General features: G+C 40.9%; 1 protein-coding gene across 3 annotated transcripts; it reads left to right on the top strand.

Moving 5' to 3' along the window:
* Positions 1–24,226: 24,226 nt before the first annotated feature.
* Positions 24,227–50,676, top strand: LOC106562560 (uncharacterized). Of its 3 annotated transcripts, XM_045708158.2 has the most exons (8): positions 24,331–24,349; positions 28,533–28,587; positions 32,627–34,668; positions 34,784–34,947; positions 35,456–35,676; positions 35,954–36,083; positions 49,915–50,015; positions 50,115–50,676. In XM_045708158.2, the coding sequence occupies exons 3-8, from the start codon at positions 32,661–32,663 to the stop codon at positions 50,254–50,256; spliced, it is 2,766 nt and encodes a 921-aa protein (XP_045564114.2). In that variant the 5' UTR covers positions 24,331–24,349; positions 28,533–28,587; positions 32,627–32,660; the 3' UTR covers positions 50,257–50,676. The 3 variants fall into 3 exon arrangements, with proteins under 3 accessions (XP_045564113.2, XP_045564115.1, XP_045564114.2); XM_045708157.2 differs by lacking the exon at positions 28,533–28,587 and having other exon boundaries at positions 24,227–24,349; XM_045708159.2 differs by lacking the exons at positions 28,533–28,587; positions 32,627–34,668 and having other exon boundaries at positions 24,247–24,349.
* Positions 50,677–72,089: the final 21,413 nt, after the last annotated feature.

The raw sequence follows: 72,089 nt of genomic DNA on the forward strand, positions 1-72,089 counted from the left end.
AAGCCTAGCCAAGCCACTGAAGCCTAACTTAGCCAAGCCAAATTGACCTTCTCTACAGGTTTAACCATGTTCATATCTGCTCCTCTTTAGCTTAGCTTAGATGGCTAATATGACACAAACCAAATGTTCCCGCCTCCAGTTCTCGCTGCCTCCATTCTATTTTTTTCCGACAAGTGGTGAAGCTAGCCTAGCCACACTGACCCTTACAGCCATTTTCTTATCTGCCTCTGTAGCGTAACCTAGTTTAGCTGGCGTATATAACAAAAACAGAAAATGTAGCCTGCTATACAATAAAGTCTTCCAGGGCTCGCCTCATGCTCCTTTGATGTGAATGCTTGACCATTCAAAATTCCCCTCATTAGAAAATGCCAGAGTACCAACGTCTCTTTAATCATGGAATAAGTCACCTATTTATCTCTTCAAAAAGGGAAAATCATCACAGTTGGCAATAAAAGCCTCACTGATATGCATTGGTTCATAGGCAGACTGCTTTATGGTTGATTTACAGCTTGATTGGGCTTGAGAGAGAGGGAGGGAGTCAAAGAAAGAGAGAGATAGAGGGAGGGGGAAAGGGGGGTGAGAACTGCTAGATAATCCTACATTAAGAGAAAGAAACACGATTTATCTAAGCAAGCTTTGGCCCCACATATTCTTGACAGTGGGAGTGAGAATGTCAATGCTGTTTGATTGCTCTGTTGTGCTGTTGTCAACAGTGCCTTGGGTTTTATTGCTGAACGAGTCAGGGATTCTGAGTAGGAGGATATGGGGGTGAGGGCATGGCGGCTTCCTTGTGAATTACCTTATTTAATTGATACTCATTTGTCTGTAGGAGGTATGAAGAAAGGGGCTTTGTTCTGCAGTAATTTAGATATAATAGTTAACAGTTCTATAAGATAAAACATTAGCTTATGAAGACACACACACACACAAACACACACACACACACACACACACACACACACACACTTTTGTTAGTGTTATCACTACATAACAGCAGTCATCTGATACTTCTCTGATCTGGGATTTTATGTACTGTGGTTATTATGTTGCCTGAATATTGGTCAACGACGTCTCTGTTAAATCCCTCATGTCTTTCCTCCCCATCTGTCTCTTACTAGAGGCCTCAGCTCATCCTCTCAGCATGGGGTGGAATCTTAAGTTAGTTGCCAAGGTCTTAACACTCGCACAGCCAACAGGACAGGGCCCGATGACAACCAGGCTTACATTACTGATATTCATCTTTAACTCACTTCTGGGGAACTACCACTCTGAGAAGCACTCTGCATCTCGTCACCTATAAACTGTCAATAACATTTACGGAATGAGTAGGGTGTGTGTACAGCGGACGTTTGTTTATGGACAGTGTTATCGTGTACTTGCTTGAGGAATGTATGTGTCGATCCATATGTTGCCATTTACTCACCTGAGCTGTGCAAATAAATTGGTCAAGCTATACAATCTGCAATCCTCCATCCATGTCGCAGTTCCATAGCCAACGCTCCTATCCATGTTGTGCTCATATTACTGAATATGTCAATGGGTTGTAATATTGATTACACTATGAAGTTCCTTGCCAATTGCCATATAGTCTATTTTTGAAGCATGTCTCTTTCCTTCCCTGGGAAGTTGAGTTGTCAAGGCCTGTATTCCAAACGTTGTTATTATTATCGGAACCAGGTCACATGGTGTGTTCTTCATGAGGTGGATATCTAATATAAAATACCTTCCCAGTCATGGCTTCTTCTCAGAAATCACTTCACCCAGCTCCCTATACATGTCACCTATTCTATTCTGGGCCCATTTTCAACCAGAACCAACGGACAATTTCAGGTCCCCAGCTGTTATCACATGAGGTTATTAAGAGCTGATCTGTGTTCAGATTGAGAAGGTAACAGTGACTAGAGGAGCGGGCGGGAGACATAATTGACACTGCAAGCAGGAATGAGAGAGAGAGAGAGAGAGAGAGAGAGAGAGAGAGAGAGAGAGAGAGAGAGAGAGAGAGAGAGAGAGAGAGAGAGAGAGAGAGAGAGAGAGAGAGAGAGAGAGAGAGAGAGAGAGAGAGAGAGAGAGAGAGAGAGAGAGAGAGAGAGAGAGAGAGAGAGAGAGAGAGAGAGAGAGAGAGAGAGAGAGAGAGAGAGAGAGAGAGAGAGAGAGAGAGAGAGAGAGAGAGAGAGAGAGAGAGATCACAGTGCTACTCAGAGGCTATCATATGACTAGTGCTTTTCAAAAGACAGCGTGATTGGTTTCCTTCAAGCAACCTTACACTTCTGTTATGACAGCAACGGCATTACATGTCACTATCTTGTCTTATGTATGTCTTCTTAGCTTTGAATCCTATAACTTCAAACCCAACTGCCATAACTTGGGATTTTCGAGTACACTACCATTGATGCCTATGGAATATGCAGATGTAACGTTGGAAGTACAGCAGTCGTGTTAGATAAGTGTTGCTGAGAGAGATGAGGAGAAAACTACAAAGGGGGTAAAGAAGAAGAGGAATGATTAGATACTTGGGTTAGCCATGTTTCAAATATACTCCCCATGTCATTTTTGTGTTATTTTATGCCCCCTAATAATACCATGCTTTGATGTAATACATGAACGTTGTTTGCCAGGCCTGAGGTCTGTCTTTAGGCGCCCAGACAGCTTGGAGAGCTCTTAGTGCATGGGCCTTTCTTCTCCTCTAATGCTGAATCCATTGAGATAGAGAGGGCCTTTGTCTCTGAGCTCTGATTATTCTCAAATGAAAGTAGCAACCTACCTCTGTCATGCCAGCTTTCTAAGAGAGTCGAAGCAGAGGTCTTTGTGTGTGTGTCTGTGTGTGTGTGTGTGTGTGTGTGTGTGTGTGTGTTCATGCCTACGACATTTGCATTTTCGATATCAAAGAAAGGCTCTTTCTGTCTTGGACAACCACATCACAGAGTGATTTTAGGAACTCCTATAGGTAGATTCCCTAGGAAGAGGCTTCCAATGTTCTCAGTGTGTGTGCAATATGTAAACAAAGACATTGAGTAAACATTGATATGGTGGGTTCGATTTAATACCAGGCTACGTCTGGTTATTATGCTTTGGGAATATAATGTAGTGTATAATTATAAACATTTATGATAATGTTCATATTTAAATGTATCAAGTTTCATCTTGCTTAAATTGTGTTCTGTAATTATAATATTGCGTTTCTGATAGATTTCGTTCCTCAAACACACGATCAGTTGTGCTACACCACACTTTGGCAAAATGACAGCATGCCAACATTAGAGTGTGTGTGCAACATATGTGGTATGTGTGTATACACGTGTGTTTATGTTTATTTGTGCATGACATGTAGGGTGGGCAGGGGACAGTCTGACTTTGATCACAAGCTGAGTCAGCTGCCAAGGGAGGTTGTGACACACACTCACTGGTTCCCCAGCAGGCTACATCCTCATCTCGACCCACCTCCTGTGCCCCTGTGAATCCCTCTGGAGCCCCCACTAACCGCCCCACCCCACTGTGTCTCGCCACTCTCAGCCTCAATCGATACCCACATCAAAGGTTATGTGGAGGTAGCTAGTGAGTCAAATTCTTTGAAGCTGTTTGCGCAGAACCCACGTTTGCTAAGCTAACACTGCCGAGGAACCTCCTCCAATCGCCTTGTTTGCCAAGCATTACCTCTGTTTGCTGAAACACCTAGTGGATTCTAATAGAGAACAGACTTTGCTCCCTTCCCTTCTGTGCCCTCCTCTTCCTTTTTTCCACACAGCAGTTGAATCCATAAACCAATCAATGCGGCCAATGACTTTCACTGATCTGATAGGCCGAGGCGTGTCCTGCCAAAGCTAATATTTATCTAACATTTTATTGGCTGGGGCTTGTTGGAAACCGTAAGGAGGAAGGTGGAGGCAACGTCGGGAAAAAAACTAAGTGGAAGAGGACAATAATAAAGGCTGCCTGCTGCACGGTGCCAAGTTCAAGAGAATGGGATAATTAAATGGGATAATTGCGGTAAGAGATGTAGGGAAGCGATAGCAAACAATGTCATTATTGTTGCTGGCTGGCGTTTATATGGCACTGTCATTCACACAGGTCCACTCGGTGGATTTGAATATGGCCCAGGGCCAACGTTTGATGTAGAAGGTCCGTTGATGAGACTTTGTCCCACACAGGTGACATTGGACCGGGGGACATTTAGCCTCACTACATCCAAGGCTATGCGATGCGGTAGAGGGGGGGTTTGGGGGTGGTCATGGAGGAAGTGGTTGACCATGCAAAATGGACAGGAAGTTCCAAAAAAATTTTAATGACGTGGCCACTGAAAGGGCATGTGAACACACAAAGAAGAAAGGTCATAAATCTAATCCCCAAGCACAAACATTCCTACTTCACAGTTTTAGATTACATTTCAAAAAGTAATTCATTCGCTTTCTCTGAATAAGATGTAGAAGCAGCAAAAAGTCTCTGCACACCTCCAGTCAGATGCATAAGGATTTTAATAGTAGCTGAGCTTTCCATCATTCGACCTTCATCAGAGCAATAAAATAAATACGCTGGATATTCAAGCAAACATCAATTACAGGTAGTCTCTTTCCAAGTATCCATGTAGTCCAGAACTCACAGCAAACACTATGGGAGCAACACGGCACCAGAGAGTAGATGGGTTCTTTTGTAATTCAAATTCAGCCAAGGGTCATATACAAACAGCAGTCACATAATGGTGTACTCCCTGTGTCTCGTGTGCACATAATGGTGTACTCCCTGTGTCTCGTGTGCACATAATGGTGTACTCCCTGTGTCTCGTGTGCACATAATGGTGTACTCCCTGTGTCTCGTGTGCACATAATGGTGTACTCCCTGTGTCTCGTGTGCACATAATGGTGTACTCCCTGTGTCTCGTGTGCACATAATGGTGTACTCCCTGTGTCTCGTGTGCACATAATGGTGTACTCCCTGTGTCTCGTGTGCACATAATGGTGTACTCCCTGTGTCTCGTGTGCACATAATGGTGTACTCCCTGTGTCTCGTGTGCACATAATGGTGTACTCCCTGTGTCTCGTGTGCACATAATGGTGTACTCCCTGTGTCTCGTGTGCACATAATGGTGTACTCCCTGTGTCTCGTGTGCACATAATGGTGTACTCCCTGTGTCTCGTGTGCACATAATGGTGTACTCCCTGTGTCTCGTGTACACATAATGGTGTACTCCCTGTGTCTCGTGTGCACATAATGGTGTACTCCCTGTGTCTCGTGTGCACATAATGGTGTACTCCCTGTGTCTCGTGTGCACATAATGGTGTACTCCCTGTGTCTCGTGTGCACATAATGGTGTACTCCCTGTGTCTCGTGTGCACATAATGGTGTACTCCCTGTGTCTCGTGTGCAGACGCACAGATTTATGTCAATATTTTTTGTATTTGTATCTATTATGATGCCCATTCTTCCTGGGGTCCAGCTAAATGAAGGCAGTTCTAAACCATTAAAAACACGACATTTCATTACATTACATTTCACAACAGATTTCACAACACATTAAGTGTGTGTCCTCAGGCCACTACTCTACTACCACATATCTACAACACAAAATCCATATGTTTCTTTGTGTGTGTTTGTGCCTGTACCTGTGTGTGTGTATCTCTTCAATATGACAAGGAGGGGTCATGGTGTGTTCCACAGCAGATGTTAGACCCCTAGTCGACCCTGTAATGTTGTCATTAAGTTGCTGTAAACCCTGGGATTTACATTCAGTCTGACCACTCAAGCTGAAACAACAGTCAACATGCTTTACATACTGTAAACCAATCAGGATAAAGAGGGCAAGCACACATGACCAGGAGATGGCAGTACTGTCTATCACAGATGGTCAATCAGACTCTCTCTGTCTCTCTCTCTCTCTCTCTCTCTCTCTCTGTGTCTCTCTCTCTCTCTCTGTCTCTCTCTCTCTCTCTGTGTCTCTCTCTCTCTCTGTCTCTGTCTCTCTGTCTCTCTCTCTCTCTCTCTGTCTCCTCTCTCTCTCTCTCTCTCTCTCGTAGAAAAATAGGGCCTAATCCCTACCCAGAGCCACCTATCTCTCTTCCTCTCTCACACCCTTTCTCTCTCTGTCTTGTCCTTATCACTGTCTCATTCTCTGATGAACCTGATGGTCCACTGTGATGACAGACCTACGGACAACAGCCCCCACCTTGTGCCTATCGCTGATCGCAAACACGAATTCAGGCTAATGTTTTACAGCGACACAGCTATTCCTCTTACAGTAAGGCTTTTCACGATAAAAACTCCCAGGAGTAAACACAATAGAGCCAAAATGGTGATAAGAGAGAGAAAAGTAAATTACTTATTAGCTTATCGAGTTGCTGTGTATTAGGTAGCAATAACATGAAAGGTGGACGTTAGCCACTTTGCTATTGTATACCACATGAAATGCTACCACAGAGAAACTGGAGACCGCAGTGTCCCAACCTGACACCTGCTCAGTGTGACACAGTGTGAGAGGATGCCATCATCACTTCCTTTAACCCTATAACGCCCCCCCCCCCCCCCCCCCCCCCCCCCCCCCCATTGGGTCATAACCTGAGGGAACCAGTCCTATAGGCCCAGCCGAGGCTGTGTTATTTCACTGTTGTTGTAATGCTGGTTAAACATCATTTAGAATGGCCAAACTCAATAGTGGCAGTGTTAGGCTGCAGTGTCAATATTATCATAGCACACAGAGCGGGGGGGTTGCTATGTGTGTAGCCGTGTGCTAAGTGTACTCTGTCAACTCTGGCCACACGGGGGGGGGGGGGGGGGTTAGAGCAGCAACAACAATAAAGTTGGTGGAAGAAAAAAAGAACAAAGACTGAGGAATTCAGACTCGCTGCGGCTTCAGGCGCTTCCTTGTTTGACAAAGAAATACATTCCTCTCTTCATTACCAGCCCTTTTTATGTTGTGCAGAAAATTCTTACCATTATCTCTCTGTTATGTCTACACTGACTGACTTGTTGAGGCAAACTATCCCAGCTGTGGAGGATTTTGTCCCTACGAATGCCTAATAATAATTTTCTTCTATGTTGTTATGGTAGAGATAAACCCGGAAAGGGTTCTGATTCAGAGCCCATGCTAAAGAATTATAGATGAATGTAATGGCAAAGTGCAAATATCATTCTGACTGTGGCAAAGTTTGACCAGTTCTGCTAAACAATTATTCCTGGAAATTGTCTAACCAAGGCTGCGTCTCCAATTGCACCCTATTCCCTAAATAGTGCACTACCCTATGTGGCTCTGGCTAAAAGTAGTGCTATATTGGAATATGATGTCATTTGGCCCAAGTGTATTTGACCCTGACGTTTGTTGTTCTGCCCACGTACAACCTCACAGAATGAATGTGGACTGTTCTCCACTGAGCTTCCATGCATCTGTCGAGGTTTTGTGGAAAGGTTCAGTGACCATGAAGTGGACGGTCAAGTCAAGGACACCCTTTGTCAATACAGATAGCGCAGATCAATGATTACTGGCTATGCCACCACGAAAGGGGAAGTGCCTCTGTTTACATGTCTTTGTGGGGAGAAGTTGGGTTAGTGGAAAGAGTCAAATAACAGCTATTCAAACAAACGGCTGAGTTGGGGGGGGTTGGTTGGTTGGTTGGAAGTCATTTCCATGTAAAAGGACCCATGAGCACCAACGTGACGTTGATGGGAGCATGTCAAATTGGGTGTCAAATGAAAGCTAAGACTCTATTTGTTTTATTGTTATTAAGGCATATACAGTGAGCTCCGGAAGTATTGGGACAGTGACACATTGTTTGTTGTTTTGGCTCTGTACTCCACCACTTTGTAAGTTAGCCGTGACTGTACGGCTAACTTACAGTCACGTCAAACAGTGTAGACAGAATAACAACACTGGCTGCATTGGTTTAAGCTGTTTTCTAGTGACATTTATTTGGATACATCCATAACAATGAGCTAATGAGGCACAATTTCACCTGGCATAGAAAATGTGTTCTCTCGTCAGGACACTGTTGTTCAGAGGAGCTAGCCAACAACACAGCTAACACAATCACTTCAAACTGAAGCGGGAAAGACTGCAAACTAACTGCACTTTGTTTCCTTTGACCTTTTTTCAATCGACATTTGAATATTGAAACAATGTTGCAAATGTCGGAGAGACAGACAGTCAGGTTTATACAAATCTCCTCTGTTGAAAACAAAATATATGTGAGATAATGTCTAGATGCTTTTTATAGTGGAGATCAAGTTTATAACTTCCCTGCCTGGGCTGATGAGACAGTGGATTGTGCAATCAGATGGAACAGAGTAAATAGGCATTTCAACATCATAGATTGAGCCGATGGTAACTTCTGGAATTGACACTGGCTAGAATGCGCATTCAGGATTAGTCCCACCCGTTGTATAATCTACTGTACTGAACTCTATTCTAATGTACTGAACTCTACTGTGTTGTACTGTACTGTACTTTACTGTTCTGTGCTGTTCTGTACTCTGCTGTTTTGTATTCTACTCTACTGTTCTGTACTGTAGTGTCCGGTTCTGTACTCTAATGTACTGTACTGAGCTCTACTGTTCTGTTCTGTACTGTAGTGTTCTCTAGTGTTCTGTACTCTACCGTACTCTAATGTACTCTACTGAGCTTTGCTGTGCTGTACATTGATGTCCAAACTTGTGATTGGTTCAAATTTGGTCTGATCCGACCAACCAAATTTGGTCTTGTTTGGGGGCAGAGCTCATTAAAATAATAGATCATGTGTAGAAAAATACCCCAAAATTGTTTGCATATTTCTACCTTTGTGTACCTATTCAGGATATATCACCATGAAGAGAATGATATTCATAATTCTGCATTTCTGTATAGTACAGATCAGAGACCCCATGATGAAATTCCCTTAACACAGTTCTGTTACCGGGTGTAAATCCACTTCACTTACTGTAGTTCAATAACCAAAAGAGATTTGTGTCAGCGTGTCATGTCATAGCTGACACTCCATTCTTTCTGAAGACATCGTTGAACATTCATTCGGAGCAGATATTTAAGAGTTTCTGAAAAACCTTACCAAACTTTGCATCTGCAAAGTTCTTTCAGTAAATGTGTTTTTGTAAAAATGTTCAGTGTAAGTTATTAAATGTAGTCCTTGTGCATAGAGTTGTATGGTTTGTTACAATTTGAAATCAATGGTTTTTGTTTGGCATACATTTTAAGTGAAAAATCAGAGTCTCAGTGCAATTCTGTAAAGTGTACAAATGGGAAGAACTCAAGTGAGCAGCTGGAAAAATGTTTACGGAGACTTTTACCTCACCAGTTGGGAGGAAAGAGAAGTAAACACTTAACTGTTCCAGTGACACCCCTCTGTCTCACTGTTTGTTCTGGGCCTGGCCATAGAGAGCCAATGTAACTGATAGGCTAGACAAGCAAACAAACTGGTCCATTAGGGGACCTGTTGTTTTTAGGGTTCCAAGCCTCAAAAATTTGAGGAACCCTTATATACTGTTTTGTTATTACAAACTCCCCTTCCTACTGCTGTATATTCTAATGGCTATAAACTCCCCTTCCTACTGCTGTATAGTCTAATGGCTATAAACTCCCCTTCCTACTGCTGTGTATTCTAATGGCTATAAACTCCCCTTCCTACTGCTGTGTATTCTAATGGCTATAAACTCCCCTTCCTACTGCTGTGTATTCTAATGGCTATAAACTCCCCTTCCTACTGCTGTATATAAACTCCCCTTCCTACTGCTGTATATTATAATGGCTATAAACTCCCCTTCTTACTGCTGTATATAAACTCCCCTTACTACTGCTGTATATAAACTCCCCTTCCTACTGCTGTGTATTCTAATGGCTATAAACTCCCCTTCCAACTGCTGTGTATTCTAATGGCTATAAACTCCCCTTCCAACTGCTGTGTATTCTAATGGCTATAAACTCCCCTTCCTACTGCTGTATATAAACTCCCCTTTCTACTGCTGTATATTCTAATGGCTATAAACTCCCCTTCCTACTGCTGTATATAAACTCCCATTCCTACTGCTGTATATAAACTCCCCTTCCTACTGCTGTATATTCTAACGGCTATAAACTCCCATTCCTACTGCTGTGTATTCTAATGGCTACAAACTCCCCTTCCTACTGCTGTATAGTCTAATGGCTATAAACTCCCCTTCCTACTGCTGTATATTCTAACGGCTATAAACTCCCCTTCCTACTGCTGTGTATTCTAATGGCTATAAACTCCCCATCCTACTGCTGTGTATTCTAATGGCTATAAACTCCCCTTCCTACTGCTGTGTATTCTAATGGCTATAAACTCCCCTTCCTACTGCTGTATATAAACTCCCCTTTCTACTGCTGTATATTCTAATGGCTATAAACCCCCCCTCCTACTGCTGTATATAAACTCCCCTTTCTACTGCTGTATATTCTAATGGCTATAAACTCCCCTTCCTACTGCTGTATATAAACTCCCCTTTCTACTGCTGTATATTCTAATGGCTATAAACTCCCATTCCTACTGCTGTATATAAACTCCCCTTCCTACTGCTGTATATTCTAATGGCTATAAACTCCCCTTCCTACTGCTGTATATTATAATGGCTATAAACTCCCATTCCTACTGCTGTATATAAACTCCCCTTCCTACTGCTGTATATTCTAATGGCTATAAACTCCCCTTCCTACTGCTGTATATTATAATGGCTATAAACTCCCCTTCCTACTGCTGTGTATTCTAATGGCTATAAACTCCCCTTCCTACTGCTGTATATTATAATGGCTATAAACTCCCTTCCTACTGCTGTATATTCTAATGGCTATAAACTCCCATTCCTACTGCTGTATATAAACTCCCCTTCCTACTACTGTATATTCTAATGGCTATAAACTCCCCTTCCTACTGCTGTGTATTCTAATGGCTATAAACTCCCCTTCTTACTGCTGTATATTCTAATGGCTATAAACTCCCCTTCCTACTGCTGTATATAAACTCCCATTCCTACTGCTGTATATAAACTCCCCTTCCGACTGCTGTATATTCTAACGGCTATAAACTCCCAATCCTACTGCTGTGTATTCTAATGGCTATAAACTCCCCTTCCTACTGCTGTATAGTCTAATGGCTGTAAACTCCCCTTCCTACTGCTGTATATTCTAACGGCTATAAACTCCCCTTCCTACTGCTGTATATTCTAATGGCTATAAACTCCCCTTCCTACTGCTGTATAGTCTAATGGCTATAAACTCCCCTTCCTACTGCTGTGTATTCTAATGGCTATAAACTCCCCTTCCTACTGCAGTGTATTCTAATGGCTATAAACTCCCCTTCCTACTGCTGTGTATTCTAATGGCTATAAACTCCCCTTCCTACTGCTGTATATAAACTCACCTTCCTACTGCTGTATATTATAATGGCTATAAACTCCCCTTCCTACTGCTGTATATAAACTCCCCTTCCTACTGCTGTATATAAACTCCCCTTCCTACTGCTGTATATTATAATGGCTATAAACTCCCCTTCCTACTGCTGTATATTATAATGGCTATAAACTCCCTTCCTACTGCTGTATATTATAATGGCTATAAACTCCCCTTCCTACTGCTGTATATTATAATGGCTATAAACTCCCTTCCTACTGCTGTATATTCTAATGGCTATAAACTCCCATTCCTACTGCTGTATATAAACTCCCCTTCCTACTACTGTATATTCTAATGGCTATAAACTCCCCTTCCTACTGCTGTGTATTCTAACGGCTATAAACTCCCAATCCTACTGCTGTGTATTCTAATGGCTATAAACTCCCCTTCCTACTGCTGTATAGTCTAATGGCTGTAAACTCCCCTTCCTACTGCTGTATATTCTAACGGCTATAAACTCCCCTTCCTACTGCTGTATATTCTAATGGCTATAAACTCCCCTTCCTACTGCTGTATAGTCTAATGGCTATAAACTCCCCTTCCTACTGCTGTGTATTCTAATGGCTATAAACTCCCCTTCCTACTGCAGTGTATTCTAATGGCTATAAACTCCCCTTCCTACTGCTGTGTATTCTAATGGCTATAAACTCCCCTTCCTACTGCTGTATATAAACTCACCTTCCTACTGCTGTATATTATAATGGCTATAAACTCCCCTTCCTACTGCTGTATATAAACTCCCCTTCCTACTGCTGTATATTATAATGGCTATAAACTCCCCTTCCTACTGCTGTCTATTATAATGGCTATAAACTCCCCTTCCTATTGCTGTGTATTCTAATGGCTATAAACTCCCCTTCCTACTGCTGTGTATTCTAATGGCTATAAACTCCCCTTTCTACTGCTGTCTATTATAATGGCTATAAACTCCCCTTCCTACTGCTGTGTATTCTAATGGCTATAAACTCCCCTTCCTACTGCTGTGTATTCTAATGGCTATAAACTCCCATTCCTACTGCTGTATATTCTAATGGCTATAAACTCCCCTTCCTACTGCTGTGTATTCTAATGGCTATAAACTCCCCTTCCTACTGCTGTGTATTCTAATGGCTATAAACTCCCCTTCCTACTGCTGTATAGTCTAATGTCTATAAACTCCCCTTCCTACTGCTGTATATTCTAATGGCTATAAACTCCCCTATCTACTGCTGTATATTCTAATGGCTATAAACTCCCCTTCCTACTGCTGTATATAAACTCCCCTTCCTACTGCTGTATATTCTAATGGCTATAAACTCCCCTTCCTACTGCTGTATATTATAATGGCTATAAACTCCCCTTCCTACTGCTGTGTATTCTAATGGCTATAAACTCCCCTTCCTACTGCTGTGTATTCTAATGGCTATAAACTCCCCTTCCTACTGCTGTATATTATAATGGCTATAAACTCCCCTTCCTACTGCTGTGTATTCTAATGGCTATAAACTCCCCTTCCTACTGCTGTATATTCTAATGGCTATAAACTCCCCTTCCTACTGCTGTGTATTCTAATGGCTATAAACTCCCCTTCCTACTGCTGTGTATTCTAATGGCTATAAACTCCCCTTCCAACTGCTGTGTATTCTAATGGCTATAAACTCCCCTTCCTACTGCTCTATATAAACTCCCCTTCCTACTGCTGTATATTCTAATGGCTATAAACTCCCCTTCCTACTGCTGTATATTATAATGGCTATAAACTCCCCTTCCTACTTCTGTGTATTCTAATGGCTATAAACTCCCCTTCCTACTTCTGTATATAAACTCCCCTTCCTACTGCTGTATATTCTAATGGCTATAAACTCCCCTTCCTACTGCTGTTTATTCTAATGGCTATAAACTCCCATTCCTACTGCTGTGTATTCTAATGGCTATAAACTCCCCTTCCTACTGCTGTGTATTCTAATGGCTATAAACTCCCCTTCCTACTGCTGTGTATTCTAATGGCTATAAACTCCCCTTCCAACTGCTGTGTATTCTAATGGCTATAAACTCCCCTTCCTACTGCTGTATATTCTAATGGCTATAAACTCCCCTTCCTACTGCTGTATATAAACTCCCCTTTCTACTGCTGTATATTCTAATGGCTATAAACTCCCCTTCCTACTGCTGTATATAAACTCCCCTTCCTACTGCTGTATATTCTAATGGCTATAAACTCCCCTTCCTACTGCTGTATATTCTAATGGCTATAAACTCCCCTTCCTACTGCTGTATATAAACTCCCCTTCCTACTGCTGTATATTCTAATGGCTATAAACTCCCCTTCCTACTGCTGTATATTATAATGGCTATAAACTCCCCTTCCTACTGCTGTGTATTCTAATGGCTATAAACTCCCCTTCCAACTGCTGTGTATTCTAATGGCTATAAACTCCCATTCCTACTGCTGTATATTCTAATGGCTATAAACTCCCCATTCCTACTGCTGTATATAAACTCCCCTTTCTACTGCTGTATATTCTAATGGCTATAAACTCCCCTTCCTACTGCTGTTTATTCTAATGGCTATAAACTCCCATTCCTACTGCTGTGTATTCTAATGGCTATAAACTCCCCTTCCTACTGCTGTGTATTCTAATGGCTATAAACTCCCCTTTCTACTGCTGTGTATTCTAATGGCTATAAACTCCCCTTCCAACTGCTGTGTATTCTAATGGCTATAAACTCCCCTTCCTACTGCTGTATATTCTAATGGCTATAAACTCCCCTTCCTACTGCTGTATATAAACTCCCCTTTCTACTGCTGTATATTCTAATGGCTATAAACTCCCCTTCCTACTGCTGTATATAAACTCCCCTTTCTACTGCTGTATATTCTAATGGCTATAAACTCCCCTTCCTACTGCTGTATATAAACTCCCCTTTCTACTGCTGTATATTCTAATGGCTATAAACTCCCCTTCCTACTGCTGTATATAAACTCCCCTTCCTACTGCTGTATATTCTAATGGCTATAAACTCCCCTTCCTACTGCTGTATATTCTAATGGCTATAAACTCCCATTCCTACTGCTGTATATAAACTCCCGTTCCTACTGCTGTATATTCTAATGGCTATAAACTCCCCTTCCTACTGCTGTATATTATAATGGCTATAAACTCCCCTTCCTACTGCTGTGTATTCTAATGGCTATAAACTCCCCTTCCAACTGCTGTGTATTCTAATGGCTATAAACTCCCCTTCCTACTGCTGTATATTCTAATGGCTATAAACTCCCCTTCCTACTGCTGTATATAAACTCCCCTTTCTACTGCTGTATATTCTAATGGCTATAAACTCCCCTTCCTACTGCTGTTTATTCTAATGGCTATAAACTCCCATTCCTACTGCTGTGTATTCTAATGGCTATAAACTCCCATTCCTACTGCTGTGTATTCTAATGGCTATAAACTCCCCTTCCTACTGCTGTGTATTCTAATGGCTATAAACTCCCCTTCCTACTGCTGTATATTCTAATGGCTATAAACTCCCATTCCTACTGCTGTATATAAACTCCCGTTCCTACTGCTGTATATTCTAATGGCTATAAACTCCCCTTCCTACTGCTGTATATTATAATGGCTATAAACTCCCCTTCCTACTGCTGTGTATTCTAATGGCTATAAACTCCCCTTCCAACTGCTGTGTATTCTAATGGCTATAAACTCCCCTTCCTACTGCTGTATATTCTAATGGCTATAAACTCCCCTTCCTACTGCTGTATATAAACTCCCCTTTCTACTGCTGTATATTCTAATGGCTATAAACTCCCCTTCCTACTGCTGTTTATTCTAATGGCTATAAACTCCCATTCCTACTGCTGTGTATTCTAATGGCTATAAACTCCCCTTCCTACTGCTGTGTATTCTAATGGCTATAAACTCCCCTTCCTACTGCTGTGTATTCTAATGGCTATAAACTCCCCTTCCAACTGCTGTGTATTCTAATGGCTATAAACTCCCCTTCCTACTGCTGTATATTCTAATGGCTATAAACTCCCCTTCCCACTGCTGTATGTAAACTCCCCTTTCTACTGATGTATATTCTAATGGCTATAAACTCCCCTTCCTACTGCTGTATATAAACTCCCCTTTCTACTGCTGTATATTCTAATGGCTATAAACTCCCCTTCCTACTGCTGTATATAAACTCCCCTTTCTACTGCTGTATAGTCTAATGGCTATAAACTCCCATTCCTACTGCTGTATATAAACTCCCCTTCCTACTGCTGTATATTCTAATGGCTATAAACTCCCCTTCCTACTGCTGTATATTATAATGGCTATAAACTCCCCTTCCTACTGCTGTGTATTCTAATGGCTATAAACTACCCTTCCAACTGCTGTGTATTCTAATGGCTATAAACTCCCCTTCCTACTGCTGTGTATTCTAATGGCTATAAACTCCCCTTCCTACTGCTGTATATAAACTCCCCTTTCTACTGCTGTATATTCTAATGGCTATAAACTCCCCTTCCTACTGCTGTTTATTCTAATGGCTATAAACTCCCATTCCTACTGCTGTGTATTCTAATGGCTATAAACTCCCCTTCCTACTGCTGTGTATTCTAATGGCTATAAACTCCCCTTCCTACTGCTGTGTATTCTAATGGCTATAAACTCCCCTTCCAACTGCTGTGTATTCTAATGGCTATAAACTCCCCTTCCTACTGCTGTATATTCTAATGGCTATAAACTCCCCTTCCTACTGCTGTATATAAACTCCCCTTTCTACGGCTGTATATTCTAATGGCTATAAACTCCCCTTCCTGCTGCTGTTTATTCTAATGGCTATAAACTCCCATTCCTACTGCTGTGTATTCTAATGGCTATAAACTCCCCTTCCTACTGCTGTGTATTCTAATGGCTATAAACTCCCCTTCCTACTGCTGTGTATTCTAATGGCTATAAACTCCCCTTCCAACTGCTGTGTATTCTAATGGCTATAAACTCCCCTTCCTACTGCTGTATATTCTAATGGCTATAAACTCCCCTTCCTACTGCTGTATATAAACTCCCCTTTCTACTGCTGTATATTCTAATGGCTATAAACTCCCCTTCCTACTGCTGTATATTATAATGGCTATAAACTCCCCTTCCTACTGCTGTGTATTCTAATGGCTATAAACTCCCCTTCCAACTGCTGTGTATTCTAATGGCTATAAACTCCCCTTCCTACTGCTGTATATTCTAATGGCTATAAACTCCCCTTCCTACTGCTGTATATAAACTCCCCTTCCTACTGCTGTATATTCTAATGGCTATAAACTCCCCTTCCTACTGCTGTTTATTCTAATGGCTATAAACTCCCATTCCTACTGCTGTGTATTCTAATGGCTATAAACTCCCCTTCCTACTGCTGTGTATTCTAATGGCTATAAACTCCCCTTCCTACTGCTGTGTATTCTAATGGCTATAAACTCCCCTTCCAACTGCTGTGTATTCTAATGGCTATTAACTCCCCTTCCTACTGCTGTATATTCTAATGGCTATAAACTCCCCTTCCTACTGCTGTATATAAACTCCCCTTTCTACTGCTGTATATTCTAATGGCTATAAACTCCCCTTCCTACTGCTGTTTATTCTAATGGCTATAAACTCCCATTCCTACTGCTGTGTATTCTAATGGCTATAAACTCCCCTTCCTACTGCTGTGTATTCTAATGGCTATAAACTCCCCTTCCTACTGCTGTGTATTCTAATGGCTATAAACTCCCCTTCCAACTGCTGTGTATTCTAATGGCTATAAACTCCCCTTCCTACTGCTGTATATTCTAATGGCTATAAACTCCCCTTCCTACTGCTGTATATAAACTCCCCTTTCTACTGATGTATATTCTAATGGCTATAAACTCCCCTTCCTACTGCTGTATATAAACTCCCCTTTCTACTGCTGTATATTCTAATGGCTATAAACTCCCCTTCCTACTGCTGTATATAAACTCCCCTTTCTACTGCTGTATAGTCTAATGGCTATAAACTCCCATTCCTACTGCTGTATATAAACTCCCCTTCCTACTGCTGTATATTCTAATGGCTATAAACTCCCCTTCCTACTGCTGTATATTATAATGGCTATAAACTCCCCTTCCTACTGCTGTGTATTCTAATGGCTATAAACTCCCCTTCCTACTGCTGTGTATTCTAATGGCTATAAACTCCCCTTCCTACTGCTGTGTATTCTAATGGCTATAAACTCCCCTTCCTACTGCTGTATATTCTAATGGCTATAAACTCCCCTTCCTACTGCTGTATATAAACTCCCCTTTCTACTGCTGTATATTCTAATGGCTATAAACTCCCCTTCCTACTGCTGTTTATTCTAATGGATATAAACTCCCATTCCTACTGCTGTGTATTCTAATGGCTATAAACTCCCCTTCCTACTGCTGTGTATTCTAATGGCTATAAACTCCCCTTCCTACTGCTGTGTATTCTAATGGCTATAAACTCCCCTTCCAACTGCTGTGTATTCTAATGGCTATAAACTCCCCTTCCTACTGCTGTATATTCTAATGGCTATAAACTCCCCTTCCTACTGCTGTATATAAACTCCCCTTTCTACTGCTGTATATTCTAATGGCTATAAACTCCCCTTCCTACTGCTGTATATTATAATGGCTATAAACTCCCCTTTCTACTGCTGTATAGTCTAATGGCTATAAACTCCCATTCCTACTGCTGTATATAAACTCCCCTTCCTACTGCTGTATATTCTAATGGCTATAAACTCCCCTTCCTACTGTTGTATATTATAATGGCTATAAACTCCCCTTCCTACTGCTGTGTATTCTAATGGCTATAAACTCCCCTTCCTACTGCTGTGTATTCTAATGGCTATAAACTCCCCTTCCTACTGCTGTGTATTCTAATGGCTATAAACTCCCCTTCCTACTGCTGTATATTCTAATGGCTATAAACTCCCCTTCCTACTGCTGTATATAAACTCCCCTTTCTACTGCTGTATATTCTAATGGCTATAAACTCCCCTTCCTACTGCTGTTTATTCTAATGGATATAAACTCCCATTCCTACTGCTGTGTATTCTAATGGCTATAAACTCCCCTTCCTACTGCTGTGTATTCTAATGGCTATAAACTCCCCTTCCTACTGCTGTGTATTCTAATGGCTATAAACTCCCCTTCCAACTGCTGTGTATTCTAATGGCTATAAACTCCCCTTCCTACTGCTGTATATTCTAATGGCTATAAACTCCCCTTCCTACTGCTGTATATAAACTCCCCTTTCTACTGCTGTATATTCTAATGGCTATAAACTCCCCTTCCTACTGCTGTATATTATAATGGCTATAAACTCCCCTTCCTATTGCTGTGTATTCTAATGGCTATAAACTCCCCTTCCAACTGCTGTGTATTCTAATGGCTATAAACTCCCCTTCCTACTGCTGTATATTCTAATGGCTATAAACTCCCCTTCCTACTGCTGTATATAAACTCCCCTTTCTACTGCTGTATATTCTAATGGCTATAAACTCCCCTTCCTACTGCTGTTTATTCTAATGGCTATAAACTCCCATTCCTACTGCTGTGTATTCTAATGGCTATAAACTCCCCTTCCTACTGCTGTATATTCTAATGGCTATAAACTCCCATTCCTACTGCTGTATATAAACTCCCGTTCCTACTGCTGTATATTCTAATGGCTATAAACTCCCCTTCCTACTGCTGTATATTATAATGGCTATAAACTCCCCTTCCTACTGCTGTGTATTCTAATGGCTATAAACTCCCCTTCCAACTGCTGTGTATTCTAATGGCTATAAACTCCCCTTCCTACTGCTGTATATTCTAATGGCTATAAACTCCCCTTCCTACTGCTGTATATAAACTCCCCTTTCTACTGCTGTATATTCTAATGGCTATAAACTCCCCTTCCTACTGCTGTTTATTCTAATGGCTATAAACTCCCATTCCTACTGCTGTGTATTCTAATGGCTATAAACTCCCCTTCCTACTGCTGTGTATTCTAATGGCTATAAACTCCCCTTCCTACTGCTGTGTATTCTAATGGCTATAAACTCCCCTTCCAACTGCTGTGTATTCTAATGGCTATAAACTCCCCTTCCTACTGCTGTATATTCTAATGGCTATAAACTCCCCTTCCCACTGCTGTATGTAAACTCCCCTTTCTACTGATGTATATTCTAATGGCTATAAACTCCCCTTCCTACTGCTGTATATAAACTCCCCTTTCTACTGCTGTATATTCTAATGGCTATAAACTCCCCTTCCTACTGCTGTATATAAACTCCCCTTTCTACTGCTGTATAGTCTAATGGCTATAAACTCCCATTCCTACTGCTGTATATAAACTCCCCTTCCTACTGCTGTATATTCTAATGGCTATAAACTCCCCTTCCTACTGCTGTATATTATAATGGCTATAAACTCCCCTTCCTACTGCTGTGTATTCTAATGGCTATAAACTACCCTTCCAACTGCTGTGTATTCTAATGGCTATAAACTCCCCTTCCTACTGCTGTGTATTCTAATGGCTATAAACTCCCCTTCCTACTGCTGTATATAAACTCCCCTTTCTACTGCTGTATATTCTAATGGCTATAAACTCCCCTTCCTACTGCTGTTTATTCTAATGGCTATAAACTCCCATTCCTACTGCTGTGTATTCTAATGGCTATAAACTCCCCTTCCTACTGCTGTGTATTCTAATGGCTATAAACTCCCCTTCCTACTGCTGTGTATTCTAATGGCTATAAACTCCCCTTCCAACTGCTGTGTATTCTAATGGCTATAAACTCCCCTTCCTACTGCTGTATATTCTAATGGCTATAAACTCCCCTTCCTACTGCTGTATATAAACTCCCCTTTCTACGGCTGTATATTCTAATGGCTATAAACTCCCCTTCCTGCTGCTGTTTATTCTAATGGCTATAAACTCCCATTCCTACTGCTGTGTATTCTAATGGCTATAAACTCCCCTTCCTACTGCTGTGTATTCTAATGGCTATAAACTCCCCTTCCTACTGCTGTGTATTCTAATGGCTATAAACTCCCCTTCCAACTGCTGTGTATTCTAATGGCTATAAACTCCCCTTCCTACTGCTGTATATTCTAATGGCTATAAACTCCCCTTCCTACTGCTGTATATAAACTCCCCTTTCTACTGCTGTATATTCTAATGGCTATAAACTCCCCTTCCTACTGCTGTATATTATAATGGCTATAAACTCCCCTTCCTACTGCTGTGTATTCTAATGGCTATAAACTCCCCTTCCAACTGCTGTGTATTCTAATGGCTATAAACTCCCCTTCCTACTGCTGTATATTCTAATGGCTATAAACTCCCCTTCCTACTGCTGTATATAAACTCCCCTTCCTACTGCTGTATATTCTAATGGCTATAAACTCCCCTTCCTACTGCTGTTTATTCTAATGGCTATAAACTCCCATTCCTACTGCTGTGTATTCTAATGGCTATAAACTCCCCTTCCTACTGCTGTGTATTCTAATGGCTATAAACTCCCCTTCCTACTGCTGTGTATTCTAATGGCTATAAACTCCCCTTCCAACTGCTGTGTATTCTAATGGCTATTAACTCCCCTTCCTACTGCTGTATATTCTAATGGCTATAAACTCCCCTTCCTACTGCTGTATATAAACTCCCCTTTCTACTGCTGTATATTCTAATGGCTATAAACTCCCCTTCCTACTGCTGTTTATTCTAATGGCTATAAACTCCCATTCCTACTGCTGTGTATTCTAATGGCTATAAACTCCCCTTCCTACTGCTGTGTATTCTAATGGCTATAAACTCCCCTTCCTACTGCTGTGTATTCTAATGGCTATAAACTCCCCTTCCAACTGCTGTGTATTCTAATGGCTATAAACTCCCCTTCCTACTGCTGTATATTCTAATGGCTATAAACTCCCCTTCCTACTGCTGTATATAAACTCCCCTTTCTACTGATGTATATTCTAATGGCTATAAACTCCCCTTCCTACTGCTGTATATAAACTCCCCTTTCTACTGCTGTATATTCTAATGGCTATAAACTCCCCTTCCTACTGCTGTATATAAACTCCCCTTTCTACTGCTGTATAGTCTAATGGCTATAAACTCCCATTCCTACTGCTGTATATAAACTCCCCTTCCTACTGCTGTATATTCTAATGGCTATAAACTCCCCTTCCTACTGCTGTATATTATAATGGCTATAAACTCCCCTTCCTACTGCTGTGTATTCTAATGGCTATAAACTCCGCTTCCTACTGCTGTGTATTCTAATGGCTATAAACTCCCCTTCCTACTGCTGTGTATTCTAATGGCTATAAACTCCCCTTCCTACTGCTGTATATTCTAATGGCTATAAACTCCCCTTCCTACTGCTGTATATAAACTCCCCTTTCTACTGCTGTATATTCTAATGGCTATAAACTCCCCTTCCTACTGCTGTTTATTCTAATGGATATAAACTCCCATTCCTACTGCTGTGTATTCTAATGGCTATAAACTCCCCTTCCTACTGCTGTGTATTCTAATGGCTATAAACTCCCCTTCCTACTGCTGTGTATTCTAATGGCTATAAACTCCCCTTCCAACTGCTGTGTATTCTAATGGCTATAAACTCCCCTTCCTACTGCTGTATATTCTAATGGCTATAAACTCCCCTTCCTACTGCTGTATATAAACTCCCCTTTCTACTGCTGTATATTCTAATGGCTATAAACTCCCCTTCCTACTGCTGTATATTATAATGGCTATAAACTCCCCTTTCTACTGCTGTATAGTCTAATGGCTATAAACTCCCATTCCTACTGCTGTATATAAACTCCCCTTCCTACTGCTGTATATTCTAATGGCTATAAACTCCCCTTCCTACTGTTGTATATTATAATGGCTATAAACTCCCCTTCCTACTGCTGTGTATTCTAATGGCTATAAACTCCCCTTCCTACTGCTGTGTATTCTAATGGCTATAAACTCCCCTTCCTACTGCTGTGTATTCTAATGGCTATAAACTCCCCTTCCTACTGCTGTATATTCTAATGGCTATAAACTCCCCTTCCTACTGCTGTATATAAACTCCCCTTTCTACTGCTGTATATTCTAATGGCTATAAACTCCCCTTCCTACTGCTGTTTATTCTAATGGATATAAACTCCCATTCCTACTGCTGTGTATTCTAATGGCTATAAACTCCCCTTCCTACTGCTGTGTATTCTAATGGCTATAAACTCCCCTTCCTACTGCTGTGTATTCTAATGGCTATAAACTCCCCTTCCAACTGCTGTGTATTCTAATGGCTATAAACTCCCCTTCCTACTGCTGTATATTCTAATGGCTATAAACTCCCCTTCCTACTGCTGTATATAAACTCCCCTTTCTACTGCTGTATATTCTAATGGCTATAAACTCCCCTTCCTACTGCTGTATATTATAATGGCTATAAACTCCCCTTCCTACTGCTGTGTATTCTAATGGCTATAAACTCCCCTTCCAACTGCTGTGTATTCTAATGGCTATAAACTCCCCTTCCTACTGCTGTATATTCTAATGGCTATAAACTCCCCTTCCTACTGCTGTATATAAACTCCCCTTTCTACTGCTGTATATTCTAATGGCTATAAACTCCCCTTCCTACTGCTGTTTATTCTAATGGCTATAAACTCCCATTCCTACTGCTGTGTATTCTAATGGCTATAAACTCCCCTTCCTACTGCTGTGTATTCTAATGGCTATAAACTCCCCTTCCTACTGCTGTGTATTCTAATGGCTATAAACTCCCCTTCCAACTGCTGTGTATTCTAATGGCTATAAACTCCCCTTCCTACTGCTGTATATTCTAATGGCTATAAACTCCCCTTCCTACTGCTGTATATAAACTCCCCTTTCTACTGCTGTATATTCTAATGGCTATAAACTCCCCTTCCTACTGCTCTATATAAACTCCCCTTTCTACTGCTGTATATTCTAATGGCTATAAACTCCCCTTCCTACTGCTGTATATAAACTCCCCTTTCTACTGCTGTATATTCTAATGGCTATAAACTCCCCTTCCTACTGCTGTATATAAACTCCCCTTTCTACTGCTGTATATTCTAATGGCTATAAACTCCCCTTCCTACTGCTGTATATTATAATGGCTATAAACTCCCATTCCTACTGCTGTATATAAACTCCCCTTCCTACTGCTGTATATTCTAATGGCTATAAACTCCCCTTCCTACTGCTGTATATTATAATGGCTATAAAATCCCTTCCTACTGCTGTGTATTCTAATGGCTATAAACTCCCCTTCCTACTGCTGTATATTATAATGGCTATAAACTCCCTCCCTACTGCTGTATATTCTAATGGCTATATACTCCCCTTCCTACTGCTGTATATTCTAATGGCTATATATATATATATATATAGTAGCCTGCTTCAGCAGCACTGACAAGGAGTGCCAAACCACACCACGTAGACATTGGAAGGTAGTGCTTTTAAAGTAGTTCTAACACACATGTGGGTAAGTGAGAGAGGTTGATCGTTTCTAATAATAACTACAGTTACACATGTTTACCTCTATAGAGTATTGTTCAAGGTGAAGCTTCTCGATGACTACCTAACTATTTTGCTACATCTGTACATTTTACTGGGGCCAAAGTGTTTTTTTTTTAATGACAAGTGCAAATAGACTTTATTCCTAGCATAGAACACAACGTTTCTGAAAAATTTTAAAAATGTGGACACACACTTTTCATATTAGGAGATACATATTTACAGAACTGATCAAGTGTATTTAGTGAAATCTCAAAACATAGTAGGTGAAAGATTTGTGATAAAGAAGGAACCAGGCAGGGTAGGCCATCCGTTTCAGTTTCATTTCCTGAAACACAGTCAAATGATGAAGAGGTGTGGTTGAGTTTTTCTATAGTCTGTGGACACTTCCTCAAGCAAGTTGGTGCCGATATCACGATGACAAAATGTAAGTAACCTTATCGTTTACATTTCTAACGCTAACATAAGATCATACTTTTCACATCTTCGACTATCAAAGTTTCCGTTAGACATCAGAGTTTCAATTCCTGAAATACAGTCACCTAACTAGCAGGTTTGGTTGGTCTTATCACAATGACCAAATGGAAGTAACATTTAACTATCATTTACATTTGCTAATGCTTAATAGGATATCATTTTCCCTGTCTTGTTAGATTATCCTGTCATCTATCACTTTATTGGATTGTAAACTATGCTGATCAAAGTCGTAATATAGAGAGCGTAACTTCCATAAATGATGGAAAGTGATGCTTTCATCGTAACCAAATGATATTGCAACATAGAGGACATCTATTATACTTTTAGGATATTGCGTATAATATGTTGCTATATGTCAAATGCCTCTGCTGATATTATGTAGAAAAGTGTCTGTTAATGTTGCGACAGTTCGTTTCTGGTATCAGAACAAAATAGTCAGCACATAGTAACTTCTGATTTAGCTGTACTTTTGTTAAGGCTGCATGTGTTCGAATCTGATATAGGAACAAAGAGTCAATTATATTTTATATTAATGTCAATATTTATTCAGCAGTTAATAAATGGCAAATTCCGTATATACGGGTTCACTGTAACATCACGCAGGATGAAACAGAGAAGCCCCAACACCCCAAAATCCCCTTGCTTTATACTCTAACAGAGATAGTTCCTGTTTCTGAACAGGCCTGTTAGAGTAGAGGCTCAGCGTGGTTTAAATTTACTGGCCCATCGCTGGTGTTGGCGCTTAAGCTAGTCCAGCCCCTTAGCGCTGTGGTTCCGTGGTCATCTTTGCAGAAGCTGGGTCTCGGGTTTGCGCCCTCGTTGTTGTGCACTGAAGTTTCCTGTTATGTTCTTTCTCAGTGTTTTTCCATTGTCCTTTCACAACCCTTTAAGCTGTTGCATTTAACACAGTTTCGATCACGCCTGTCTGCACCCTACTTCCCTACACACACACATCTTTGCATTATACCAGTTCTTTGTTTTAATATTGCGCTACAAAGTTTCATTATACTTAACAGCTTAAAAGTATAGCTTAAAGCTTAGCACCCCATTATGAAGGGCCAAATCTCACACTTTAATTAATGCAAACACGTGTGTGGTATATGTGTGGTTCGTATATAAGGTCTCGCTGTTATACAATTTGTAAGTCGCTCTGGATAAGAGCGTCTGCTAAATGACTTAAATGTAAATGTTATACCTCGCAGGGCAAACAGAGAAGAGAACGACACATCCTATTGTTCTCTCTTTTATACTCTAACAGAGATAGTTCCCGCTCAATGCTGGCCTGTCAGAGGGAGGAGGAGCGTGGTTTAAACTTGCTCCTCCTGTCGTCAGCGTGTAGGCTGATCCCAGCGTCGTGACGCACTTCCTGTTGCCGGTTGTAGTTCTTCTTGTCTTCAACAGTTGATTTACCCGCAGTTCATATACTTAATATTGTAGCATAGCTTCCCCAGTATATTATATAAGTTATGCAAACAAATAGCCAGTTCAACCCTAACATGTCTTACATTTATTTAAGGGCAGGGTTTCATAATTTCACCTACTGAATATTTTTATTGGCTAAATTGATCAATAATTTCAAATGACTTATACTGATGTCCACAATTTATTTTGTTATAGCAGATGTAGGCCTAAATGTTTTTCAGTGTAAATGTACCCACATTTAGCTGCATGTAATGTGTTTTTATGTTATTATCTTTAAAGTAGCCCTGGTATTTGTTTTTTATAGAGGAGCGAAGGTATTACGTTCTCCCCTCGGGTGTAGCTCGTCTGAGGAGGAGACGTAAATGCCTGGGCCTAAACACACCAGGTAAAACAGATGAAAGGGGAAGAAATGTGGGGTGTAATGAGTGACAAATAAATCAGACCACAACCAGAACTCAATTTTAGCCCTCAGGGGAGGTTTAGTAAAGTAATTAAATAAACAATATAAAACACCCATAAAGAATCAGTAAGAAAACAAAAACTAACAACCACAACCATTGGCGAAAATCTGATATCAACTTTGGAGGGGACAATTACATTACATTTTCTCAAGAGCAATTCCTGAGGGGGACACCAAAAGTAGTGCTGTAACACATAGCCTACATTGTAATATGGTAAATGTATATTGAGGAACAAAAGAAATAAGGTGTTTGCCGTACTCCTAACTACCGGTACCCAAAACTACACAACAGCAATACCATTGCCTTTAACAAATCTTAGTTCAGTCACCAGTTTAAGTTGAGAGTGGGGGTATCCATGGCATTTTCCAATTATGTTCCTATTTTACAAGTAAAAAAAATGGAGAACCTTTCATAATGTTGCCAAACAAAGACTCAACAAACTTACCTGAGACTCCCTGTCTCTGCCAGTCTGTCCCTGCATATCTGTCCCCAACTCTGCTGTCTGTGTGCCATCTGTTGCCTGCTCTGCCTAATGACATCATTGTGAAACATTTCCATTAGAATTTCATTTCTTTCTTATGAACATTTTATCAACTAGTCTTTGAGATATTAGGCTACTAGGGTTCTTACTATGCGTTTTGGTGTATTGAAAAATACTCTGATGTCCGTCTTTTATTTTTCTGCCATTTTTCTACCTGGCTGGCTGGCTGGCTACACACACAGTGTGTAGGTTATTTACAGTAGGAGATAGGCTTCTATCATCTTCAATCATTCTATTTGGGCTTCGATCTAAAAGGTAGCTAGCAAATGTGAAACGGATTAAAATGACAAGAGTTGACAGCTGTATGAGTTCACCATTTACACAACATATGCTGCAACCTTTTGTAATTTTAATAGTTTGTTTCATATTGGCTGGCTTCCAACAATAGCTGAATTTGCAAAGCTAGCGAGCACCAATTCAGTTTCAGTGGTGTTTGCTATAATCTTTGCTACCCGGGTTAAATAAAGGTGAAATAAAATAAATTAATAAAAGTTCACTTGCGACAATTTAGCTTTTGCAACGAGACCATTAAATATATTTAAGACAATGGTAGAAGAGTGTAGTTCTGTTCAGTTTGGATTTCAGTTTATCGCTAACCTTATCACAGGGACTTTGAAGCACTAACTTACATCATCTGCATGCTGATTCCATCTTTGACGACGCCACATAAATGGAATAGGTACTAGCTAGCTTAATAGTTAATATTTGCGCGCTAGCTCTGCATATTCAGCTAGTGTGTGTGCGCGATTGACTGGATTAACCTCACGTCAGTTACGTTCATTGAGTGCCTTTCAGCAAGCTAAGGAACTGGCAGTGGATCAAACCATTGTGAGGCAAAGGGTGGGGGGGTTGCAATCTTTTGAAACTTAAAAACGCGCTATTAAGTGTCTATAAATCAGCACAATTGCTTTCAGTGCGTATTATTAATATCATTTAAATTACATAGTTATGTTTCAGTGATATATTGGGGGGGACAAATCATATTTTTCCCAGGATGGGGGGGTCGTGTCCCCCCTTCCCCCCCCCCGGGATTTCCGCCCCTGACCACAACAAGGGAAGGTAAGAGAAGGGAATGTTTGGGATCGGGGTCCAAGTAATGAAAATAAACAAAAGGTCCCTCTTCTACACACCTAATCCTTCCTAGCACACTCTAAACCCAAACCCACTGTCCAACCTGGTTCCAAGAAAATACAAGGGTGACACCCGCCCGGCTAACCTAGTGTATAAAACAATGGGTTATCTACGTGGGAATGTACACCCATGGGCAGATCTACCTTTTCCCTTCTCCAGGACCTAGGTAGGGTGGAGTACCTCAAGAGGACAGGCTGAAACACAAACAAAGATAAATTCAAACAAATCATCAAACAAAACAAGTGTCCCCTCTCTCTCTTCTCACACGGCAAACAGATATCCTCTCTGTAATCAGCTACAGCCACGCCCACCATCGTTAGCGCAACTCGGTACACCTGTAATGCCCAAGACACAAACACACTAACAGGGGAAAATGGGGAACAAGAAAAACGTAACACGTAACAGAAGGTCATAAGGAGTGGCCTGCTTCAGCAGCACTGACAAGGAGTGCCAAACCACACCACGTAGACATTGGAAGGTGGTGCTTTTAAAGTAGTTCTAACACACATTACATAGCTATGTTAATCTTACAACAACAAAATATGCATTTATTTAAATTTCTGCTTATTTCTTTCCAGACATAATTGATTTCCATTCTTGTTGCTACTTCACACCTGATCAACAATACATTAAGTAAGCAATTCAATAAAATGTTTCCCACTGCCATATTAGTTATAATTATATAATTATAGATACACTAACGTTCAAACGTTTGGGGTCACTTAGAAATGTCCTTGTTTTTTAAAGAAAAGCCATTTTGTTTGTCCATTAAAATAATATCGAATTGATGTTATATACAGAAATACAGTGTAGACATTGTTAATGTTGTAAATGACTATAGTAGCTGGAAAGGGCAGATTTTTTATGGAAAATCTACACAGGCATATAGAGGCCCATTAGCAACCATCACTCCTGTGTTCCAATGGCACGTTGTGTTAGCTAATCCAAGTTTATAATTTTAAAAGGCTAATTGATCATTACAAAACCCTTTTGCAATTATGTTAGCACAGCTGAAAACTGTTGTTCTGATTAAAGAAGCAATATAACTGGCATTCTTTAGACTAGTTGAGTATCTGGAGCATCAGCATTTGTGGGTTCGATTACACTCTCAAAAGAGCAAGATTAGACGATTTCGTTATAGTCATTAAGCTTTTACCTGGATTCACCTGGTCACTCTGTCATGGAAAGAGCAGGTGATGACTTTTTCCACATTTTGTTAAGATACAGACTGAGCCTTATTTTAAAATGTATGAAATTATTTTTTACCCTCATCAATCTACACACAAAATCCCACAATGACAAAGCGAAAACAGGGTTAATTTTTTTGGGCACAATTACAACAAAAAAAGGAAAACCTTATTTAAATAAGTATTCAGATCCTTTGCCATGAGACTCAAAACTGAGCTCAGCTGCATCCTGTTTCCATTGATCATCCTTGTTATGTTTCTACAACTTGATTTTGGTGTTTGGTATTTTATTCGGATCCCCATTAGCTGTTGCAAAGGAAGCAGCTACTCTCCCTGGGATCCACACAAAAATGAAACATAATACAGAATGACATAATACAGAACATCATTAGACAAGAACAGCTCAAGGACAGAACTACATACATTTTTAAAAAGGCACATGTAGCCTACATATCAATGCATACACACAAACTATCTAGGTCAAATAGGGGAGAGGCGTTGTGCCGCGAGGTGTTGCTTTATCTGTTTTTTAAACCAGGTTTGCTGTTTATATGAGATGGTAGGAAGTTCCATGCAATAAGGGCTCTATATAATACTGTACATTTTCTTGAAATTGTTCTGGATTTGGGGACTATGAAAATACCCCTGGTGGCATGTCTGGTGGGATAGGTGTGTGTGTCAGAGCTGTGTGTAAGTTGACTATGCAAACAATTTGGGATTTTCAACACATTAATGTTTCTTATAAAAAGAAGTGATGCAGTCAGTCTCTCCTCAACTCTTAGCCAAGAGAGACTGGCATGCATAGTATTGATATCAGCCCTCTGATTACAATTAAGAGCAAAACGTGCCGCTCTGTTCTGGGCCAGCTGCAGCTTAACTAGGTCTTTCCTTGCATCACTGGACCACATGACTGGACAATAATCAAGATTAGACAAAACTAGAGTCTGCAGAACCTTCTTTTTGGAGTGTGGCGTCAAAAAAGCAGAGCATCTCTTTATTACGGCTAGACCTCTCCCCATCTTTGCAACCATTGAATCTATATGTTTTGACCATGACAGTTTACAATCTAAGGTAACACCAAGTAATTTAGTCTCCTCAACTTGTTCAATAGCCACACCATTCATTACCAGATTCAGCTGAAGTCTAATACAATGCTCTTAGTTTTAGAGATGTTCAGGACCAGTTTATTACTGGCTACCCATTCCAAAACAGACTGCAACTCGTTGTTAAGGGTTTCAGTGACTTCATTAGCTGTAGTTGCTGATGCATATATGGTTGAATCCTCAGCATATACGGGCACATGTGCTTTGTTTAATTCCAGTGGCAGGTCATTGGTAAAAATAGAAAAGAGTCGAGGGCCTAGAGAGCTGCCCTGCGGTACACCACACTTTACATGTTTGACATGTTTTACCTGAGGTAAATTCAATTGATTGGACATGATTTGGAAAGGCACACACCTGTCTATATAAGTTCCCACAGTTGACAGTGCATGTCAGAGCAAAAACCAAGTCATTAGGTCAAAGAAATGTTCCGTAGAGCTCTGAGACAGGATTCTGTCGAGGCACAGATCTGGGGAAAGGTACTAAAAAATGTCTGCAGCATTGAACGTCCCCAAGAATACAGTGGCCTTCATCATTCTTAAATGGAAGCAGTTTGGAATCACCAAGACTCTTCCTCGAGCTGAACGCTCAGCCTAACTGAGCAATCGGGGGAGAAGGACCTTGGTCAGGAAGGTGACCAAGAACCCGATGGTCACTCTGACAGAGCTCCAGAGTTCCTCTGTAGAGATGGGAGAACCTTCCAGAAGGACAACCATCTCTGCAGCACTCCACCAATCAGGTCTTTATGGTAGAGTGGCCAGACGGAAGCCACTCCTCAGTAAAAGGCAAATGACAGCCTGCTTGGAGTTTGCCAAAAGGCACCTAAAGGACTCCCAGACCAAGAGAAACAAGATTCTCTGGTCTGATGAAACCAAGATTGAACTCTTTGGCCTGAATGCCAAGCATCACATCTGGAGGAAACCTGGCACCATCTATCCGGTGAAGCATTGTGGTGGCAGCATCATGCTGTGGGAATGTTTTTCAGCGGCAGGGACTGGGAGACTAGTCAGGATTGAGGGACAGATAAACGGAGCAAAGTACAGAGAGATCCTTGATGAAAACCTGTTCCAGAGCGCTCAGGACCTCAGACTGGGGCAAAGGTTCACCTTCCAACAAGACAACGACCCTAAGCACACAGCTAAGACCACACAGGAGTGACTTTGGGACAAGTCTCTGAATGTCCTTGAGTGGCCCAGCCAGAGCCCGGACTAGAACCCGATCGAACATCTCTGGAGAGACCTGAAAATAGTTAAGCCTCAACGCTCCCCATCCAACCTGACAGAGCTTGAGAGGATCTGCAGAGAAGAGAAGAAACTCCCCAAATACAAGTGTGCCAAACTTGTAGCATCATACCCAAGAAGACGCAAGGCTGTAATCGCTGCCAAAGGTGCTTCGACAAAGGACTGAGTAAAGGGTCTGAATACCTATGTAAATGTGATATTAAAGTTTTTTTTTTTTTTTTACAAATTTGCAAAAATGTCTAAACTGTTTTTACTTTGTCATTATGGGTTATTGTGTGTAGATTGATAGGGGGAAAACGATTTAATCCATTTTAGAATAAGGCTGTAACGTAATAAAATGTGTAAAAAGTCAAGGGATCTGAACACTTTCCGAATGCACTGTACATTATTTTAATAGCAGGACACGGTAAAATCCAATATTCCTCTGAAGAGTATGAATTAGGCTGTTTGAGAAGATTTGAATCCTAAGCAACCTGCATACACATTGTTTGAAGTACAATTGACCAACATTTCTACTGTAGTAGGTCAAAGCAGTGTGCTGGAAAACCTTGGCCGAGCATGGGTGAAGTAGGCATTGTGATGCTCATGTGAATTTATTTTCTGTTTCGACCAATGCCTACTTCTCACTTAAAACATATATATATTTTTTTAATTTCAATGGTTTATTCACCCTGAAGGTGATTATACAAAATTATATAACATTTCCACATGCAAAAGGTGTCTTTCGAAAATGTAATTTGCGCTTGAAATTGTGTTCATTTATTGTCCAGGGCCTGGTTTCCCAAAAGCATCTTGCTAAGTTCATCGCTAGAACCTTTGTAGTCACATCGTAAAATCTCAGACCTGTTTCCCAACACTTATTTACCGACTTTCTCAGACCATTAGTAGAACAGCTACCTGGGTCGTTAGATGCTTTTTTGCCCTTCGGCATCACTTTATAAGCAGAAGTTCTCCACTAAACATAGAATCAAGATGTTTATCTGTCTCTATGGCCGCCGATAACTTCAGAACAAAGTTGACTACAATACAACGTTGCCAATGTCTTTGCAATTGTTATGAACAAGAATAGGGTTAAGCAAGGCTTATATGACTGTACCTGACTTAACCTTTTAACATAGGTAATAATAGAGATGTCATCCCACAGATCTACTGTACCTGTAGAAGCAGATGTTTGAAGAATGAATATCGTCCCAGGTCAAATCCAGTTCCAATTACAATTACCAACGGGGCCTGTGGTTCCAAGGAAAACGGATCCAATTATAAAATGCATTATTGACAGAAAGTTGGAGAAACTAAAGAAATTTATCAGAGGCGGCAAGGACTTGAATAGACTGTACCCTTGTGCTGAGTGGAATGATGATGTTACCCCTTTAATCGCTGCTGTTGCATTTACAAATGACAATATTTGTACATTTCTTCTGGAAGAAGGTGCTAACCCCAACATGCAATCAGCAAATGGTTGGGCTCCTTTGCATTATGCCGCAATGTCAAAAGCTCCTGTCAGTGTAGTGAGTAGATTAATCGCAGCAAAAGCAGATCCAGAAGGGACACCAATCCAGATCTATACTCCACTTCAACTGGCGGCAAACAATGACAGAGAAGACATTGTGAAAGAGTTGATGATGTCTGGAGCATTTGCTGAAAGAAATCTCAAAGCATATCCCGCTACTGACCAAAAGATAGCAAGCATGATTCAGAAATTCTCTTTAGAGAGTGAGAATTTTGTCAAATTGAAGATTTTTTATGATTTTTCTTGTGCAATAGGACTCAAATCAGTGGAGGATGTTTTCAATGAATATGGCAAACACATGCTGGTGGTGAACCCTGTGAATCATCTTACACTATATGACATGTCCTTTAACGCCATTGGAACAAATGCGGATCAGTATCTTCAAGCATCCATAAAGTGGCTGAGAGAATCTCAGAAAATTGATCTCTACCTTGAAGAGGCGACCAATCGTTTGCCTAAAATTCCCACACATTTACAAGATATGGTAGTGAATTGCTTGACAGCTGTTTTTAACATTATGAAAGAAATATCTCTTAGACTGTCACTGTTAGTAATACCCACTCTTCTGAAATATCTCCTACTTGAATCCAAAATTACCCCTCAAGGACTAAATCACAACATTTCAGTTGTAAGACTACTGTATGTGATTACTCAGAAAACTCCAAATCACAAACATGGCTGGACCCTCCCTTTTGTTGAGGAGTTATGCAAGAGGATCATCTCATTCACTGATCAAGCATATATCTCCAATCCTCAGACCTCAAACTTAGGTGTTTTAACTTTTGGTCTGCTTGCAGATCTGTACACCTTCGATTGTGTACCTGCGATTATCACATCACAAGGGATAACCTCTGTGCCGGAGAAAATACTTGTTACTGCCGAAATGCAGATGGATGAAGACCTGAAAGAAAAGCTGAGGAAATTAGATATGTCCCTACAAAGTCCAGTCCCACCAACAGATGCAACTGAACAATTGCAGGGAATGAATCTATCAAAAAAGAAGAAGAAAAAGAAGAAGAAGAAGAAAACAATTCAGGAAGAGTTGTCGGTAGAGAAAAGTACACCTGACATGACTGAGAAGCCAGATCTTGATACTTCATCAATTCCAGTTGAAGAATCCGGTGTACATGGTGAAAATTCCAGTGTTAAACCATTTCCCTTCACCACCGATGAATTGAAACCCCGGAAATGGCACAAAGTTAGTGAGCGGTGGAGGCCTCAGTTGAAGGTACTCAGCAACATAGATGCAGGCAAGATTTACAGATTGGGAAATCTCAATCTTGTGGTCCATCCAGATTTCCAAATAGCCAAAGGAAGTGATGGAACTGAAGTCTTTCTGGGCTTGAAGGATGATGGTACTGAGGTAGCCGTGAAGAGAATGCTCAAGTCAAACTATCAAGATCTGAAGAGAGAAGAGGGTTTTTTACGACTACCTCAGCTGGATAGTCCCTGCATTGTGAGATATGTGGACTTTGCAGAGGACGAGCACTTTGGTTACCTTGTTCTTCAGCTCTGTGAATACACCCTTGATGAATACATCAAAGACCACCTACCAGAGGACAAAACCCCTGTCCTGAAGAAAATAGTGCACGAGGTGCTCTGCAGTCTAAGCGTTCTCCATAGTCTAAACACAAAAATTCTGCACCGGGATATCAAACCACAGAATGTTTTAATAGGTAAGACCAGACCATGTAGTGAGTCAACAGAAATCTGGGCTAAAGAAATATTAATTTGATGTGTTGTTTATTAACCTATGTTTCAATGATACATTTTATATGATCTTCTCTTCAGATGTTACAGGCAGAGCGAGATTAGCCGATTTCGGTATAAGTCGACAATTGAACATGGAACAAACAACTCTACACACAATCAGTGCAGGAACAAAATGTTGGAAGGCCAAAGAAACTTTAGATGAAGACAGTGGGATCGGATATAAGAGGAGCACCGATATTCAGGTTAGTTTTCAATTTTAAATAAGTCAGCATACTTGGTTAGAATGTATACTATACTATATTGTGAAGGAGGAGAAGTCCAGTGGGGACATGACACCTGCTGGTTCCCAGAGTAGCCCTCTACAAGATCGTCACCAGACACTTCCTCAACCATCTCCCTGACCACCACCTTCTGATCAAGCCATGAACTGTCCCTCTCTATCTTTGGAGGATGCATGTCCTCAAAGACTCGGCCTCTATTGGTTGACCTAGCTAACTCTAGCTAGGCTACTCATGATGTATTGGTTGATCTAGCTAACTATAGCTAGGCTACTCATGATGTATTGGTTGACCTAGCTAACTATAGCTAGGCTACTCATGATAATGTATTGGTTGACCTAGCTAACTATAGCTAGGCTACTCATGATGATGTATTGGTTGTTTGTTTTTTGCTATTGAAGTGCTTTGAGATTGTTATCAAAAGCGCTATAGAAATGTAATACATTATAAATTATTATTATATACTTTTCAGGTGGCTGGGATGTTAATGTATTACATCATCTCTGGTGGACATCATCCATTTGGCAAAGGCATCCACTGTGAAATGAACATTTTTCAAGGGAAGTACACACTGGAACATGTTGATGATGAGGTGACCAGGGACCTCATTGAGTGGATGATCAATGAAGAGCCAGAGAAGAGACCTACAGTGGAGGACACACTGGCCCACCCATACTTCTGGGCAGAAGAGAGGTGAGGAGCAGTGCTAACACTTGTCAATCAGAAGGTTAGTTAAGATTAGTTAAGATTTACTTTTTCCAGTGGACATTTACCTTTTTTAATGGGTTCAGGTTTTAACCATTGAAGTTCATAAATGTTGGTTTGGTCCCAGAGCAATGAGGACAAAGCATGACATTGTCGAATGGGTTGCAATGCTCAATTCTAACGACGATTTATCCCAGTGGAAATGTGATCGCTGTTTGACACTGACCCAGTTGAATGCATTTAAAGGTACACTGTTGTTTTTCAGGAGAGTGGAGTACTTACGAAAAATTGGTAACGAGAAGGAAGCAGAGAACTGTCGCAAAGCAGACCCAAGACTCCTTCATGCTTTGGACCAGTGTGCTGAGGGGAGGTCCTTCACAAACTGGAAGTCCAAGGTGAGCAAGACGCCATTTTATCCATGTTATTTACCTGTACCTTCATCCTAGTGTAGTGTCTAGTAGTAGTAGTCACTCTTTACCTACACACTTTACCTGTACCTTCATCCTAGTGTAGTGTCTAGTCTAGTAGTCACTCTTACTGTTATTTACCTGTACCTTCATCCTAGTGTAGTGTCTAGTAGTAGTCACTCTTACTGTTATTTACCTGTACATTCATCCTAGTGTAGTGTCTAGTCTAGTAGTCACTCTTACTGTTATTTACCTGTACCTTCATCCTAGTGTAGTGTCTAGTAGTAGTCACTCTTACTGTTATTTACCTGTACCTTCATCCTAGTGTAGTGTCTAGTAGTAGTCACTCTTACTGTTATTTACCTGTACATTCATCCTAGTGTAGTGTCTAGTAGTAGTCACTCTTACTGTTATTTACCTGTACATTCATCCTAGTGTAGTGTCTAGTAGTAGTAGTCACACTTACTGTTATTTACCTGTACCTTCATCCTAGTGTAGTGTCTAGTAGTAGTCACTCTTACTGTTATTTACCTGTACATTCATCCTAGTGTAGTGTCTAGTAGTAGTCACTCTTACTGTTATTTACCTGTACCTTCATCCTAGTGTAGTGTCTAGTAGTAGTCACACTTACTGTTATTTACCTGTACATTCATCCTAGTGTAGTGTCTAGTAGTAGTCACTCTTACTGTTATTTACCTGTACCTTCATCCTAGTGTAGTGTCTAGTCTAGTAGTCACTCTTACTGTTATTTACCTGTACATTCATCCTAGTGTAGTGTCTAGTAGTAGTCACTCTTACTGTTATTTACCTGTACCTTCATCCTAGTGTAGTGTCTAGTAGTAGTAGTCACTCTTACTGTTATTTACCTGTACCTTCATCCTAGTGTAGTGTCTAGTAGTAGTCACACTTACTGTTATTTACCTGTACCTTCATCCTAGTGTAGTGTCTAGTAGTAGTCACTCTTACTGTTATTTACCTGTACATTCATCCTAGTGTAGTGTCTAGTAGTAGTAGTCACTCTTACTGTTATTTACCTGTACCTTCATCCTAGTGTAGTGTCTAGTAGTAGTCACTCTTACTGTTATTTACCTGTACATTCATCCTAGTGTAGTGTCTAGTAGTAGTCACTCTTACTGTTATTTACCTGTACCTTCATCCTAGTGTAGTGTCTAGTAGTAGTCACTCTTACTGTTATTTACCTGTACATTCATCCTAGTGTAGTGTCTAGTAGTAGTCACTCTTACTGTTATTTACCTGTACATTCATCCTAGTGTAGTGTCTAGTAGTAGTCACTCTTACTGTTATTTACCTGTACATTCATCCTAGTGTAGTGTCTAGTCTAGTAGTAGTCACTCTTACTGTTATTTACCTGTACATTCATCCTAGTGTAGTGTCTAGTAGTAGTCACTCTTACTGTTATTTACCTGTACCTTCATCCTAGTGTAGTGTCTAGTAGTAGTCACTCTTACTGTTATTTACCTGTACATTCATCCTAGTGTAGTGTCTAGTCTAGTAGTAGTCACTCTTACTGTTATTTACCTGTACCTTCATCCTAGTGTAGTGTCTAGTCTAGTAGTAGTCACTCTTACTGTTATTTACCTGTACCTTCATCCTAGTGTAGTGTCTAGTCTAGTAGTAGTCACTCTTACTGTTATTTACCTGTACCTTCATCCTAGTGTAGTGTCTAGTCTAGTAGTAGTCACTCTTACTGTTATTTACCTGTACCTTCATCCTAGTGTAGTGTCTAGTCTAGTAGTAGTCACTCTTACTGTTATTTACCTGTACCTTCATCCTAGTGTAGTGTCTAGTCTAGTAGTAGTCACTCTTACTGTTATTTACCTGTACATTCATCCTAGTGTAGTGTCTAGTCTAGTAGTAGTCACTCTTACTGTTATTTACCTGTACCTTCATCCTAGTGTAGTGTCTAGTAGTAGTCACTCTTACTGTTATTTACCTGTACATTCATCCTAGTGTAGTGTCTAGTAGTAGTCACTCTTACTGTTATTTACCTGTACCTTCATCCTAGTGTAGTGTCTAGTAGTAGTCACTCTTACTGTTATTTACCTGTACATTCATCCTAGTGTAGTGTCTAGTAGTAGTCACTCTTACTGTTATTTACCTGTACCTTCATCCTAGTGTAGTGTCTAGTCTAGTAGTAGTCACTCTTACTGTTATTTACCTGTACATTCATCCTAGTGTAGTGTCTAGTAGTAGTCACTCTTACTGTTATTTACCTGTACATTCATCCTAGTGTAGTGTCTAGTAGTAGTCACTCTTACTGTTATTTACCTGTACCTTCATCCTAGTGTAGTGTCTAGTAGTAGTCACTCTTACTGTTATTTACCTGTACATTCATCCTAGTGTAGTGTCTAGTAGTAGTCACTCTTACTGTTATTTACCTGTACCTTCATCCTAGTGTAGTGTCTAGTCTAGTAGTAGTCACTCTTACTGTTATTTACCTGTACATTCATCCTAGTGTAGTGTCTAGTCTAGTAGTAGTCACACTTACTGTTATTTACCTGTACCTTCATCCTAGTGTAGTGTCTAGTCTAGTAGTAGTCACTCTTACTGTTATTTACCTGTACCTTCATCCTAGTGTAGTGTCTAGTAGTAGTCACTCTTACTGTTATTTACCTGTACCTTCATCCTAGTGTAGTGTCTAGTAGTAGTCACTCTTACTGTTATTTACCTGTACATTCATCCTAGTGTAGTGTCTAGTAGTAGTCACTCTTACTGTTATTTACCTGTACCTTCATCCTAGTGTAGTGTCTAGTCTAGTAGTAGTCACTCTTACTGTTATTTACCTGTACCTTCATCCTAGTGTAGTGTCTAGTAGTAGTCACTCTTACTGTTATTTACCTGTACATTCATCCTAGTGTAGTGTCTAGTAGTAGTCACTCTTACTGTTATTTACCTGTACATTCATCCTAGTGTAGTGTCTAGTAGTAGTCACACTTACTGTTATTTACCTGTACCTTCATCCTAGTGTAGTGTCTAGTAGTAGTCACTCTTACTGTTATTTACCTGTACATTCATCCTAGTGTAGTGTCTAGTAGTAGTCACTCTTACTGTTATTTACCTGTACCTTCATCCTAGTGTAGTGTCTAGTAGTAGTCACTCTTACTGTTATTTACCTGTACATTCATCCTAGTGTAGTGTCTAGTAGTAGTCACTCTTACTGTTATTTACCTGTACATTCATCCTAGTGTAGTGTCTAGTAGTAGTCACTCTTACTGTTATTTACCTGTACCTTCATCCTAGTGTAGTGTCTAGTAGTAGTCACTCTTACTGTTATTTACCTGTACCTTCATCCTAGTGTAGTGTCTAGTAGTAGTCACTCTTACTGTTATTTACCTGTACCTTCATCCTAGTGTAGTGTCTAGTCTAGTAGTCACTCTTACTGTTATTTACCTGTACCTTCATCCTAGTGTAGTGTCTAGTCTAGTAGTAGTCACTCTTACTGTTATTTACCTGTACCTTCATCCTAGTGTAGTGTCTAGTAGTAGTCACTCTTACTGTTATTTACCTGTACATTCATCCTAGTGTAGTGTCTAGTCTAGTAGTAGTCACTCTTACTGTTATTTACCTGTACCTTCATCCTAGTGTAGTGTCTAGTAGTAGTCACTCTTACTGTTATTTACCTGTACCTTCATCCTAGTGTAGTGTCTAGTAGTAGTCACTCTTACTGTTATTTACCTGTACATTCATCCTAGTGTAGTGTCTAGTAGTAGTCACTCTTACTGTTATTTACCTGTACCTTCATCCTAGTGTAGTGTCTAGTAGTAGTCACTCTTACTGTTATTTACCTGTACCTTCATCCTAGTGTCTAGTCTAGTAGTAGTCACTCTTACTGTTATTTACCTGTACATTCATCCTAGTGTCTAGTCTAGTAGTAGTCACTCTTACTGTTATTTACCTGTACATTCATCCTAGTGTAGTGTCTAGTAGTAGTCACTCTTACTGTTATTTACCTGTACATTCATCCTAGTGTAGTGTCTAGTAGTAGTCACTCTTACTGTTATTTACCTGTACCTTCATCCTAGTGTAGTGTCTAGTAGTAGTCACTCTTACTGTTATTTACCTGTACATTCATCCTAGTGTCTAGTCTAGTAGTAGTCACTCTTACTGTTATTTACCTGTACATTCATCCTAGTGTAGTGTCTAGTAGTAGTCACTCTTACTGTTATTTACCTGTACATTCATCCTAGTGTAGTGTCTAGTCTAGTAGTAGTCACTCTTACTGTTATTTACCTGTACCTTCATCCTAGTGTAGTGTCTAGTAGTAGTCACTCTTACTGTTATTTACCTGTACCTTCATCCTAGTGTAGTGTCTAGTAGTAGTCACTCTTACTGTTATTTACCTGTACCTTCATCCTAGTGTCTAGTCTAGTAGTAGTCACTCTTACTGTTATTTACCTGTACCTTCATCCTAGTGTCTAGTCTAGTAGTAGTCACTCTTACTGTTATTTACCTGTACCTTCATCCTAGTGTAGTGTCTAGTAGTAGTCACTCTTACTGTTATTTACCTGTACCTTCATCCTAGTGTAGTGTCTAGTAGTAGTCACTCTTACTGTTATTTACCTGTACCTTCATCCTAGTGTAGTGTCTAGTAGTAGTCACTCTTACTGTTATTTACCTGTACATTCATCCTAGTGTAGTGTCTAGTCTAGTAGTAGTCACTCTTACTGTTATTTACCTGTACCTTCATCCTAGTGTAGTGTCTAGTAGTAGTCACTCTTACTGTTATTTACCTGTACCTTCATCCTAGTGTAGTGTCTAGTAGTAGTCACTCTTACTGTTATTTACCTGTACATTCATCCTAGTGTAGTGTCTAGTCTAGTAGTAGTCACACTTACTGTTATTTACCTGTACATTCATCCTAGTGTAGTGTCTAGTAGTAGTCACTCTTACTGTTATTTACCTGTACCTTCATCCTAGTGTAGTGTCTAGTAGTAGTCACTCTTACTGTTATTTACCTGTACCTTCATCCTAGTGTAGTGTCTAGTAGTAGTCACTCTTACTGTTATTTACCTGTACCTTCATCCTAGTGTAGTGTCTAGTCTAGTAGTCACTCTTACTGTTATTTACCTGTACCTTCATCCTAGTGTAGTGTCTAGTAGTAGTCACTCTTACTGTTATTTACCTGTACATTCATCCTAGTGTCTAGTCTAGTAGTAGTCACTCTTACTGTTATTTACCTGTACCTTCATCCTAGTGTAGTGTCTAGTCTAGTAGTCACTCTTACTGTTATTTACCTGTACATTCATCCTAGTGTCTAGTCTAGTAGTAGTCACACTTACTGTTATTTACCTGTACATTCATCCTAGTGTAGTGTCTAGTAGTAGTAGTCACTCTTACTGTTATTTACCTGTACCTTCATCCTAGTGTAGTGTCTAGTAGTAGTCACTCTTACTGTTATTTACCTGTACCTTCATCCTAGTGTAGTGTCTAGTAGTAGTCACTCTTACTGTTATTTACCTGTACCTTCATCCTAGTGTAGTGTCTAGTAGTAGTCACTCTTACTGTTATTTACCTGTACCTTCATCCTAGTGTAGTGTCTAGTAGTAGTCACTCTTACTGTTATTTACCTGTACATTCATCCTAGTGTAGTGTCTAGTAGTAGTCACTCTTACTGTTATTTACCTGTACATTCATCCTAGTGTAGTGTCTAGTAGTAGTCACTCTTACTGTTATTTACCTGTACATTCATCCTAGTGTAGTGTCTAGTAGTAGGCACTCTTACTGTTATTTACCTGTACCTTCATCCTAGTGTAGTGTCTAGTAGTAGTCACTCTTACTGTTATTTACCTGTACATTCATCCTAGTGTAGTGTCTAGTAGTAGTCACTCTTACTGTTATTTACCTGTACATTCATCCTAGTGTAGTGTCTAGTAGTAGTCACTCTTACTGTTATTTACCTGTACATTCATCCTAGTGTAGTGTCTAGTAGTAGTCACTCTTACTGTTATTTACCTGTACATTCATCCTAGTGTAGTGTCTAGTAGTAGTCACTCTTACTGTTATTTACCTGTACATTCATCCTAGTGTAGTGTCTAGTAGTAGTCACTCTTACTGTTATTTACCTGTACCTTCATCCTAGTGTAGTGTCTAGTAGTAGTCACTCTTACTGTTATTTACCTGTACCTTCATCCTAGTGTAGTGTCTAGTAGTAGTCACTCTTACTGTTATTTACCTGTACCTTCATCCTAGTGTAGTGTCTAGTAGTAGTCACTCTTACTGTTATTTACCTGTACATTCATCCTAGTGTAGTGTCTAGTCTAGTAGTAGTCACTCTTACTGTTATTTACCTGTACATTCATCCTAGTGTAGTGTCTAGTAGTAGTCACTCTTACTGTTATTTACCTGTACATTCATCCTAGTGTAGTGTCTAGTAGTAGTCACTCTTACTGTTATTTACCTGTACATTCATCCTAGTGTAGTGTCTAGTCTAGTAGTAGTCACTCTTACTGTTATTTACCTGTACCTTCATCCTAGTGTAGTGTCTAGTAGTAGTCACTCTTACTGTTATTTACCTGTACCTTCATCCTAGTGTAGTGTCTAGTAGTAGTCACTCTTACTGTTATTTACCTGTACCTTCATCCTAGTGTAGTGTCTAGTAGTAGTCACTCTTACTGTTATTTACCTGTACATTCATCCTAGTGTAGTGTCTAGTAGTAGTCACTCTTACTGTTATTTACCTGTACCTTCATCCTAGTGTAGTGTCTAGTAGTAGTCACTCTTACTGTTATTTACCTGTACATTCATCCTAGTGTAGTGTCTAGTAGTAGTCACTCTTACTGTTATTTACCTGTACATTCATCCTAGTGTAGTGTCTAGTAGTAGTCACTCTTACTGTTATTTACCTGTACATTCATCCTAGTGTAGTGTCTAGTCTAGTAGTAGTCACTCTTACTGTTATTTACCTGTACCTTCATCCTAGTGTAGTGTCTAGTAGTAGTCACTCTTACTGTTATTTACCTGTACCTTCATCCTAGTGTAGTGTCTAGTAGTAGTCACTCTTACTGTTATTTACCTGTACCTTCATCCTAGTGTAGTGTCTAGTAGTAGTCACTCTTACTGTTATTTACCTGTACATTCATCCTAGTGTAGTGTCTAGTAGTAGTCACTCTTACTGTTATTTACCTGTACATTCATCCTAGTGTAGTGTCTAGTAGTAGTCACTCTTACTGTTATTTACCTGTACCTTCATCCTAGTGTAGTGTCTAGTCTAGTAGTAGTCACTCTTACTGTTATTTACCTGTACCTTCATCCTAGTGTAGTGTCTAGTAGTAGTCACACTTACTGTTATTTACCTGTACATTCATCCTAGTGTAGTGTCTAGTAGTAGTCACTCTTACTGTTATTTACCTGTACATTCATCCTAGTGTAGTGTCTAGTAGTAGTCACTCTTACTGTTATTTACCTGTACCTTCATCCTAGTGTAGTGTCTAGTCTAGTAGTAGTCACTCTTACTGTTATTTACCTGTACATTCATCCTAGTGTAGTGTCTAGTAGTAGTCACTCTTACTGTTATTTACCTGTACATTCGTCTAGTAGTAGTCACTCTTACTGTTATTTACCTGTACCTTCATCCTAGTGTAGTGTCTAGTAGTAGTCACTCTTACTGTTATTTACCTGTACCTTCATCCTAGTGTAGTGTCTAGTAGTAGTCACTCTTACTGTTATTTACCTGTACCTTCATCCTAGTGTAGTGTCTAGTAGTAGTCACTCTTACTGTTATTTACCTGTACCTTCATCCTAGTGTAGTGTCTAGTAGTAGTCACTCTTACTGTTATTTACCTGTACCTTCATCCTAGTGTAGTGTCTAGTAGTAGTCACTCTTACTGTTATTTACCTGTACATTCATCCTAGTGTAGTGTCTAGTAGTAGTCACTCTTACTGTTATTTACCTGTACCTTCATCCTAGTGTAGTGTCTAGTAGTAGTCACTCTTACTGTTATTTACCTGTACCTTCATCCTAGTGTAGTGTCTAGTAGTAGTCACTCTTACTGTTATTTACCTGTACCTTCATCCTAGTGTAGTGTCTAGTAGTAGTCACTCTTACTGTTATTTACCTGTACCTTCATCCTAGTGTAGTGTCTAGTAGTAGTCACTCTTACTGTTATTTACCTGTACCTTCATCCTAGTGTAGTGTCTAGTCTAGTAGTAGTCACTCTTACTGTTATTTACCTGTACATTCATCCTAGTGTAGTGTCTAGTAGTAGTCACTCTTACTGTTATTTACCTGTACATTCATCCTAGTGTAGTGTCTAGTAGTAGTCACTCTTACTGTTATTTACCTGTACATTCATCCTAGTGTAGTGTCTAGTCTAGTAGTAGTCACTCTTACTGTTATTTACCTGTACCTTCATCCTAGTGTAGTGTCTAGTAGTAGTCACTCTTACTGTTATTTACCTGTACCTTCATCCTAGTGTAGTGTCTAGTAGTAGTCACTCTTACTGTTATTTACCTGTACATTCATCCTAGTGTAGTGTCTAGTAGTAGTCACTCTTACTGTTATTTACCTGTACATTCATCCTAGTGTAGTGTCTAGTACTAGTCACTCTTACTGTTATTTACCTGTACCTTCATCCTAGTGTAGTGTCTAGTAGTAGTCACTCTTACTGTTATTTACCTGTACATTCATCCTAGTGTAGTGTCTAGTAGTAGTCACTCTTACTGTTATTTACCTGTACATTCATCCTAGTGTAGTGTCTAGTAGTAGTCACTCTTACTGTTATTTACCTGTACCTTCATCCTAGTGTAGTGTCTAGTAGTAGTCACTCTTACTGTTATTTACCTGTACATTCATCCTAGTGTAGTGTCTAGTAGTAGTCACTCTTACTGTTATTTACCTGTACCTTCATCCTAGTGTAGTGTCTAGTAGTAGTCACTCTTACTGTTATTTACCTGTACATTCATCCTAGTGTAGTGTCTAGTAGTAGTCACTCTTACTGTTATTTACCTGTACCTTCATCCTAGTGTAGTGTCTAGTAGTAGTCACTCTTACTGTTATTTACCTGTACCTTCATCCTAGTGTAGTGTCTAGTAGTAGTCACTCTTACTGTTATTTACCTGTACATTCATCCTAGTGTAGTGTCTAGTCTAGTAGTAGTCACTCTTACTGTTATTTACCTGTACCTTCATCCTAGTGTAGTGTCTAGTAGTAGTCACTCTTACCTGCTTACTTTACCTGTACCTTCATCCTAGTGTAGTGTCTAGTAGTAGTCACTCTTACTGTTATTTACCTGTACATTCATCCTAGTGTAGTGTCTAGTAGTAGTCACTCTTACTGTTATTTACCTGTACATTCATCCTAGTGTAGTGTCTAGTAGTAGTCACTCTTACTGTTATTTACCTGTACCTTCATCCTAGTGTAGTGTCTAGTAGTAGTCACTCTTACTGTTATTTACCTGTACCTTCATCCTAGTGTAGTGTCTAGTAGTAGGCACTCTTACTGTTATTTACCTGTACATTCATCCTAGTGTAGTGTCTAGTAGTAGTCACTCTTACTGTTATTTACCTGTACATTCATCCTAGTGTAGTGTCTAGTAGTAGTCACTCTTACTGTTATTTACCTGTACATTCATCCTAGTGTAGTGTCTAGTAGTAGTCACTCTTACTGTTATTTACCTGTACCTTCATCCTAGTGTCTAGTCTAGTAGTAGTCACTCTTACTGTTATTTACCTGTACATTCATCCTAGTGTAGTGTCTAGTCTAGTAGTAGTCACTCTTACTGTTATTTACCTGTACCTTCATCCTAGTGTAGTGTCTAGTCTAGTAGTAGGCACTCTTACTGTTATTTACCTGTACCTTCATCCTAGTGTAGTGTCTAGTAGTAGTCACTCTTACTGTTATTTACCTGTACATTCATCCTAGTGTAGTGTCTAGTAGTAGTCACTCTTACTGTTATTTACCTGTACCTTCATCCTAGTGTAGTGTCTAGTAGTAGTCACTCTTACTGTTATTTACCTGTACATTCATCCTAGTGTAGTGTCTAGTAGTAGTCACTCTTACTGTTATTTACCTGTACATTCATCCTAGTGTAGTGTCTAGTAGTAGTCACTCTTACTGTTATTTACCTGTACCTTCATCCTAGTGTAGTGTCTAGTAGTAGTCACTCTTACTGTTATTTACCTGTACATTCATCCTAGTGTAGTGTCTAGTAGTAGTCACTCTTACTGTTATTTACCTGTACATTCATCCTAGTGTAGTGTCTAGTAGTAGTCACTCTTACTGTTATTTACCTGTACCTTCATCCTAGTGTAGTGTCTAGTAGTAGTCACTCTTACTGTTATTTACCTGTACATTCATCCTAGTGTAGTGTCTAGTAGTAGTCACTCTTACTGTTATTTACCTGTACCTTCATCCTAGTGTAGTGTCTAGTAGTAGTCACTCTTACTGTTATTTACCTGTACATTCATCCTAGTGTAGTGTCTAGTAGTAGTCACTCTTACTGTTATTTACCTGTACATTCATCCTAGTGTAGTGTCTAGTAGTAGTCACTCTTACTGTTATTTACCTGTACATTCATCCTAGTGTAGTGTCTAGTAGTAGTCACTCTTACTGTTATTTACCTGTACCTTCATCCTAGTGTAGTGTCTAGTAGTAGTCACTCTTACTGTTATTTACCTGTACATTCATCCTAGTGTAGTGTCTAGTAGTAGTCACTCTTACTGTTATTTACCTGTACCTTCATCCTAGTGTAGTGTCTAGTCTAGTAGTAGTCACTCTTACTGTTATTTACCTGTACCTTCATCCTAGTGTAGTGTCTAGTCTAGTAGTAGTCACTCTTACTGTTATTTACCTGTACATTCATCCTAGTGTAGTGTCTAGTCTAGTAGTAGTCACTCTTACTGTTATTTACCTGTACCTTCATCCTAGTGTAGTGTCTAGTAGTAGTCACACTTACTGTTATTTACCTGTACATTCATCCTAGTGTAGTGTCTAGTCTAGTAGTCACTCTTACTGTTATTTACCTGTACATTCATCCTAGTGTAGTGTCTAGTAGTAGTCACTCTTACTGTTATTTACCTGTACATTCATCCTAGTGTAGTGTCTAGTAGTAGTCACACTTACTGTTATTTACCTGTACATTCATCCTAGTGTAGTGTCTAGTAGTAGTCACTCTTACTGTTATTTACCTGTACCTTCATCCTAGTGTAGTGTCTAGTAGTAGGCACTCTTACTGTTATTTACCTGTACATTCATCCTAGTGTAGTGTCTAGTCTAGTAGTAGTCACTCTTACTGTTATTTACCTGTACCTTCATCCTAGTGTAGTGTCTAGTCTAGTAGTAGTCACTCTTACTGTTATTTACCTGTACCTTCATCCTAGTGTAGTGTCTAGTAGTAGTCACTCTTACTGTTATTTACCTGTACCTTCATCCTAGTGTAGTGTCTAGTAGTAGTCACTCTTACTGTTATTTACCTGTACCTTCATCCTAGTGTAGTGTCTAGTCTAGTAGTAGTCACTCTTACTGTTATTTACCTGTACATTCATCCTAGTGTAGTGTCTAGTAGTAGTCACTCTTACTGTTATTTACCTGTACCTTCATCCTAGTGTAGTGTCTAGTCTAGTAGTAGTCACTCTTACTGTTATTTACCTGTACCTTCATCCTAGTGTAGTGTCTAGTAGTAGTCACTCTTACTGTTATTTACCTGTACATTCATCCTAGTGTAGTGTCTAGTCTAGTAGTAGTCACTCTTACTGTTATTTACCTGTACCTTCATCCTAGTGTAGTGTCTAGTAGTAGTCACACTTACTGTTATTTACCTGTACATTCATCCTAGTGTAGTGTCTAGTAGTAGTCACTCTTACTGTTATTTACCTGTACATTCATCCTAGTGTAGTGTCTAGTAGTAGTCACTCTTACTGTTATTTACCTGTACATTCATCCTAGTGTAGTGTCTAGTAGTAGTCACTCTTACTGTTATTTACCTGTACATTCATCCTAGTGTAGTGTCTAGTAGTAGTCACACTTACTGTTATTTACCTGTACATTCATCCTAGTGTAGTGTCTAGTCTAGTAGTAGTCACTCTTACTGTTATTTACCTGTACATTCATCCTAGTGTAGGCTGTCTAGTAGTAGTCACACTTACTGTTATTTACCTGTACCTTCATCCTAGTGTAGTGTCTAGTAGTAGTCACTCTTACTGTTATTTACCTGTACCTTCATCCTAGTGTAGTGTCTAGTAGTAGTCACTCTTACTGTTATTTACCTGTACATTCATCCTAGTGTAGTGTCTAGTAGTAGTCACTCTTACTGTTATTTACCTGTACATTCATCCTAGTGTAGTGTCTAGTCTAGTAGTAGTCACTCTTACTGTTATTTACCTGTACCTTCATCCTAGTGTAGTGTCTAGTAGTAGTCACTCTTACTGTTATTTACCTGTACCTTCATCCTAGTGTAGTGTCTAGTAGTAGTCACTCTTACTGTTATTTACCTGTACCTTCATCCTAGTGTAGTGTCTAGTAGTAGTAGTCACTCTTACTGTTATTTACCTGTACATCCATCCTAGTGTAGTGTCTAGTAGTAGTCACTCTTACTGTTATTTACCTGTACCTTCATCCTAGTGTAGTGTCTAGTAGTAGTCACTCTTACTGTTATTTACCTGTACATTCATCCTAGTGTAGTGTCTAGTAGTAGTCACTCTTACTGTTATTTACCTGTACATTCATCCTAGTGTAGTGTCTAGTAGTAGTCACTCTTACTGTTATTTACCTGTACATTCATCCTAGTGTAGTGTCTAGTAGTAGTCACTCTTACTGTTATTTACCTGTACATTCATCCTAGTGTAGTGTCTAGTAGTAGTCACTCTTACTGTTATTTACCTGTACATTCATCCTAGTGTAGTGTCTAGTAGTAGTCACTCTTACTGTTATTTACCTGTACCTTCATCCTAGTGTAGTGTCTAGTAGTAGTCACACTTACTGTTATTTACCTGTACCTTCATCCTAGTGTAGTGTCTAGTAGTAGTAGTCACTCTTACTGTTATTTACCTGTACCTTCATCCTAGTGTAGTGTCTAGTAGTAGTCACTCTTACTGTTATTTACCTGTACATTCATCCTAGTGTAGTGTCTAGTAGTAGTCACACTTACTGTTATTTACCTGTACATTCATCCTAGTGTAGTGTCTAGTCTAGTAGTAGTCACTCTTACTGTTATTTACCTGTACATTCATCCTAGTGTAGTGTCTAGTAGTAGTCACTCTTACTGTTATTTACCTGTACATTCATCCTAGTGTAGTGTCTAGTCTAGTAGTCACTCTTACTGTTATTTACCTGTACATTCATCCTAGTGTAGTGTCTAGTCTAGTAGTAGTCACTCTTACTGTTATTTACCTGTACCTTCATCCTAGTGTAGTGTCTAGTCTAGTAGTCACTCTTACTGTTATTTACCTGTACCTTCATCCTAGTGTAGTGTCTAGTCTAGTAGTAGTCACTCTTACTGTTATTTACCTGTACATTCATCCTAGTGTAGTGTCTAGTAGTAGTCACTCTTACTGTTATTTACCTGTACCTTCATCCTAGTGTAGTGTCTAGTAGTAGTCACTCTTACTGTTATTTACCTGTACCTTCATCCTAGTGTAGTGTCTAGTCTAGTAGTCACTCTTACTGTTATTTACCTGTACCTTCATCCTAGTGTAGTGTCTAGTAGTAGTCACTCTTTACCTACACACTTTACCTGTACCTTCATCCTAGTGTAGTGTCTAGTCTAGTAGTAGTCACTCTTTACCTACACACTTTACCTGTACATTCATCCTAGTGTAGTGTCTAGTAGTAGTCACACTTACTGTTATTTATTTGTGTACACAGATGCCGCCTGAGTTGATGGACAAGTTGGATGGTAAAAAGAAGGCCTACCCTGACAACACATTGGGTTTGTTGCGCTTCATACGCAACCTTCATGAGCACTAGTAAGACATTCATTGTTTTGTCTAAAAACATGTACATTCACTTTATTTACTCTCTTACCATTGAAGGTGGTTGAATATTTTGTCTCTCTCTCTCTGAAGCACTGAGGATGCGGATTCTGTTGACATGATGACAATGTTCCCTGATCTCTTTGGATGCGTCTACAAGTTTGCCAAGAAAATGGAGTGGAATTCAAGGAGTAGCCTGAAGAAAATGTTTCACAGAGAAGATGTAAGATATTGATTCTGACATTTGGAAGATTAACACTGACTAACTTCTGAAATCTTGGTTTGACTTTTCTGTTGCCATTAAACGACTCACTAGTGTAAGTGTTAGATGATTGATATACTGAATGTTCTTTCAGGGAATCAAGAGGCTATGCAGCATTTTGCCTCTGTTTTCCTACTTGGTGTTTTGGCCATTTTCTTACATCATTATAACAGTACTTATCTTATAAGCTTACATGAAATATATAAAAGATATTTATTAGAATATGAAATGTAACAATACTTTGTAATATTATTCAATTTGCCTCAGTTTATTCATGGTTTGTTTACTGTATGTATAATAACAATGACACATACTGTACATACATACAACTTCTTTGTTGAAAAGTCTTGAAACGAGCTGAATCTATTAATAAAGTGTAACATCTGAATCATATAGCCTACAGTACATGGCTCTTTCTTCACTCTATACAACAACCGGCTTAGTTCATGGAAACCCCAAAACATCAAAGATTTAGAACATATACTGTTGAAGTCGGAAGTTTACATACACCTTAGCCAAATACATTTAAACTCAGTTTTTCACAATTCCTGACATTTAATCCTAGTAAAAATCCCCTGTCTTAGGTCAGTCACGATCACCACTTTATTTTAAGAATATGAAATGTTAGAATAATAGTAGAGAGAATGATTTATTTCAGATTTAATTTCTTTCATCACATTCCCAGTGGGTCAGAAGTTTACATACACTCAATTAGTATTTGGTAGCATTGCCTTTAAATTGTTTAGCTTGGGTCAAACATTTCAGGTAGGCTTCCACAAGCTTCCCACAATAAGTTGGGTGAATTTTGGCCCATTCCACCTGACAGAGCTGGTGTAACTAAGTCAGGTTTGTAGGCCTCCTTGCCAGCACATGCTTTTTCAGTTCTGCCCACAAATTCTCAATAGGATTGAGGTCAGGGCTTTGAGATGGCCACTCCAATACCTTGACTTTGTTGTTCTTAAGCCATTTTGCCACAACTTCGGAAGTATGCTTGGGTCATTGTCCATTTGGAAGACCCATTTGCGACCAAGCTTTAACTTCCTGACTGATTTCTTGAGATGTTGCTTCAATATATCCACACAATTTTCCCTCTTTATGATGCCATCTATTTTGTGAAGTGCACCAGTCCCTCCTGCAGCAAAGCACCACCACAACACGATGCTGCCACCCCCCGATTTTTGTTTCATCAGACCAGAGAACATTTCTCCAGAAAGTACGATCTTTGTCCCCATGTGCAGTTGCAAACCGTAGTCTGGCTTTTTTTATGGCGGTTTTGGAGCAGTGGCTTCTTCCTTGCTGAGCGGACTTTCAGGTTATGTCAATATAGGACTCGTTTTACCATGGATATAGATACTTTTGTACCCGTTTCCTCCAGCATCTTCACAAGCTCCTTTGCTGTTGTTCTGGGATTGATTTGCACTATTCGAACCAAAGTACGTTAATCTCTAGGAGACAGAACGCGTCTCCTTCCTGAGTGGTATGACGTTGCGTGGTCCCATGGTGTTTATACTTGCGTACTATTGTTTGTATCGACGAACGTGGTACCATCAGGCGTTTGGAAATTGCTCCCAAGGATAAACCAGGCTTGTGGAGGTCTACAATTGTTTTCTGAGGTCTTGGTTGATTTCTTTTGATTTTCCCATGATGTCAAGCAAAGAGGTACTGAGTTTGAACGTATGCCTTGAAACCCATTCACAGGTACACCTCCAATTGACTCAAAGATGTCAATTAGCCTATCAGAGGCTTCTAAAGCCATGACATCATTTTCTGGAATTTTTCAAGCTGTTTAAAGGCACAGTCAACTTAGTGTATGTAAACTTCTGACCCACTGGAATTGTGATACAGTGAATTATAAGTGAAATAATCTGTCTGTAAACAATTGTTGGAACAATTACTTGTGTCATGCACAAAGAAGATGTCTTAACCGACTTGCCAAAACTATAGTTTGTTAACAAGAAATTTGTGGAGTGGTTGATAAACAAGTTTTAATGACTCCAACCTAAGTGTATGTAAACTTCCCACTTCAACTGTAGCATGAACATCAACAGGTCCATGTTTGTCCTCGTCTGAAAGTTTGTCATCAATTCACAGCAACGCACAGATTTTAACACAGCACTGTGACAACCAACTCCCGTGGAAACCAGCCCTGCCATCCCATACACAAAGCTATAGGACATTTCTCAGATTCAGATCCACTAGCAACTAAGCTACTAAACAGTAACTGTTTGAAAAAAATATCCTATCTTTATGAGTGCTAATTACAGACTTTCCTCTTTGTTAATCGCCTTTTCTAATGGTCTTTATTAGGCCTGTGTTCCCTTAGACTGAGTACTCATGCTACTCAAGTAAAAAAATAAATAAAAGCCAGCTGGTTTGCCACAAGCTAATAGCTAACCACTGCTAATAGCAATGCAACAAACATTCCATGTCGATGGACTAAACTGTGCTTCCAGCAGTACATTATGAGCACTGAGCTGATCTAACGCTCACCCAAGTCAATTTGAATTCGCATTACCCTTAGGCCTCTGTGGAAACACGTACCCGGTGCTGCTGTTAGCCTCAGGGCCTCACCTGTCACACTGTATCCAGACAGCGTCAGGAAGCCCGAGCAGCTCCAACTCTAGCCCCAGGCTGCTCCCCTGGCCTGTGCTGACAAGCTGCTTTCTCACCTCTCTGATGGCACATCAAGTAAGTCGTGTGGAAGGAATTGCATTATTATATTTGTGTGATTCCTGCTCACACCTTTTCCTGTGTGTGTGTGTGTGTGTGTGTGTGTGTGTGTGTGTGTGTGTGTGTGTGTGTGTGTGTGTGTATGTGTGTGTATATCTTTGCACACTTGCATGTTTGTAATGTGTACAGAATGTACGTATGTGTGTATATGTATAGACTATGTATGGGTGTCTGTGTGTATGCGTTCATACATGTGTGTGTACATGTAAGGTGTGTGTGTGTGTGTGTGGTCTGAATTTCAGAGGGAGTGTGCCAGATAAAGCTGATGCAGAGCCACAGAGCTCAGACTGGGAGGTGAGACTGGGAGGTGAGACTGGGAGGTGAGCCACAGTGCAGAGCTGAGACTGGGAGGTGAGACTGGGAGGTGAGCCACAGGCAGAGCTGAGACTGGGAGATATTTACTGTTGCCAGGATCCAGAGACCTACCTGTCTGTCTGTCTGTCTGTCTGTCTGTCTGTCTGTCTGTCTGTCTGTCTGTCTGTCTGTCTGTCTGTCTGTCTGTCTGTCTGTCTGTCTGTCTGTCTGTCTGTCTGTCTGTCTGTCTGTCTGTCTGTCTGTCTGCCAGCCAGCCAGCCAGCCAGCCAGCCAGCCAGCCAGCTAAGACTAACAACTGGGTCTGACTGAATGCAGTCATCCTTTCTCTCTCATGGTCAAGTACAGTGATACATCCTATTAGCTCTGTGGACACACAAACCCCCTAGAAATAGCATTTGACCTTGAGGGGACGAACAAAATGTTCCCAGTTGGTCAATTATTTGTTTGTTTACTATTGTCTTGGAGACTTCTGGTCCCCACAAGTATAGTTAAACACAAACAGACAGACAGAGAGGAACATTTATGGGGTGTGGGGAAGAAAGAGGACGTCGCACCACTGTCAGTTACTGACGTGGTACAGTGTGTGGCATGAGAAGAAGCATATACTGTGTTACACTTTACCATAAATTATGTTGTTCATTATTCCACCCCCTGGATCACGCAGGATAGATACAGTGAATAAGCTAATACTTAATCACTACTATCAATGATATCGAGGTGATGTTATTCCATAGTAATAACAAAGATATGTATTTAATATGCAGGTTATAATGAGTTAGAATTCCACAGTAAGAATCAGTTTAAGTTAGTAATAGGATCCATCGTGTGTGTGTGTGTGTGTGTGTGTGTGTGTGTGTGTGTGTGTGTGTGTGTGTGTGTGTGTGTTTGTGTTTACATGTTGTGTCTGCTGCATTGCTCCCAGTAGGTTACAACCTGTTCTAGTCACTTGGCTGTATTTCAGGGCTCCGACTGGTGCTTCCACAGGGTTTGGATCCCTGATTTATTGCAGGGCTCCGACTGGTGCTTCCACAGGGTTTGGATCCCTGATTTATTGCAGGGCTCCGACTGGTGCTTCCACAGGGTTTGGATCCCTGATTTATTTCAGGGCTCCGACTGGTGCTTCCACAGGGTTTGGATCCCTGATTTATTTCAGGGCTCCGACTGGTGCTTCCACAGGGTTTGGATCCCTGATTTATTTCAGGGCTCCGACTGGTGCTTCCACAGGGTGTGGATCCCTGATTTATTTCAGGCCTCCGACTGGTGCTTCCACAGGGTGTGGATCCCTAATGAAGGGGAAATTTGTGCTTGGTAAGCATGGCAGGATTTACGACCCTGGTCTGAAGTGACAAGGGATATAAATAAGCACTCTGGAGGGACCGCTTCACATGGGGAATTATGGCCCTCCCAACATGACTGTTTGTGTGTGTGTGAGAGAAAAGTTTGTGTGCTTACCTTTCTATGTGCTACCATCCATGGACACCACAATGTTGTTTGACTCAGCCATTCTCTATTTGAGCAAACAGACTTCCTTATTACAAGTTGGCCAGGTCTTCATTGGCCCTTGTCTACTCCTTAGCAATTACACTTAAATTGCTCTTTTATTGTTATTTGTTTAACCAGGCAAGTCAGTTAAGAACAAATTCTTATTTACCATTTATTTACGGGTTCGGCCTACCCTGGCCAAACCCAGACAACGCTGGGCCAATTGTGTACCGCCCTATGGGATTCCAAATCACGGCCGAATGTGATACAGCCTGGAATCAAACCAGGGACTGTAGTGAAGCCTTATGCACTGAGATGCAGTGCCTTAGACCCCTGCACCACTCGGGAGCCCAGTGCTGTCAGAGTGGGAGGAATCATTTAAATAAAAAGTGATAACCTAAAGATCTAAATGTCAGATGCAAAAAGCAGATTTGGCCATTAGCTTTAGGGCAGGGCTATGGCTATCATCACTGATGACAAACATTACAACCCATGTAATGGATTACACCACTGACTTCCTAATCACAGAGAGACATGGTGTCCCCTTGGAGATACAGGATGTACTGTACCTAGCTGCAACACACATGTTTAGACCCAGACACACAGATTATTTTTCTGATGCTGTGTGGGTGTGTGTGTGTGTGTGTGTGTGTGTGTGGTGTGTGTGTGTGTGTGTGTGTGTGTGTGTGTGTGTGTGTGTGTGTGTGTGTGTGTGTGTGTGTGTGTGTGTGTGTGGTCCGAAATGAACACCCGCCAAATGCAGGTAGATTTTCCGTTTGGCGAGTAAATTTCAGAAGGCTATCCGCCACACTGGCGAGTAAATGTTTGTAATAAAACATCTGGCATGATGGCTCTGAGGAAATTACTCATGTTTGCCAGCCACAGACCGTCTCTAGTGCTCCTAGTTTCACGGCACTGTTTACCATACGGGACATCAGCTACTCGACATTGCTAACTTGCCATGGGTCTGCAGCTAGTTACCGTTCATTAAATAGCTGTCACGGTTATCGTCGGTGAAGGAGGACCAAAATGCAGCAGGACTGTGTTTGTTCATTTTGAACATTTATTAAATCAAAATGAACACCAAAAACAACAAACAAGAGAACGACCGATCCACAGACAGTCTGGCAAGGCTAAACACAGAACAATCTCCCACAAATACAAGACAAAACACACCCAACTAATATAGGACTTCCAATCAAAGGCAACACCAAACAGCTGCCTTCAATTGGAAGTCCACCCCAATTAACTCAACATAGAAACACACTCACTAGACTACACATAGAAATACATAAACATAGACCATAACTCAAAACCCGGAAATAATAAATCAAACGCCCTCCTAACTAACACACCACCCTGAACCACATAAAACAAATACCCTCTGCCACGTCCTGACCAAACTACAATAACAATTAACCCTTTTACTGGCCAGGACGTGACAATAGCTGTTATGTGGCAACATTTACCTCGAGTAAGCCAACCTTTGAATCGAAAACCCACCTACAAAAAGGAGGACGAATCACATAAAAAAATAAAGTTTTGTGAGAAATGGAGGTTTGGAGATAAAGGAGTTTCAAGAGGCTGGCTACAGTATGAGGCTGAGGCTGTGGTGATGAGTTGTTCTGGGTGTCGCCAGAATGCTAAAGATAAAAACAGAAACAACTCATTTCTCATCAGAAATAATACAATGAAGCTGGAGAACATTCATGACCATGAACACAGCAAGTGTGACATTGCCTGCGAGTCTGTGTCCCGGGTCAATCAGAGCCTCTCCTCTTGACACCCTCTGTGACAGCGGTAATGGCAATGTCAGAGCAGACCAGCACGAAGATGAACATACTGTTTAGGACTGTACATCCCATTGGCAAGAAAGCGAGATCACTTTCTGACTTGTGTGAGTAAGTGAAAATGTTGTTACTCTTGTAGCTAGACTAGTACATTTGTAGCTATTTTATTCAAGTCTATTTAGCAGACGTGGTCCAGTATTGTAGGTTATTTCTCAGCTCTTGATAAGTTTCAGTTCACCTCAAAATAGTGTATAAATACCATACAGGGACTGTAGTGACGCCTTTTGCACTGAGATGCAGTGCCTTAGACCCCTGCACCACTCGGCAGTCCAGTGCTGACCGAGTGGGAAGAATCATTTAGATAAAAAGATCTAAATGTCAGATGCAAAAAGCAGCTTCGGCCATTAGTTTTAGGGCAGGGCTATGGCTATCATCACTGATGACAAATATTATATTCAGAGGTCCACCATCACCATAGCTGAAGTCCACAGCTCCTAGGCCTACTGATGCTGACATGGATCTCTATGCTTTCCTATGTCTCTGTAACATTCTATTTTAATGTTTGTCTCCAGATGCTGTTTACATTTAAACCATTGTGACACAATTGACTGCCTTATAGTGTTGATCCTTAAGTAAACAAAGGGTAGAAGGCAAATTTAGAAAAATCAACTGCCAGCTATATTGGATAACATGATTGTATATTTAATTATTATTGAATTAATTTTATGTTTTATTTTTGCAGTTTGGATGAAAAAAAAGGAATCGCTGTGGGCTCAACATATAGAAATGAGAAGCAGGCCAAATAGTTTATGCACCATATTGCAGAGGTGGAGAGAAACAACATCAGAGAGAACCTGATAAATATCACATTTCTCTCCATCATGTCAGATGGCTCCACAGACAGTTCTGTGAAAGAGAAGGAGTTAGTTTATGTCAGATGGCTCCACAGACAGTTCTGTGAAAGAGAAGGAGTTAGTTTATGTCAGATGGCTCCACAGACAGTTCTGTGAAAGAGAAGGAGTTAGTTTATGTCAGATGGCTCCACAGACAGTTCTGTGAAAGAGAAGGAGTTAGTTTATGTCAGATGGCTCCACAGACAGTTCTGTGAAAGAGAAGGAGTTAGTTTATGTCAGATGGCTCCACAGACAGTTCTGTGAAAGAGAAGGAGTTAGTTTATGTCAGATGGCTCCACAGACAGTTCTGTGAAAGAGAAGGAGTTAGTTTATGTCAGATGGCTCCACAGACAGTTCTGTGAAAGAGAAGGAGTTAGTTTATGTCAGATGGCTCCACAGACAGTTCTGTGAAAGAGAAGGAGTTAGTTTATGTCAGATGGCTCCACAGACAGTTCTGTGAAAGAGAAGTTTGTTTATGTCAGATTCTGTCACAAGGGCAAGATCGAGTCAAAGTCTTTTGGCATCAAGTCAGTGGAGAAGGCAGATGCGGCTCACATAAGCAACGCCATCAGTGCCATCATGGAGGGAGTGTGTGATGATTGGTGGAACAAGTTGGTCGCTCTGGGAACAGATGGAGCTGCTGTGATGATTGGAGCCAAGAATGGTGTGGTCAGTCGGCTGAAGGGGGACAGGGCCTACATCATCGGCATCCACTGTATGGCACACCACCTTGAACTGACCTTTTCTGATGCCATACGGTCCAACGTGATGTTTCAGAAAGTAGAAGACCTCCTCAGTGGGCTCCACACCTTCTACCACACCAGTCCACTGAACCGGGTAAACCTGGTAAACAGCTTCCAGGCTCTTGGGCACACACCACTGGTACCCACCAGAATTGGCGGGACCCGATGGGTAGGACACCTATTGCGTGCACTGGACCACTTCCTGCGAGGTTACCAGGGGCTTGTCTAGCACCTGGAACAGGTAGGGGCTCTAGATTGCTATGTTAAATAGTCCAAAAGTCATCATCACTATGTAATGTCCTGTAAATAACAACAAACACAGTTACAATTGGTAACATCATGTTTCAATGCTTTATGCACTGATAAAATATGACATATCTAATATAGTGTTTTTTGGACAGCAATTAATTGTCTAGTTGTATGTCTTTGTTCTTGGTGTATTTCAGATTCAATCTGCTGATGCCCAAAATGTCTGAGGTGTCCAGCAGGCCAAGGCCAGTAAATACTACAGTACTACGAGGGAGGCTGTTGTTATCCACTTCTGGGGCTTCCTGCATTACACACTAACACACCTGAGCAACCTGTCTGGCTGTCTGCAGAGGTCCACCATCACCATAGCAGAAGTCCACAGCTCCTCATGCTCAACACAGGCAGTACTTAAGAAGTACACAACCAGGTATGTTAATTTAACCTGCAATAAGAAATACTTACCTTAAGAGAATTAAGAGAAAGGATTACATCAATAAGGGAGGGAGAGAAAGTGTGAGAGAGTTTGTTGTAAAGGAAAATTCTGAAAGGATGGTAAAATTAGCCTTTTCTCATCAGAGAAGGCCCATGATGAAGGCCATAATGGCCAACAGATATGAGGGAATTTCACTGAACAGAGGTGACAGCCTGACCCTCGTCACATCACAGGACAAAATGCTTGACAGGCTAGTTGAGAGTATGACTGACAGGTTCCAGGACACCAGTGTAGAGGTCCTGTGTTCCACCAAGCTGGTCAGCTTCACCAACTGGCCAGAGGTGACAGCCTGACCCTCGTCACATCACAGGACAAAATGCTTGACAGGCTAGTTGAGAGTATGACTGACAGGTTCCAGGACACCAGTGTAGAGGTCCTGTGTTCCACCAAGCTGGTCAGCTTCACCAACTGACCAGAGCCAGGAGATGCAGCAGCAGGTTACTTTATGTTTTGTATTACAGGACAGTCAGGTTGGGTTCAGGTTCATCATCATATTTCTGTAGAGAAGAGAATTAAAACTGCATGATGCTTGTTGTAATGTATACAATTATTCTAGATTTTGGTGACACTGAACTGGAAACCCTGGTGGACCACTTCAAGCCTGTCCTGGAGACCTCTGGTATCCATGTTGAAAGGATCCCTGACCAGTGGACTGTCCTGAAGGTGCTGATGTACCAAGAGCCCCAGTCCCTGCAGAAGATGTCCTCGTTCCGTGTCAACAGGAGCCATCAGCATTCCTGCCCTGACTTGCTGGCATTGGCTGACGTGTGTGTGTGTGTGGGTGTGTGTGTGTGTGTGTGTGTGTGTGTGTGTGTGTGTGTGTGTGTGTGTGTGTGTGTGTGTGTGTGTGTGTGTGTGTGTGTGTGTGTGTGTGTGTGTGTGTGTGTGTGTGTGTGTGTGTGTGTGTGTGTGTGTGTGTGTGTGTGTGTGCGCGACACACCTCTGGCGTGTTGTAGAGAGCGAGGACATATCTTATGGCATGCCACAGCAGGCCTCATGTCTACACTAGAGTAAGTCAATAGTGCCACTTTTTCAGATGGTGGTTTCTATAGAATTAGGAATTAGAATAGTCATTTAATAGGATCTTTATTGACTAAATGGAATGGCATCATAAACATGCTTTTCATGTGTTTGATACTATTCCATTCACTCCGTTCCATCCCTTATTCTCCATTCCATCCATTACACTCCATTCCATCCCTTACACTCCGTTCCATCCCTTACACTCCGTTCCATCCCTTACACTCCGTTCCATCCCTTACACTCCGTTCCATCCATTACACTCCGTTCCATCCCTTACACTCCGTTCCATCCCTTACACTCCGTTCCATCCCTTACACTCCGTTCCATCCATTACACTCCGTTCCATCCCTTACACTCCGTTCCATCCCTTACACTCCGTTCCATCCCTTACACTCCATTCCATCCCTTACACTCCATTCCATCCATTACACTCCGTTCCATCCCTTACACTCCGTTCCATCCATTACACTCCGTTCCATCCCTTACACTCCGTTCCATCCCTTACACTCCGTTCCATCCATTACACTCCGTTCCACCCATTACACTCCGTTCCATCCATTCCACTCCGTTCCATCCCTTACACTCCGTTCCATCCCTTACACTCCATTCCATCCATTCCACTCCGTTCCATCCATTCAACTCCGTTCCATCCATTACACTCCGTTCCATCCATTATACTCCGTTCCATCCATTCCACTGCGTTCCATCCATTCCACTCCGTTCCATCCATTCCACTCCGTTCCATCCATTCAACTCCGTTCCATCCCTTACACTCCGTTCCATCCCTTACTCTCCGTTCCATCCCTTACACTCCGTTCCATCCCTTACACTCCATTCCATCCCTTACACTCCGTTCCATCCCTTACACTCCATTTCATCCATTACACTCCATTCCATCCATTACACTCCGTTCCATCCATTCCACTCCGTTCCATCCCTTACACTCCGTTCCATCCCTTACACTCCGTTCCATCCTTACACTCCATTCCATCCCTTACACTCCATTCCATCCCTTACACTCCATTCCATCCATTCCACTCCATTCCATCCATTCCATCCATTCCATCCATTACACTCCATTCCATCCCGTAAACGCCATTCCATCCATTACACTCCATTCCATCCATTACACTCCATTCCATCCATTATACTCCATTCCAGACATTATTATGTCCTCCCATCAGCAGCCTCCACTGGTTGATTCCCATTGATGTGTTCCATAGGCTACATAAACTGTGTGTTAATGTGGACCAAGTCCATATTATGGTAAGAACAGCTCAAATAAGCAAAGAGATATGACAGTCCATCATTACTTTAAGATATGAAGGTCAGTCAATGCGGAAAATTTCAAGAACTTTGAAAGTTTCTTCAAATGCAGTCGCACAAACTATGAAGCGCTATGATGAAACTGGCTCTCATGAGGACCGCCACAGAAAAGGAAGGCAAAGAGTTACCTCTGCTGCAAAGGATAAGTTCGTTAGAGTTAACTGCACCTCAGATTCCAGCCCAAATAAATGCTTCACAGAGTTCAAGTAACAGACACATCTCAACATCAACTGTTCAGAGGAGACTGTGTGAATCAGGCCTTCATGGTCAAATTGCTGCAAGGAAACCACTACTAAAAGACACAATAATAATATGAGACTTGCTTGGGCCAAGAAACACGAGCAATGGACATTATACCGGTGGAAATCTGAGATTTTTGGTTCCAACCGCTGTGTCTTTCTGTGACACGGAGTAGGTGAACGGATGATCTCTGCATGTGTGGTTCCCACTGTGAAGCATGGAGGAGGAGGTGTGGTGGTGCTTTGCTGGTGACACTGTCAGTGATTTATTTACAAATCAGGGCACACTTAACCAGCATGGATACTGTATCACAGAATTCTGCAGTGATATGCCATCCCATCTGATTTGCGCTTAGCTGAACTTTCATTTGTTTTTCAACAGGACAATGACCCAAAACACACCTCCAGGCTGTGTAAGGGCTATTTGACCAAGGTTAGTGATAGAGCGCTGCATCAGATGACCTGGCCTCCACAATCACTCGACCTCAACCCAGTTGAGATGGTTTGGGATGAGTTGGACCGCAGAGTGAGGAAAAGCAGCCAGCAAGTGCTCAGCATATGTGGGAACTCCTTCAAGACTGTTGGAAAAGCATTCCTCATGAAGCTGGTTGAGAGAATGCCAAGAGTGTGCAAAGCTGTCATCAAGACAAAGGGTGGCTACTTTGAAAAATCTAAAATCTAAAATATATTTACATTTTTTAAACACTTTTTTGTTTACTACGTGATTCCATATGTGTTATTTCATAGTTTTGATGTCTTCACTATTATTCTACAATGTAGAAAATAGTAAAAATAAAGAAAACCCTTCAATGAGTAGGTGTGTCCAAACTGTTGACTGGTACTATATACACTGCTCAAAAAAATAAAGGGAACACTTAAACAACACAATGTAACTCCAAGTCAATCACACTTCTGTGAAATCAAACTGTCCACTTAGGAAGCAACACTGATTGACAATAAATTTCACATGCTGTTGTGCAAATGGAATAGACAACAGGTGGAAATTATAGGCAATTAGCAAGACACCCCCAATAAAGGAGTGGTTCTGCAGGTGGTGACCACAGACCACTTCTCAGTTCCTATGCTTCCTGGCTGATGTTTTGGTCACTTTTGAATGCTGGCGGTGCTTTCACTCTAGTGGTAGCATGAGACGGAGTCTACAACCCACACAAGTGGCTCAGGTAGTGCAGCTCATCCAGGATGGCACATCAATACGAGCTGTGGCAAGAAGGTTTGCTGTGTCTGTCAACGTAGTGTCCAGAGCATGGAGGTGCTACCAGGAGACAGGCCAGTACATCAGGAGACGTGGAGGAGGCCGTAGGAGGGCAACAACCCAGCAGCAGGACCGCTACCTCTGCCTTTGTGCAAGGAGGAGCAGGAGGAGCACTGCCAGAGCCCTGCAAAATGACCTCCAGCAGGCCACAAATGTGCATGTGTCTGCTCAAACGGTCAGAAACAGACTCCATGAGGGTGGTATGAGGGCCCGACGTCCACAGGTGGGGGTTGTGCTTACAGCCCAACACCGTGCAGGACGTTTGGCATTTGCCAGAGAACACCAAGATTGGCAAATTCGCCACTGGCGCCCTGTGCTCTTCACAGATGAAAGCAGGTTCACACTGAGCACGTGACAGACGAGTCTGGAGACGCCATGGAGAACGTTCTGCTGCCTGCAACATCCTCCAGCATGACCGGTTTGGCGGTGGGTCAGTCATGGTGTGGGGTGGCATTTCTTTGGGGGGCTGCACAGCCCTCCATGTGCTCGCCAGAGGTAGCCTGACTGCCATTAGGTACCGAGATGAGATCCTCAGACCCCTTGTGAGACCATATGCTGGTGCGGTTGGCCCTGGGTTCCTCCTAATGCAAGACAATGCTATACCTCATGTGGCTGGAGTGTGTCAGCAGTTCCTGCAAGAGGAAGGCATTGATGCTATGGACTGGCCCGCCCATTCCCCAGACCTGAATCCAATTAAGCACATCTGGGATATAATGTCTCGCTCCATTCACCAACGCCACGTTGCACCACCGACTGTCCAGGAGTTGGCGGATGCTTTAGTCCAGGTCTGGGAGGAGATCCCTCAGGAGATCATCCGCCACCTCATCAGGAGCATGCCCAGGCGTTGTAGGGAGGTCATACAGGCACGTGGAGGCCACACACACTACTGAGCCTCATTTTGACTTGTTTTAAGGACATTACATCAAAGTTGGATCAGCCTGTAGTGTGGTTTTCCACTTTAATTTTGAGTGTGACTCCAAATCCAGACCTCCATGGGTTGATAAATTGGATTTCCATTGATTATTTTTGTGTGATTTTGTTGTCAGCACATTCAACTACGTAAAGAAAAAAGTATTTAATAAGATTATTTCATTCATTCAGATCTAGGATGTGTTATTTTAGTGTTTTAGTGTTATTTTTTTGAGCAGTGTATATAGGACTAGATAAATGACTAGATAAAGTTTATTTTTACCTGGAGTTTTTCCTTATTGTAAGATACTACTTTTATCACTTTTAGTCTTGAAATCTGAGTTTGTTTACTAAACAACCTCAAACTAACTGTGAATGATGCTGACTGGGTTTAGACAAAGAAGGGTTCTCCATATATATGGAGAACCCTTCTTTGTCTAAACCCAGTCAGCATCATTCACACCCTCTTAAGCCTTATCCCCACCAATCTCTTTAAGGATTCACATGTGAGGCCATGTGCTAAACAGAGTGAGTAGTTTAGTAAACAACCTCAGATTTCAAGACGAAAAGTGATAAAAGTAGTAGCCTACAATAAGGAAAAACTCCAGGTAAAAATAAACTTTATCTAGTCCTTGGTCTATATCCTAATCTGACTTTGATTTAGGTCATGTTGTTCTTCACATTACTGTCTCTGGTAAACACACACTGTTTATTTGTCACATGCACAGGATACAGAAGGTGTACATGGTATAGTGAAATGGTTACTTTCATAGTAGAAATATCAAAAACAGAAAGTGTCCAGATAAAAATATTTTATGAATATTTTATAATTATTAGATGATGCTTACCCAACACACTTGTATAAATGGATGGGTCATGTGAAGGAAATGCTATAACCAACCCCCAGCCACTTCTAGCTAAGTGGATGGGTCACTATTGTCTAGACATGTACACATGTTTATGAAATACAATAGATGGCCGTAATCACTCCCAGACACACCTGGCTAACTTGATGGGTTATGTAATCAATCATCTGGCGAAGTGGAGTCTTTTGTTTAGACATGTAGCAAGCTAGCTAAACAATGAACTGGAATAATCCCAACTCCTACCAATACAAATGTTTTCATAGCTGTAGTAGGAATCTGCAGGTAGCTAAAGAGCTAACCAACTAGGTTCAATGTTAGCTAGCTAACATTAGGCTTTAACTAGCAATGCAAATGGGTCATACACGTAACGTTAGCTAGTGAGCCGGCTAGCTAATGTTCTCTAGCTAGCTAACAGTATGCTTTAACTTGCAATGAAAACGACTTTCTGACAAAATTTGAAATGTATAAAATCGGAAAATGTAGCTAGACTGTAACCCGTATACATAGATGAATGCTTCACGGCTGACTGGAACCATTTGGCTCAGTTTTGTTTGTAGTTGCATCTTTGGACAGCATTGTGTCAAGTCACTCAGGTTCACACTGACCGTGGCATGTGCAGAAAGTAGCCCATCACTTTTTCCAACTGATCTGTCGACTGCGCCCGCTAAATTCAGGGCATCAATGTTGTTGAGAAAAGTAACAAAACTTTTGTAGTTCTCGATGGCTGACGTTATGTCTTTAAAACAGTAGAAATGTGCAGTACTATCAACACATACTGAGCAGTTGACGTTATAGACAGAAACATGCTACATGCCAGACCAATCCATATTCATCTCCCGGCATGTCCAGCCCAGCTATTATCTCAGCCAATCATGGCTAGCAGGAAGGTTCCTCACTTTTTCCATAGCTAAACCAACTAATTAATTTAACAATTTTATTCATATTTATGGATGGAATACAAGTTTGTTATTAAAACACATGAAAGTTCACATTTTCCAGAAGGCATTTCTACCAACAACAAAAAAACACATTTTGATTCGAAAAAATTATGTTTACGTTCAAATGCCTCACCTGTGGAGTAGTGATGTACATGACATACGCCTAGTTTCCTGAAACGAGTCACATATATGATTGGTGTGTACATTCAGTGTGGACATTATATGAATAGAAAAGGTGTGTACAGCAGTAGTTATATAGGATGAGCCATGACTAGAACACACTATATACATCTGAAGTGGGTTAAACAGTATGTAAATATTATTAAAGTGACCAGTGTTCAATGACTCTATGTTCATAGTGACAGTATCTAAGGTTCAGGGCAGGGTAGCGGGTGGTGGCCGGCTAGGGATGACTGTTTAACAGTCTGATAGCCTGGAGATTGAAGCTGTTTTTCAGTCTCTTGATCCCAGCTTTGATGGACCTGTACAGTCTAAGCCTTCTAGATGGTAGCAGGATGAGGTTCTTGATGATCTTCTAGACTTTCCTGTGACACCGAGTGCTGTAGATGTCCTGGAGGGCAGGCAGTGTGCCCCCGGTGATGCATTGGGCTGGCTGCACCACCCTCTAGAGAGCCCTGTGGTTGCGGGCGGTGTAGTTGCCATACCAGGCGGTGATACAGCCCGGCAGAATGCTCTCGATAGTGCATCTATAGGAGTTTGTGAGGGTCTTAGGAGCCAAGCCAATTTTCTTTAGCCTCCAGAGGTTCAAGAGGCGCTGTTGTGCCTTCTACACCATGCTGTTGGTTGTGAAGCGACCATTTCAGGTAGTCAGTGATGTGCACACCGAGGAATATGAAGTTTTGACCCTTTCCACTGCGGCCCTGTCGATGTGATGTGGGTGTGCTCTCTCTGCTGTCTCCTGTAGTCCATGATCATCTCCTTCATTTTGTTGACGTTGAGGGAGAGGTTATTTTCCTGACACCACTCCGCCAGGGCTCTCACCTCTTACCCTGTAGGCTGTCTCGTCGTTGTTGGTAATCAGGCCTAACACTGTTGTGTTGTCAGCAAACTTGATGATTGAGTTGGAGACGTGCGTGGCCACACAGAAATGGGATAGCAGGGAGTACAGGAGGGGGCTGAGCATGCACCCCTGTGGGGCCCTCGTGTTGATGATGAGAGGATCACCGTCTTGGATCTTATTGGAGGTTAAAACAGGAAGTTATTGAGTTATTGCGTGTTTTTATTCCTGTGTCCCTTCTGTAACCAGGCACCTCTTTCTGTATGAACTTATTCTCCCCGTCACACTGAAACGTTTCATCCATGGTGTTACTCTCACCAGGCCGGCACACTTATCCTCCTGTTTACTTTGGACCTGTAGTCTGGGGTGTAACAACAGCACTCCATATTTCCTCCAGCTGTGTAGAGGGTAAATCATGAACATGTCAGTGGTTCCACTTAATTAACCGTGTACTGTTTTCGTTTGCTACGCCACATGACGTAGTGCCTTCAGAAAGTATTCATACCCCTTGATTTATTACACATTTTCTTGTTCCAGCCTGAATTCAAAATGTATTGAATTGGGTTTTTTCCCCTCACCCATCTACACACAATACTACATAGTGACAAAGTGAAAACATTTTAGTTTTTTTCTTCTAAAAATGAAATACAGAAATATCTCATTAACATAAGTATTCACACCTCTGAATCAATACATGTTCAGGGGTGATTACAGCTGTGAGTATTTCTGGGTAAGTCTCTAAGAGCTTTCCACACCTGAATTGTACAATATTTGCCCATTATTCCTTTCAAAATACTTCAAGCTCTGTCAAATTGGTTGTTGATCATTGATGGACAACCATTTTCAGGTCTTGCCATAGATTTTCAAGTAGATTTAAGTCAAAACTGTAACTTGCCCACTCAGGAACATTCACTGTCTTGTTGGTAAGCAATTCCAGTGTATATTTGGCCTTGTGTTTTAGGTTATTGTCCTGCTGAAAGATGAATTCATCTCCCAGTGTCTGGTGGAAAGCAGACTGAACCAGGTTTTCCTCCAGGATTTTGCTTGTGCTTAGCTCCGTTTATTTTTTATCCTCCAAAACTCCCCAGAATTAACAATTACAAGTGTACCCATAACATGATGCAGCCACCACTATGCTTGAAAATATGGAGAGTGGTAACTCAGTAATGTGTTGTATTGGATTTGCCCCAAACATAACACCTTGTATTCAGGACAAAAAGTGAATTGCTTTGCCACATTATTTTGCAGTATTACTTTTGTGTCTTGTTGCAAACAGGATGCATGTTTTGGAAAATGTTTATTCTGTATAAGCTTCCTTCTTTTCATTTAGGTTAGTATTGTGGAGTAACTACAATGTTGTTGATCCAACCTCAGTTTTCTCCCATAACAGCCATTAAGCTCTAACTGTTTTGAAGTCACCATTGGCTTCATGGTGAATCCCTGAGCAGTAACCGAGTTAGGAAGGACGCCAGTATCTTTGTAGTGACTGGGTGTATTGATACACCATCCAAAGTGAAATAAATAACTTCACCATGCTCAAAGGGATATTCAATGTCTACCAATCAGTGCCCTTCTTTGCGAGGTATTGGAAAACCTCCCTGGTCTTTGTGGTTGAATCTGTGTTCTGTGTTTGAAATTCACTGCTCGACGGAGGAACCTTACAGATAATTGTATGTGTGGGGTACAGAGCTGAGGCAGTCATTATAAAATAAATGTTAAACACTAGTATTGCACAGAGACTGAGTCCATGCAACTTATTATGTGACTTGTTAAGCACATTTTTACTCCTGAACATGTTTTTATGGTTGTCATAACAAAGGGGTTTAATACTTATTGACTCAAGACATTTCAGCTTTCGATTCTTTATTATTTAGTACAAATTTCAAAAAACAAAATTCCACTTTGACATTATGGGGCATTGTGTTAAGGCCAATGACAAAAAAAATCTAAATGTAATCAATTTTAAGTTCAGGCTGTAACAGAACAAAATGTGTAAAAAGTCAAGGGGTTGTGAATACTTTCTGAAGGTGCAGTATTTAACATTAAACAGGATACAACCTGATCCAAGAACCTTTTCCCCCTCTTCCCTCGCCCTCCCACGGGTTGAGAGAGAAAGAGCAAGAGCAATGTGTGGTGGAAAGACATATCATGTAAGTTCCCAAAAGTTCCAAAACATTTATATATTCCACCAGTCTGCTAGCATCGGGGAATAGATCTAATTTTCGGAGAGGAAATTGACGCTCCGACCATGAAATTAACCTCTCATTAATCATGGACTAGATTTGGAAGTTCGCAAATTGATTTTTGTTGAGTCCACACAGACATCGCTGCCTAACCTCTCGGTAAACGTTTCCGTGTTCTCTTAATTCCATTTGGCCCAGCTTGTGGCTCGGCACACGGCCATCTCAATTGAGAGCATGGGCATTAGTCTTCCCCCTCGGAGAGTGACTTCATCAGATTGCTTCCCTCATGACATTCTGTTCCCTTGCAGATTCCTAGACAGCCACCTGTTCCGCTCAGAATCATTACCAAACCATTAACATCCAAAACAGCTACACAGCTCCATTCAAAGTCCTCAGTATCATTCAGTATTTCCCTCACATTTCATAAATCCACATTTCAGGGCCAATTCAGACTCATTCATGCATGGCCGAATGGGGGATTTTTCCACAGGCCAGGGCCAGAAGACATAGCTGTTAAGAGTGTATTGTCAGGGCCCGAGGTGGATGAAGTTTTCTGCGCTGTCTCTTTCTGACAGGGAAGATTTGTTCTCCTGCAGGGAGAAGGGCTCCAGTCTACCATTCTATTGTCCCTCAGCTGACAGCCCTCCTAACAGCCTGCTTGCATCCAGCCCCAAACCTGAGCCAAAGAGCAGCTCACTGTCTGTCAGCAATACAGCTCGGAACTGTCCAAAACAATTATGACCCTACCGAGTAACACATTATAAACCCAATCCACTACAGTAATATCAATAAAAATAACCCATTATAACCACAATCTATTGTGGTACTGTCAATAGAAATAACACATTAGAACCCCAATCCATTACGGTACTGTCAATAGAAATAACACATTAGAACCCAATATATTGAGGTACTGTCAATAGAAATAACACATTATAACCCCAATCCATTACGGTACTGTCAATAGAAATAACACATTATAACCCCAATCTATTGTGGTACTGTCAATCGAAATAACACATTATAACCCCAATCTATTGTGGTACTGTCAATAGAAATAACACATTATAACCCCAATCTATTGTGGTACTGTCAATAGAAATAACACATTATAACCCCAATCCATTACGGTACTGTCAATAGAAATAACACATTATAACCCCAATCCATTACGGTACTGTCAATAGAAATAACACATTATAACCCCAATCCATTACGGTACTGTCAATCGAAATAACACATTATAACCCCAATCTATTGTGGTACTGTCAATAGAAATAACACATTATAACCCCAATCCATTACGGTACTGTCAATAGAAATAACACATTATAACCCCAATCTATTACGGTACTGTCAATAGAAATAACACATTATAACCCCAATCCATTACGGTACTGTCAATAGAAATAACACATTATAACCCCAATCCATTACGGTACTGTCAATAGAAATAACACATTAGAAACCCAATCCATTACGGTACTGTCAACAGAAATAACACATTAGAACCCAATATATTGAGGTACTGTCAACAGAAATAACACATTAGAACCCAATCTATTATGGTACTGTCAATAGAAATAACACAGAACCCCAATCTATTGTGGTACTGTCAATAGAAATAACACATTATAACCCCAATCCATTACGGTACTGTCAATAGAAATACATTTATATTCAATACTGTACTGGACCATGTATTTATATTACTCCGTAGAGGGTGTGTGTGTGTGTGTGTGTGTGTGTGTGTGCGCGCTTGTGTGTGTGTGTGTGTGTGTGTGTGTGTGTGTGTGTGTGTGTGTGTGTGTGTGTGTGTGTGTGTGTGTGTGTGTGTGTGTGTGTGTGTGTGTGTGTGTGTGTGTGTGTGTGTGTGTTGCGCGGTGCATGCATCTGAATGTGATTGTTTGTGTTTGTAATTAACCAAAATGCTCAATGACAGGCTCTTATTTCCAGCAATGGCCCCGGACTAAGATGCGAAGAGATCCGGCCAGTCTGATTACAATGTCGTTGCCATGCTAATCTTCATTAGGACAGCTAATTGGCTGGCTGCTGAGGAAGTTTCCAGCCACTCGGCACCATGGGAGACCAGAGGACTGTGGGACAGGGACTGCAGGCGTCCAGATGACTCTGAGGATTATGGGTAATCCCTCTCATAAAACCACTGACAGGGACTGTTCAGATGGAGACAAAAAGGCAAGTGAAAGAAATTGATTTGTCACTGTAATGTTATCCGTCTCCTGGCGGCCAGTGTGGTGTGGTGGGGAAGCTGCTGGATAAATGTGAGGACCAAAGAGCAGCCTTCATTTGAAGAAGTGTGAATGCAGAGGGGAGGGAAGGAGAGAGAGGGACACTGCAGAGAGACCAGGAAGAGAAAGGAGGTGTATGCTCACCCATAAACATGTCAGTGTGAATCCACACATACTGTACAATGTATGCAACAGTAACATATCTCAGGAAGGACATGAACACATTCACATATCTGGTAACACCGTGTGACTGGGTGTGTGCGTGTGTGTCCCATATCTATCTATGAATACTCAGTATGTGTATAAATCCTGACCACCAGTGGCACAGTAGTCTAAAACACTGCATCTCAGTGCAAGAGGTGTCACTGCAGTCCCTGGTTCAAATCCAGACTGCATCACATCCAGCTGTGATTGGGATTCCATAACCCAGCACACAATTGGCCCAGTGTTGTCTGGGGTAGGCCGTCACTGTAAATAAGAATTAGTTCTTAATTTAAAACTGACTTTCCTAGTTAAATAAAGGTTAAATTACCACCACAGCATGTAAATGTCTCATTCATAGCCAGCAAAAAGCACCACGCTCAGTCACAGGAATAAAGACCCAGACAGACATTTACTACACCCATTCCAGAAGGAGAACACTGTGGTCGAGCCCCGAAACCCAACAACCATCTTGTCCTCTCTGCCAACATTTAGGAGAGATAACAGGAGGAGAGATAAAGGAAAAACAGCTTGATGACACAGACAGCATTAATTATGTAGCGCTGGCAACCAATGAAAGCAGGTTCTGCTGGTCCCCTGACAAGCTCTGGATAAAAGAGTGATGATGATTAGTTAAATCACGGAGGAACCCGGACAATGCATAAGAGATGACTTTTCTGGTTGGCCTTGTGGAGGAGGCGGGGCTAGCTGCCATACACTTCAACCCACCTATCATTCCTCCACTCTCCAGCCTCATGGAGAACCACTGCCACAGACATTCATCCTTCTGCTGTCTGCTGCATCAACTGATACTAGAATGAATTTATATTGACCGTATTATCACTAGCTGTCTGCTCCAGCCAGAGGCAGCCAGGCATACTTTCTA

The sequence above is a fragment of the Salmo salar genome, chromosome 26 (assembly GCF_965601325.2).
Source record: "Salmo salar chromosome 26, fSalSal1, whole genome shotgun sequence".
Classification (NCBI taxonomy): domain Eukaryota; kingdom Metazoa; phylum Chordata; class Actinopteri; order Salmoniformes; family Salmonidae; genus Salmo; species Salmo salar.

What these genes read in the sequence shown, in the direction of transcription:
- LOC106562560 (XM_045708157.2), top strand. Translation starts at nt 32,661, where the DNA reads ATGAATATCGTCCCAGGTCAAATCCAGTTCCAATTACAATTACCAACG. An exon ending in TACTTCTGGGCAGAAGAGAG is followed by an intron (nt 35,677 to 35,953) that starts GTGAGGAGCAGT and finishes GTTGTTTTTCAG; the next exon opens with GAGAGTGGAGTACTTACGAA. An exon ending in TCACAAACTGGAAGTCCAAG is followed by an intron (nt 36,084 to 49,914) that starts GTGAGCAAGACG and finishes TTGTGTACACAG; the next exon opens with ATGCCGCCTGAGTTGATGGA.